Source organism: Fragaria vesca, linkage group LG3 (assembly GCF_000184155.1).
Source record: "Fragaria vesca subsp. vesca linkage group LG3, FraVesHawaii_1.0, whole genome shotgun sequence".
Lineage (NCBI taxonomy): Eukaryota > Viridiplantae > Streptophyta > Magnoliopsida > Rosales > Rosaceae > Fragaria > Fragaria vesca.
The window spans coordinates 27,734,874-27,803,700 of record NC_020493.1 but is presented as its reverse complement, the minus strand read 5'-3'; the positions used below and the strand labels follow the sequence as shown (position 1 = coordinate 27,803,700).

At 39.2% G+C, this 68,827-nt stretch overlaps 13 protein-coding genes and 1 non-coding gene across 14 annotated transcripts; 10 read left to right on the top strand and 4 right to left on the bottom strand.

Moving 5' to 3' along the window:
- Positions 1-647: 647 nt before the first annotated feature.
- Positions 648-2,214, top strand: LOC101310681. The gene is made up of 2 exons (XM_004295189.1): positions 648-1,881; positions 2,018-2,214. Exons 1-2 carry the CDS (start codon positions 665-667, stop codon positions 2,031-2,033), a joined length of 1,233 nt encoding a protein of 410 aa, XP_004295237.1. The 5' UTR covers positions 648-664; the 3' UTR covers positions 2,034-2,214.
- Positions 2,215-12,611: 10,397 nt separating this feature from the next.
- Positions 12,612-14,643, top strand: LOC101303317 (TMV resistance protein N-like). The gene is made up of 3 exons (XM_004296303.1): positions 12,612-13,155; positions 13,264-14,464; positions 14,608-14,643. Exons 1-3 carry the CDS (start codon positions 12,656-12,658, stop codon positions 14,641-14,643), a joined length of 1,737 nt encoding a protein of 578 aa, XP_004296351.1. The 5' UTR covers positions 12,612-12,655.
- Positions 14,371-16,764, top strand: LOC101310393. Its single transcript, XM_004295188.1, has 2 exons — positions 14,371-15,969; positions 16,534-16,764. Exons 1-2 carry the CDS (start codon positions 14,762-14,764, stop codon positions 16,547-16,549), a joined length of 1,224 nt encoding a protein of 407 aa, XP_004295236.1. The 5' UTR covers positions 14,371-14,761; the 3' UTR covers positions 16,550-16,764.
- A 2,404-nt stretch (positions 16,765-19,168) lies between these two features.
- LOC101303026 lies at positions 19,169-20,671 on the bottom strand. The gene is made up of 3 exons (XM_004296302.1): positions 20,470-20,671; positions 19,455-19,583; positions 19,169-19,362 (listed from the first exon to the last, which is right to left on the bottom strand). The coding sequence occupies exons 1-3, from the start codon at positions 20,669-20,671 to the stop codon at positions 19,340-19,342; spliced, it is 354 nt and encodes a 117-aa protein (XP_004296350.1). The 3' UTR covers positions 19,169-19,339.
- A 37-nt stretch (positions 20,672-20,708) lies between these two features.
- LOC101302741 (disease resistance protein At4g27190-like) lies at positions 20,709-22,702 on the top strand. The gene is made up of 3 exons (XM_004296301.1): positions 20,709-21,052; positions 21,131-22,331; positions 22,670-22,702. The coding sequence occupies exons 1-3, from the start codon at positions 20,709-20,711 to the stop codon at positions 22,700-22,702; spliced, it is 1,578 nt and encodes a 525-aa protein (XP_004296349.1).
- Positions 22,703-22,818: 116 nt separating this feature from the next.
- Positions 22,819-25,140, top strand: LOC101310102. The gene is made up of 2 exons (XM_004295187.1): positions 22,819-24,322; positions 24,760-25,140. The coding sequence occupies exons 1-2, from the start codon at positions 22,821-22,823 to the stop codon at positions 24,770-24,772; spliced, it is 1,515 nt and encodes a 504-aa protein (XP_004295235.1). The 5' UTR covers positions 22,819-22,820; the 3' UTR covers positions 24,773-25,140.
- Positions 25,141-26,533: 1,393 nt separating this feature from the next.
- On the top strand, positions 26,534-30,535 carry LOC101302443 (disease resistance protein At4g27190-like). Its single transcript, XM_004296300.1, has 3 exons — positions 26,534-27,141; positions 27,224-29,962; positions 30,359-30,535. Exons 1-3 carry the CDS (start codon positions 26,534-26,536, stop codon positions 30,363-30,365), a joined length of 3,354 nt encoding a protein of 1,117 aa, XP_004296348.1. The 3' UTR covers positions 30,366-30,535.
- Positions 30,536-30,742: 207 nt separating this feature from the next.
- Positions 30,743-32,064, top strand: LOC101302152 (disease resistance protein At4g27190-like). The gene is made up of 2 exons (XM_004296299.1): positions 30,743-31,834; positions 32,050-32,064. The coding sequence occupies exons 1-2, from the start codon at positions 30,743-30,745 to the stop codon at positions 32,062-32,064; spliced, it is 1,107 nt and encodes a 368-aa protein (XP_004296347.1).
- Positions 32,065-32,079: 15 nt separating this feature from the next.
- LOC101309811 lies at positions 32,080-34,093 on the top strand. The gene is made up of 2 exons (XM_004295186.1): positions 32,080-33,363; positions 33,991-34,093. Exons 1-2 carry the CDS (start codon positions 32,144-32,146, stop codon positions 34,004-34,006), a joined length of 1,236 nt encoding a protein of 411 aa, XP_004295234.1. The 5' UTR covers positions 32,080-32,143; the 3' UTR covers positions 34,007-34,093.
- A 778-nt stretch (positions 34,094-34,871) lies between these two features.
- On the bottom strand, positions 34,872-38,094 carry LOC101309622. Its single transcript, XR_184339.1, has 5 exons — positions 38,044-38,094; positions 37,404-37,569; positions 36,620-36,700; positions 36,395-36,538; positions 34,872-35,250 (listed from the first exon to the last, which is right to left on the bottom strand). It is a non-coding gene; the product is annotated as an uncharacterized LOC101309622 (transcript).
- Positions 38,095-38,462: 368 nt separating this feature from the next.
- Positions 38,463-40,643, top strand: LOC101301860 (TMV resistance protein N-like). Its single transcript, XM_004296298.1, has 3 exons — positions 38,463-38,965; positions 39,075-40,275; positions 40,611-40,643. The coding sequence occupies exons 1-3, from the start codon at positions 38,463-38,465 to the stop codon at positions 40,641-40,643; spliced, it is 1,737 nt and encodes a 578-aa protein (XP_004296346.1).
- A 180-nt stretch (positions 40,644-40,823) lies between these two features.
- LOC101309334 lies at positions 40,824-42,499 on the top strand. Its single transcript, XM_004295185.1, has 2 exons — positions 40,824-41,795; positions 42,191-42,499. The coding sequence occupies exons 1-2, from the start codon at positions 40,834-40,836 to the stop codon at positions 42,198-42,200; spliced, it is 972 nt and encodes a 323-aa protein (XP_004295233.1). The 5' UTR covers positions 40,824-40,833; the 3' UTR covers positions 42,201-42,499.
- A 521-nt stretch (positions 42,500-43,020) lies between these two features.
- Positions 43,021-45,890, bottom strand: LOC101301573 (lysine-specific demethylase 8-like). Its single transcript, XM_004296297.1, has 6 exons — positions 45,411-45,890; positions 45,120-45,329; positions 44,888-45,022; positions 44,659-44,802; positions 43,805-43,897; positions 43,021-43,382 (listed from the first exon to the last, which is right to left on the bottom strand). Exons 1-6 carry the CDS (start codon positions 45,888-45,890, stop codon positions 43,194-43,196), a joined length of 1,251 nt encoding a protein of 416 aa, XP_004296345.1. The 3' UTR covers positions 43,021-43,193.
- A 3,290-nt stretch (positions 45,891-49,180) lies between these two features.
- On the bottom strand, positions 49,181-51,974 carry LOC101308751 (ETHYLENE INSENSITIVE 3-like 3 protein-like). The gene is made up of 2 exons (XM_004295184.1): positions 51,723-51,974; positions 49,181-51,177 (listed from the first exon to the last, which is right to left on the bottom strand). Exons 1-2 carry the CDS (start codon positions 51,755-51,757, stop codon positions 49,431-49,433), a joined length of 1,782 nt encoding a protein of 593 aa, XP_004295232.1. The 5' UTR covers positions 51,758-51,974; the 3' UTR covers positions 49,181-49,430.
- Between the last annotated feature and the right edge of the window lie 16,853 nt (positions 51,975-68,827).

The following is a 68,827-nucleotide window of genomic DNA, read 5'->3' as shown; positions in this document are numbered from 1 at the left end:
CTTACTTTGTTGCTTATTCCCAGAAGACTATGACATCCCAATAGAAGACTTGTTCAAGTATGCGATTGGGAAAGGATTGTTTCAAGATGCTGAAACACTCGAAGAAGCTAGAGACAGAGCTGATTCCGTGGCTAGACACCTTAAATATTCTAGCTTGCTTTTGGATGGCAAAAACTATAAATTTTTAAGGATGCATGATGTTGTTAGGGATGCAGCCCTTCAAATTTCGCAATCTGAAGATGGGCATGGGTTTTTGGTGAAAGCTGGCTGTGGTTTATTGGATTGGCCACGTCAATTAAATAAAGGCTACTCTGCAGTCTCACTGATGTTGAATCATATTCGCAAGCTACCCGAGATGTTGGTATGTCCAAAACTCCAAATCTTGTTACTAAACAATAATTACTCTATAGAGGAGATGCCAGATACCTTCTTTCAAATTCCGAATGAATTAAGGGTTTTAGATCTTAGCTCAACTAGTGTTTCCATTCTACCATTATCATTCAGTCTCCTAACCAACCTCCAAGCTTTGTATTTAGATAATTGTATGTATCTAAAAACAGACACTTCCATCCTAGGAAAACTTAAAAAGCTTGAGATTCTAAGGATGAGAAATTCAGGTGTGAAGGAGTTGTCAATAGAAATAGGATATTTGACCAATCTAAGGATGTTGGATATCACTGGTAATGATATTGCTAGAATTCCATCCAAAGTGATATCAAAGTTGCATAATTTGGAGGAACTGTACATGGAAGGATTTTTGGACTGGGAGAGTGAAGTTGAGGGAGAAAGAAGAGAAGAAACCAATGCTGGCTTTGACGAGGTAACTAGCTTGTCAAATTTAAGAGTTTTGACTGTTCGTCTCTATGACACAGAATGTCTCCCTCAATATGTTGACTTCAAACCAAATTTGGTTGAGTTTAATATACGTGTTGGCATATACGACCCATTTGAGATGACAGAGTTTCATCGATATGTTCATAATTCATTATGGTTGAAGCTTGACATCATCAGTCGCTTACCGGAGTGGTTTTGCGACGAAATAATGAATAGAGCAGAGAGTCTAGTTTGGAGAGAGGGCCGGAGGTTAACTGGCATATTTGTGGAATCTGAGTATGGGAGATTACAGGGACTGAAGCATTTGTTTGTAGTTGGTCCCAGAAGAAACAAGTTGATGAAGTCACACAAGACAATATCTGCATGGCTTCCGAAAAGACTTGTGTTCGAGAATTTGGAAGAGTTGTATCTGTGGAATGTGGATTGCGGGGAGTTATGTGCTGTTGAATTTCTACCACCTGGGTCTTTATCCAACTTGAAGGTATTTGAAGTACGATTATGTTACAATTGGGGGAATGAAGTTTTACCATCAACATTGCTACAGAGACTACTAAATCTGGAAGAACTGATTTGTGATTACATGGATGGGAGTAAATATGTGTTTGGGCATGAAGCGTTGATTGTGTCAAAAGAATTAAAATTGAGAAAGATAGAATTGTCATCTCTAGTTACAGTAAGCATATGTGATGGACCTGCTCCACCTGCAATGTTCCGAAATCTTCAAACTTTGTCCATTAAGTGGTGCAAACAGTTGCAGGGAAGTCTCTTCTCTTATGATGTTGCTCAATGTCTTTCCCAATTGAATTGCTTGGAATTAGAAGAATGCCTCTGTTTGGAAAGGATAGTTGAAGCAAGCAACAAGAAGATCATCCTTCCAAAACTGGAGAAACTACGTTTGGTGGTGCTTCCAATGTTGTGCTATGAAAGTGCTACTTTTGATATCGAGTGTCCTTCGTTGGAACACTTGGAATTGTGGGACTGCCCTGTGTTTTCAGCCTCTTCCTCTGACTTCCGCAGCAGGAAACAAGTCCACCTCAAACTCGAGAGGTATGTTGGTGTGTCCAAAACTTCACTTGATTTTTCATATTGTAAAATGTCCTCTTGTCAACATGGTCTTGAGACTTTTGAGATGCTTTAAATTTCCAACATATATACTTATCTTTTATCTCAAATGAACCATTAGATCGGGGTTATGGTGAAGAAGCTGATCGCATACAAGAAGCACAAAGAGACCTTCAATGGCCAAGAAGTAGATCCCTCATTTGATTGTGAAGATTTAGTCAGAACGGATATATCCATTCTATTGTGACTCATCATTTGTATTTTACTGTCACGACAGTGACAATTTGGTTTCTCTAAAACTTGTTCCTAGTTTTCTTCTCTTTCAATCGTGCATTTGTATTCCTTATTGATATGGGAAAAGGCATGTATTTGAACTTGTGAATGCTCTTTTTCATTGTTAATATGGGAATCCAGAAACTGGATTTACTTATTGGTATAGTTGTTTGAGATTGTAAGTTCTCTAGAATTCCCACTTTCTATGTCACCATTTATGTAAGTTGTATGAGATGGAAAAAGGGAAGCCACAGGAAATCAAAACTTCTGAGGCAAAAAATCTATAAAGGAGGCTGTGCAGGGTGGTTTAATTATGGTAAATAGTTATGGAACTTACTCGTAATAGAGAGAACCATCATTAGGCTCCTTCACTTTTGTTGTTTGAAACTTTGAATCAACCATGTGCAAACACCCTCTGACCCTTGTATCTTTTTTTTCATTGAAAATGAACACCCTCAAATTGGGGTGGCATCCGGTAACGTTTTCAAGCTTGTGTTTTCATTTTTTTAAAATGAAATTTAGATGAAAACGTGTTCGTTGAAATATTTCTTAAAATGTAGAAAATGGAAATTAAAAAAAATTCAACTTTGATAAAGAAAAACTGAAAACATCAAATATGGCGTTTTCACTCTTTCATTATCTTATTTTATAAATTATGAAAATTATTTTTTATAAACAAATTACCAAATATATTTTTAAAATTGAAAATTACAATCTTATTTTCTTATTTTTATTTTAAAAAAATTATTTTAAAAATTATTTTCAAAAACATTACGGAACATGTATTTTTGTTTTGTTTCGATAATGAAGAGATTCATTGAGAGATTAGCCCATAAAAGACCCAACAAATGTTAAGGTCCAATTACAAACAACCAAACAAACAAACAGAAGAAAAAATCGTCCGAACAATATCTCATCTTTTACTCTTTATAAGTTTTAGTATCTCAAGTTTAGAAAATACTAAAATACAATATCTTATCTTTTACTTCATTGAGGGATAAGGTACATCAAGTTCTGATCCCTACCTAACATAAGTGTATGGAGCTGTTAGTTCATTGACGCTGTTAGTTAACTCATAATAACTCACATAATATGAAGAATGTATTGGTAATTTGACTAATTTCCTTCCTTTCACACAGTGACGAGTCAAGACCAGCCCCTTTCACACAGTGACGAGTCAAGACCAGCCACCATGGCTGCTGCGTCGGTGAAGCTTCTTCTTCTTCTTTGCTTCTGCAGTGAAACCAACAGACCTTAGGTTCCCACCATTTGCGATGTGCCTATTTAAAAGACTCAAATCAAACTGAATAATCAAATCTCACTCAAACAATTTAAACCCAAGCTTCCTCAATCATTTCCCAAATTTCCAGAAATCAAAGACGAAACCTTTAATTGTTTTATTGATATTTCTTTTGGGAATTTGAACTTTATCCCGAACAACTTAATATTCATCTCTAAAGTAAGCCACTGATTTCAATTAAAGATGATTAAGCAAGGGTTCTGATTCTTCTACTCATAGCCTCTATAGCTAAAGCCCAGAATTACAGAACCACATGTGGCTCTGGAGAGTTCACCAAGTCGGTTCAGTACCCGTTTGGGTTCCGGACGGGTGCAAAAACATAGCCAACAGCAACCACTTCGACCATGGTGCCTGCGGGTGATGATGCTGAAATGAACCCTAATTCTTTCATACACCTAACAAACTCATATATCCCATTCTCAATCACATACAAAAAGAACTCAACAATTGGAAGGGAATGATGGGTTCGGGTCGAAACCTACCTGAAGTTTTATTATCACATAATCAAACCCAGAATATGTATCAAGGAATGAAGTGATCATAGTCTGATTTGAGCGCACATCAGATTCAAACCAGTTTCAATGAAGAAAAAAAGAATATTAGCATTAGAGACCAGAAGGACGAAAATATCCTTCAAACTGTGCTAGCTGGCAGACGGTGTCATGTAACTAACAGCTCCAGACACTTAAGTTGGGGTTTGTCTGTATATGTACGGTATACAAACTCAAAAAGTGGTTCACTCGTTTCTATTTAAAGGCATACAAAAAGCATTTTGAGAGGATTAAATTATCATTTTACTATATTTTCAAGTAATGATAATCACATATTTAGTTTGTATAGTATGTAAATTTGTATGTTAGAATTTTCCCTTAAGTTGGGTAGGTATCAGAATTCAGAACTTGATGTACTGTTTTGATATTCTCCAAACTTGAGATAATAAAGTTTACAGGCCCACTCACCTGCGGGACTGAAATTAAGGGACAGAAAGGGACCAACTGATTAGAGCCGTTAGATGTTAATTGGGATGATCAAATGGATAGAATAGAAAGTCATTTAAACCTAGTTTATCTTACCCAATCTCATCTCCATATCTTCTTCCTCCCTCATCTTCATCCCTCCTCTCCCATGTCTCATGTGCTCTAAAACTCTTCATGAGGTTTCAGATCTGGTGATTTAGATCTGTTCATTGATAGGGTTCTACCCCTATCAGTAGTATCACTCAAAGAGAAGAAAGGGAAAAGGCAAAGGATTGGAAAATGAAAATACTTAGATTGCAAAGTTAAGACATAAACCCTAGTTACAAACTTTAAATAGCTAATCAAAATGCACAGGATAGCGACACACGTCCAACATCTAACGGCTAGAGCTAGATAAACTTAATAAACCCTAACAAGCTTAATAAATCACTTAGACATAATTAAGACAACCGGCTTGAAGTCCGGACCAGCCCAAATCCCCACAAGCTACTCAGCCCAACTCATAAGCTACCTTAGTCCAACAGGAAGCCTAGAGATGACTCACAACAATGCTGCCCCCTCCAAAATGAGCTTGTCCTCAAGCTTGACAATCAAAACTGAAAGTCTGGGAACCTCTCCATGACATCTTCAGCATATTCCCATGTGGCCTCCTCAGGTGATGTGCCATACCACTGAATTAACCACTGTGTGGTAGCTGCCCCTTTATGCTTTACCATTCTAGCCTGTAACATCTTTTCCGGTGACCAATGCAAAGGAGTTGTATCTTTCACAGCTGGTAAGTCTCTTTCTACTACTGCAGAGTGGCCCAACTTCTTTTTCAACAAGGAGACATGAAATACATTGTGTATTTTGGCTGAGGCCGGCAGCTGTAGCTTGTATGCAACTTCACCAATTCTCTCCACCACCAAAAAGGGTCCATAATACTTTGCAGCCAGCTTGTGAAAAACTTCAGAGGTCACAGATTGTTGTTTGTAAGGTTGAAGCTTCAGGTAAACCCAATCTCCCACCTGAAAGATTCTCTCAGAGTGGTGCTTGTCATAATAATTCTTCATCCTGGACTGTGCAAGAGACAAGTTTCTCTTTATGAGTGACAAGAGCTTATCTATCTCCTTCAACTGAGTATCAACATCAGCTACAACTGTGGAACCAGCAATGTAAGGAGCAATTGCTTGCGCATCATAGCCATAAAAGCCTTGAAGGGAGTCATGTTAAGGGCTGAATGATGGGCTATGTTGTACCAAAATTCTGCCCAAGGTAGAGCCTTAATCCAGGTCTGTGGTTTGCTTCCAACTACACATCTTAAGTACTGCTCCAAAGTCTGATTTAAATTTTCTATTTGTCCATCCGTTTGAGGGTGGTAAGCTGAGGATTTATGCAGCTGTGTACCCTGCAGTTTAAAGAATGCATTCCAGAAGAGACTCATGAAGATTGGGTCCCGATTAGATATGATTGCAGTTGGCATACCATGTAGTCTAAACACCTCATCGATGAACCTTTGAGCCAAAGTAGCTGCAGTGTAAGGATGTGCTAGAGGGATAAAATGTGTCACCTTTGTCAACTTATCAATAACAACCCATATCACTGTCCTACCTTCAGACTTAGGTAGGGCCTCTATAAAGTCCATAGAAATGACACTCCAAGCTGTCTAAGGGATACTGATAGGTTGTAACAGACCAGGAGGCTTTGTTGCTTCATAGTGTTGTTGTTGGCAAGTGCTGCATTGAGCTACAAACTTCTTAACATCTTTTTGTACTCCCGGCCAAGCAAAATGCTGATGTAACCTCATGTAGGTCCTAGACCTGCCTGCATGACCTCCTAAGTACCCTTCATGAAACTCCTTCATAATCTTCTCTCTCCAAGAATCCCCCAGTGGGACAAACACTCTGTGTTTGTACAACAGTTGCGAATTGCACAACCTGAAATGCTTATGAGCATTGGAGTCCACTTGTAGCTCTTTGATAATCTTGGAAGTCTTAGAGTCCTTGTTGCAAGCAGCCTGCATCTCAGTTAAGTAATCGTGGATGGGTTGTGAAGAGCCTGTAATTGCATTCAATGAAACTGACCTTGATAACGCATCCGAAGCCACATTTTGTTTCCTAGCCTTGTGTTTGATGGTGTAATCATATCCAAGTAACTTGATCAACCATTTTTGTTGAGCAAGAGTGGTGATTCGCTGAGTTAGGAAGTGCTCTATAGTCTTGTGTTCAGTGTAGATGGTGAAATGATGTCCCAACAAGTATGGACGCCAAAGTTGAACAATAGTGACCACAACCAACATCTCCTTGTCATGTACTGATAAGGCAAGATGTTTTTGGCTGAGAGTTTTACTTATGAATGCCATCGGGTGACCATCTTGTGCTAAAACTGCACCAATGCCTAGATCGGATGCATCACACTCTATGGTAAATTCCTTGGAAAAGTCCGGTATAGCTAAACTGGTGTGGTTACCAAAGCATTCTTCAGTGCTTTGAAAGCCTGCACAGCTTCTTCACCCCAGTGGAAACCATCTTTCTTGAGCATGTTGGTTAGAGGTTGAGCAATGATGCCAAACCCTTTAACAAATTTCCTATAGTAGCCAGCAAGTCCCAAGAACCCTCTCAACTCCTTTAAAGTTGCTGGTAAAGGCCAATTTTTCACAAACTCTATCTTGGAAGGGTCCACAGCCACACCTTCCCTACTGATCACATGGTCGAGGTACTCCACTGTGTCCGACCCAAATGTACACTTACTGGCTTTGACTTTCAGAGAGTGATGTCGTAGTTTTTGAAACACCAACTCAACATGCCTGAGATGAGCTTCTAATGATGGACTGAAAATGAGGATATCATAAAAAAAAACTAGCACACAATCTCCGAGAAGGTCTCTGAGAACATCATTCATTAAGGACTGAAAAGTTGAAGGTGCATTTGTGAGACCAAAAGCCATCACCAGAAATTCATAATGGCCTATGTGAGTCCGGAAAGTTGTCTTTGGAATGTCTTCTTCTGCCACTCTAATCTGATGATAACCAGAACGCAAATCCAGCTTTGAAAAATTGTAGAGCCATGTACTTCATCAAGTAGCTCATCAATAACAGGAATAGGGTATTTATCTTTGATGGTGACAGCATTGAGGGCTCTATAATCCACACAGAGGTGCATCCTTCTTCTTCACAAGACAAACCGAAAATGAATAGGGGTTGGCACTAGGACGTACTACTCCACTATCAATTAGTTCTTGGATTATCTTCTCTATCTCTTTCTTCTGGAAGTGCGGATAACGGTATGGCCTCACATTAACCGGTGGAGTATTTGGCAACAATTCAATCCTGTGGTCTTGTGCTCTTGTCGAGGGCAACGAGGTTGGGGCAGCAAACACATCATGATACTTCTCAATAAGGGACTGAATTTCAAGATGCATCACAATGTTATGAACACTGGTTGTGTGAAGACTCACTTGCACTAAAATAGCCTCTTTCTCTTTCTTGAGCAATTTGTGCATAGTTTTACAACTCACTATTGAGGTTTGGGGTTCCGTGAGTCCTTGCAAGCTATAAACCATCCCTTGGAATGCAAACGTCATTCTCATGGTCTCAAAGTTCCATAATATGTCTCCAAGTGTTTTGAGCCAAATAGCCCCCAAAACCACTTCACAACCTGAAACTTGTAGCACATAAAAGTTAGTAGAAAACACAAACCTTAAAGGTTGAGTTCAACAGTTACCATCCCATGGGTATACACAATAGCTCCACTAACTAGTCTGACTCGCAAAGGAGGAATATGTTGCACATGATACTGAGCTGCTTGTACTAAATAAGGAGTTATGAAGTTGTGAGATGCCCCCGAATCAATCAGGACATGAATTTGGCTCTTCGACAACAGTCCTTTGAGTTGCATGGTGGATGTGGAGCTACCATCTCCCATAGCTCTCAACTCCACTTCATGTTCCAACACCTCACCTTGATTGACAGCAACCTCCTCCGGACCTCCCTCTAGTTTTGTTTGTATTACCTCTTCAGGCAACACTTCCATCACCATAAGAGCTTGCCCTCTCCTGCAGTTATGACCAGGCCAGAACAATTCATCACAGAAAAAACATTGGTTTCGGGCTCGACGCTCTTGATACTCCGCCTGAGTAAGCCGTCTATTGCCTCCGGGGTTTTCTCCGGCCAGATGAGGAACAGCTATTGTGGTCGAGGGGGGTTTACAGGTTGACCACGCGCTATAGGATTCATGTATGGTGCTCCCATTCCTCTTGGACCATTGGGAGGGTTAGGCCTGTTTTGTAATGCATTTCTGTTGTTAGCACGCAGTTGATTCTCTCTAGCTTTAAACAACTTTGGTAACTCACATGCCCTCTACAGAGTTGTTGGTCTCTGAGCCTTTACAAGGGCTCAGATGTTATCTTTCAATCTCTCCATGAAAAAAGACAACAATGTTTAAGCCGAAAAGCCAGGAGCACGTCTAGACAACTTCGTGAACTGATCCATATAACTCTCCACAGATCCGGTTTGAGACATACGGCCTAGAGCAGCTTGGTAATCTCCCAAGTTATGTGCACTAAACTCACACATGAGTAGCTCAGCCAATCCTTGCCATGAGTTGGAGAACTCATGCCTGAACATGTGCCAACGATCTGCAGCCTTATCAGTTAGGTGGAGAGTAGCCACTGCTAGTTTTCTCTCTTCTGGTACTTGAAAAAATTCAAAATATTGCTCAGCCCTATTGAGCCACTCGCTGGATCTCCGCCCCCAAAACTTGTGAACTCCAACTTCATTTGGTGCATGGAAGGCAGGGAAGGGTCTAGGTGAGTGTTTGAAGGTGGTGTAGGTGGAGCAGGGTGGTGTGTATAGTTATATTGAGGGGTGGGGGTGGTGGTGGTGGCCAAAGTGTGTATAGGGATATGGTGGTAGAGAGTACAGATGGGGTAGATAGGGTTGGTATGGGAGAGGGCCAAAATGAGAAGAGGTCCCCTGATAGTTCATATGTTGGGGAAAAGGAAAGGTCGGATGCCATCCAAGGGGTAAAGATGGTGGGATCTGAGAGCTTGGTGTAGAAGCTGAGAGAGCAAAGTCACTATGTTGGAAATAATGAGTAGATGGGGAAACAATGCTCACAGTAGACTTACCCAGGCTGGATTCACCCTTCTCGTGAATCTGAACTCCCTTCTGACGTTCAAGAGCCCCATCCGTGACTGAGAGCTCCACATCATGAACAGTGGCAAACACAAGAGCTGTCCCTTTTGGATATCCATGTGCATACCCTAGAATCACCTATGGATCCCTAAGGTTGAGAGGTTGATTGTGATTAGGTTGAGTCACACTCTTGGTTGATGAAATGACAACCGCGGTAGCAGAAGTGGCCCTAGTCGACGATGCTGAATCTTGAGCCATTGGTAAAGTCGAGGGACTATAAGGTGGTGGAAGTGAGCCAAAACGCAAAGCCGAGTTCTCGACCATGTCAGTTCTCTCCCTCATAGCTTTGAATCCTTCCATGATTTCGAGGCACAAAGCTGCTAAAGCCTCTTGATGCAGAACCAAGGAATCACTAAGGGCATTGATTTTTGCTGAGGTCTCGTCTCTATGCACCTGCAATTCAAACTCCACATACGTAAGCTCCTTGACGTGAGCTTGTGTTGTAGATGCTTGAACAATTTTGTTCTTAGCCATGGCCCTGAGATCAGAGTGGCTCTGATACCACTTGATAGGGTTCTACTCCTATCAACAGTATCAATCAAAGAGAAGAAATGGAAAAGGCAAAGGATTGGCAAATGAAAATACTTAGATTGTAAAGTTACGGCAGAAACCTTAGTTACAAGCTTAAGCTTTAAATAGCTAATCAAAACACACAGGATCTCGACACGCATCCAACATCTAACGGCTAGAGCTAGATAAACTTAATAAACCCTAACAAGCTTAATCGATTGGGTGAGAGACCTAATCGATTGGGACACTAGGTGTTGGAAGTTGGATATGATCAATGACCTAATCTCGGGGGATGATCAATTGGACATTGAGTTGATAAGCTTGGGAGATAAGTCTATGTTTGATAAGATTATTTGGCCTAAGACAAAGAGTGGTCACTACTCTGTCAAGTCAGGCTATCATTTTATATATTCTCAAAATTGCAAGCCTACTACATAGTAGTCTCACTCATCCCACAGTATAAATCAGAAAGTGTGGAAGACGGTTTGGTCTACCCAAACTACTCCCAAGATTTGCAATTTCCTATGGAGAATCCTGGCTAATGTTTTGCCATCTTATCTAAATCTTCACAGAAGGAAAATAATATCTTCCCCCTTGTGCCCGGTGTGTGCTCTGTTTCCTGAGTCTATTGAACACATGTTTTTACAGTGTTCGGGTGTGGTGTGTGCTTGGTTTGCCTCTGACTTGCATTACAAGATCAACCTTCAAGCTATAACTACTTTTGATTTGTGGTTCGAAAATATTATTCTCATGATAAATGATTGCAAATCAATTAGAGAGGAGTTTCTCACCAAGGTTGTTTTTCTACTTTGGGAAATTTGGAAAGCTAGGAATGCTTTTGTCTTTGAGGCTACTCCAATTAATCCAAGAATGGTGGCCAAGAAAGCTGGCACTGCTGCTGCAGAATTCATCACCTGCAAAAACCACAATCTCATGTCAAGATCAATTTCTCTGTCTCATATATATGCACTCCAGCTAGACGCAGTCGGGGAGTAATTTGACCCAAATTTGGAGGCCCCCTCCTCCTGGTCATATTAAAATCAACTGTGATGCAGCATGGATTGAAAGTTCGAAGCTTACCGGCATTTGTGCTATAGCTCGTGATTCTCATGGCACCCTCTTTGATGGAGCTACCTTGTTGTGCCGAACAGGGTCTGTGTTAGAGGCGGAGGCGATGGCGGCGGCGGTGGCTATCGACGTGGCCAAGCGCATCCCTTCTTCTCCAATTATCCTCGAGTCAGATTCAAAGACATTAGTGGACAACATCAATATTTCAAGCAGTGCATGTGATTGGAGAACTGCTCCAATTGTGTCTATGATTAGAAATTCAATTACCTCGAACCCATCTTTGGCGTGGTTCTGGATTCCAAGAAAAGCGAACTCTGCAGCCGATTTGGTTGCATCGCTAGTTGTGAGAAGGAAGTGCCCAGAGGTCTGGATTGACCGACCGCCTTCTTCCCTTGTTCATGTCCTTTCCCGCGACGGACTCCCTTGCCCACCCTTTCAAGTTGATCATTTGGAGCATCGATGACTATCCGAGGTTGTGGGTGTTTTAGTTTTCATCGGACCGGTGTTTTTCTTCCTTGTTTTCTCCAACTCTATTTCGTTGGGTTGGCTTCTGCTCTTCTGTGTTGTTTTCTGTTTTCAGACATTGTTGTTGGTGTTTGTTTTTGGTTTCCTAGTCATTTGCCTCTGTTGCTTGACTTGTGAGAACCTTGTTGGACCTCTTGTAACATCTCCAGGCCTTGGGCCTCTTAATGAAGTTTAGTTGACCTAAAAAAAAAAAAAACAAGCTTAATAAATCACTTACACATAATTAAAACAACTGGCTTGAAGTCCGGACCAGCCTAAATCCCCACAAGCTACTCAGCCAACTCATAAGCTACCTTAGTCCAACAGGAAGCCTAGAGATGACTCACAACATTCATGAGCTTCTTCTCTAAACCCATTTTTTGAACCGCATGAAAGCAATCATCAAAATATAACACATCTGGTGATTTAGATTTCTTCTCGATCATATGGGTAATGTCCTACAGGATGACAATCGAATCAATCTCTTCTTCTTCTTTCTCTTTTTTTTTTTTTAAAAAAAAATTTGAGTTTTAATCGACTTGCTTTTCTATCCATTTGATCATCCCAATTAAGATCTAACGGCTCAAATCAGTTGGTCCATTTCTGTCTCTTAACGGCTCAAATTGAGCGGGCCCGCTAAAGTTTATAAAAAATAAAAGATGAGATACTGTTTGGATGGTTTCCCTTCATTCTGTCAGACTGACTTTTAAGCGGTCCGGGTCGGGTTAAGAATTGGGTCTTTGGGTCAGGTTAAGAAGTAAACGGGCCCACCACACAGTGACTATGCTGCACGGTTCAAGCTGTTCAACTAGACTTCCCTCAGTTCCTATACTTTGGGTTTTCTCGTTTTGACTATTGCAGTTTCATTTTTAGCTGCCAGTACTTGAGACCTTGTTCTTGCAGTTTCTTGTTTCATGTTCTTGATTGCCGGCCTCTTGTTTCGATTTGGTGGTAATGGCTTCCAGCTCCCAAGTAGCCTCTGCATCTCCTTCAGCAGATCCATGTTGGAAGTATGATGTCTTTTTGAGTTTCAGGGGTGCAGACACTCGCAAAGGGATCACAGCCGACATATACGATGGACTCGATCGAAGAGGCATTAAAACATTCATGGATGATCCAGATCTTAAAGTCGGTGATGTCATTTCTCCCACTCTACAAGAGGCAATTAAGAAATCAAGGTTTGCAATTGTTGTTCTCTCGAAAAATTATGCTTCTTCTACTTGGTGTTTGGAGGAACTTAGAGAGATTTGTGAGTGCATGAAAGACCAGAACAGGATTTTGCCACTTTTTTACCATGTTGATCCTTGTGATGTTCGATATCAGAAGAGGAGTTTTGAAGAAGCTTTCTCTAACCATGAAACCTCAGGCAGACATGAATCAGAGAAGGTGAAGCAATGGAGAGATGCTTTAAACAAAGTGGCCAATTTCTCCGGGTGGAGCACCCAACAATATAAGTAAGCAGCATGAGGCAATGTTGTAATTGTGCCTTCAATTTCAATCGGTTCTATATTTTTTACCTAACACTTTTTTTTTTTGACCCTTGATTACTTATTTGATTGTAGGACTCACAAAGAACTTGTTAACGTCATTGTGGAATTTGTCAGCACGAAAGTAGTACCTGACTCGATTGAGTCCACAGGAGATTTCGAAGTGTTTGAAGTAACAAGACGAGCCATTTATGAGGTTATGGAGGCCTTTAAAGATGATGAGATCACTGCCATTGGTGTCTACGGCATGGGAGGCGTTGGCAAGACAACCTTAGTGGAACATATCGGTACACAAGCCCGGAAAAGTGGGATTCTTGATTATGTGACAAAATGTGTAATATCCCAAAACCCTGACTTCGAAAGAATTCAAGATACATTGGCAGAGCAGCTGGGCTTTGAATTACATGAGAAGACAGAAATTGGAAGAGCAGCTAGATTGGGAAAGGAGATAAAGAAAAGGGAAAAAATCCTTGTAATCTTGGACGACATTTGGGAGAGAACGGACATATCAAGAATTGGAATTCCAAGCTACAAGGAACTTCACAAGTGCAATTCCAAAGTCCTGCTCACCACAAGGATAAGGAATGTTTGTCATGCCATGGAGTGCCAAAGAAAGATCACCCTCAACGTTCTATCTGAACAAGATTCTTGGGCCTTGTTTGTCAGAAAAGCAAGAAGGTATTTTGAATCCCCCAGTTTTGAGGGTGTGGCAAAGAAGGTAGCTAGAGAATGTAGGGGCTTACCTATTGCATTGATAACAGTTGCAAGGGCACTCGGAGACAAAAACTTGGTGGAGTGGAGGAGAGCAGCTCAGCGACTAGAGAAGTCACAAACTGCCAACCCTGACGATAAGGGAGAAGCATCCAAATGTATAAAATTAAGCTATGATTACTTGAAAGATGAGGACTACAAGTCATACTTCTTGCTGTGTTGCTTATTCCCAGAAGACTATGACATCCCTATAGAAGACTTGTTCAGGTATGGGATCGGGAAAGGATTGTTTCAAGATGCCGAAACACTCGGAGAAGCGAGAGACAGAGCTGATTCCCTGGCCATGCACCTTAGATATTGTAGCTTGCTGTTGGATGGCAGTGACGAGACATTTGTAAGGATGCATGATGTTGTCCGGGATGCAGCCCTTCAAATTTCGCAATCTGAACATGGGTTTTTGGTGAAAGCTGGTTGTGGTTTAAAAGATTGGCCACGTCAATTACATGAAGACTGCTCTGCAATCTCTCTCGTGGACAATCATATCAGCAAGCTACCTGAAAATTTGGTATGTCCAAGACTCCAGATTTTGCTACTAAAAGGTAATTCATGTATAGAAGAAATATCAGAAACATTTTTTCAGAGTCCAAATGAATTAAGGGTCTTAGATCTTAGCTGGACTAGCCTTTCATTACTTCCCCAATCATCCAGTCTCCTAACCAACCTCCAAGCTTTGTATTTAGGTAGTTGTGACATAACTGACACTTCCATACTAGGAAAACTTAAACAACTTGAGATTCTTAGTATAAGAAATTCACGTTTAAAGGAATTGTCGATAAAAGTAAGAGGCTTGACCAATCTAAGGATGTTTGATAACACTGGTGGAAATATTGGGAGAATTCCACCCAAAGTGATGTCAAAGTTGCGTAATTTAGAAGAATTATACATAGAAGGATTTAAGGGGTGGGGGAGTAAAGTTGAGGGAGCAGGAGAAGAAACCAATGCTGGCTTTGACGAGGTAACTAGCTTGTCAAAATTAAGAGTTTTGAAGGTTAGTATGTTAGATGTAGAATGTATCCCCAAGTATGTTGAGTCGATACCAGCTGGGGTTGAGTTTCATATACGTATAGGTAGGTACGAGCCATACGAGATGGAACTCTATGATCTACATCGTGGACATCGTCGTAACACAATATGCTTGAAGCTTGACTTGATCAGTCGCTTACCGAAGTGGTTTTGCAAGGAGATAATGAAGATAGCAGAGAGTCTATGTTGGATAAAGGCCCGAAGGTTAATTGACATATTTGTGGAACATGAGGATGGGAGATTACAGGGACTGAAGCATCTACAAATAGTGGGTTCAAATCGAGGCATAACGGAGGTAATTCCCACAATAACATTGGTACCAAAAAGATCTGTGTTTGAGAATTTGGAAGAGTTCCACTTGGTTCGGCTGGATTGCGCGGGGTTGTGCGCCATTGAATTTCTACCACCTGGGTCTCTATTCAATTTGAAGGTCTTGAAGGTAGAAACTTGTTATAATTGGGGGATTATACTTTTACCATCTCCATTGTTACAGAGACTACCAAATTTGGAAGAAATGCTTGTTTATGGCACGGACGGGAGTAAATATATGTTTGGGTATGAGGCATTGCTAGTGTTACGGCAATTAAAATTGAGAAAGATAGATTTGTTCAATCTAGCTACAGTAAGCATATGTGATGGACCTACTCCACCTGCGACGTTTCAGAATCTGCAGAGTTTTTCCATTACATACTGCAAGTTTCAGGGAAGTCTCTTCAGCTATGATGTTGCTCAGTGTCTTTCTCAGTTGAACTCCTTAGAATTGGAGAATTGCCTTTATTTGGAAAGGATAGTAGAAGCAAGCAACAAGAAGATCATCCTTCCAAAATTGAAGCAATTATGTTTGAGTGAACTTCCAGTCTTGTACTACGACACCGCTACTTTTGATATGGAGTGCCCTTCGTTGGAAGACTTATTTTTGCGGAACTGCCCCAAATTTTCAGCCTCTTCTTCTGACTTCCACAGCAAGAAACAAGTTCAACTCAGATGGTATGTTTGTTTGTCAAAAACTTTACTTGATTTGCCATAGTGATGTGGTAGTCCAATTGTTCACCAATAAACAGTAAACAAATACAAAATGTTAATATTTTCTTTCATTTAAATCCCTGATTCGCATGCAAGCTGTCAATCAAAATGAGTTTTTGAATTCCAGACTATAGTACATAAATCAAATTGTAATTATCTTAAGTTAGTATTTTTATTTGATATCATTCCTATTCATCCATAATTTTTTCTCTGAAAAATTTTCAACAGTTGATTGTCATGATTTCATAGAAAGTTCATGTCACTTATGATGTTTGTGTTTAATTCCTTTACTAATAGAACTACAATATGAAAAAGTTAGATATGCTTCTGATTTGCACCGCACTGTATATTAAGCAATTTATATTGTATTTTCAGTTATTTCCTCTGCTGTTGCATTATAGTTTACCTTTGCTTCCCAGCTAATTGTTTCCTTTTCCAAATAGACTTGTTAACAAGAATTTGAGACTTTGGATATGCATTGAATTTCCGTCTTATATACTTAAATATATCTTGAATTGATTTTAATAGGTGGACAGAGGACTAATTGCAATCAATACACCGCAGAGACCTTCCGTGGCCCAGAAGAATATCCCGCATTTGATTGTGAAGTTGTATAACTCTGTTGTGGATAATAAATTTATATATTTTCATTTTGCCACTTTATATCTTCTTCCTGGTTCTACGTCTTTCAGACGTGCATCTGTATCCATTGTTGATTTGATAATAAGGAAAATCAGATGTAATTGATATTCCTTGTGTAAATTCCTCAATTTTGATATGAGCGTACATAATATGCATTTACCTATTCGCATACTTGTTTGAGATTGTAAGTTCTCCGTAAGATGAGAAGCTCTCAGAATGCCCAAGTACATGGAGGAGCAGGTTGAAGTTTGTGTGCAAGGGGAGAAGAGCAGTGACGTGAAGGCATATAGGGCCAAAACCCAAAAACATATATCATTCCTACTACTGGTTAAACCAGATGAGCACAGAAGTTGGTAATGAAAAGGGATGTGACTAAAAACCAAGCTTGTAAGTCAAAAGAAACTATCGAGGATGCTATGAAGGATGAAGATGAATACAACTTACAAGTCTTTCTATGGAAACTATGAAAGACTGCTTTTCAAATTCATCCTTGAAAGAAAAACAATTCCATTTACATGAAGATGATCAAAATAAAGATGCCAAATCTGAAGTTATCTTTTTGTGATGTAGATTAATCAAAAACTGAACTCCATAACACAAAAATGTATGAACCATATTGATTGAAACAAACTCAATTACGATACAATGGATAAGTAACTTTGCAAGTGTATGGCTACAGACTGTGACCCGAGAAAGATGTTAAAGCACTATTCTCAAAATTGTTACAAACAGTTTCTTCTTCTTCAGACATCTATAAGTCTTATTGTAAATATAACACCGCAGGATATATACATGAGAATATAAGACTCTGCAACTGAAAACTGCCCTGTCTAACAATATCAAAATGAATTAACCACAAACTATCAAGAAGTAGCTGAACCATCGTAATCACTGCACCAAAAGCTAACTGACATACTTGTTGTCAGAGACCGCACATAGTGCCACCACTTTGGTGGGATATACAGCATGTCACCTTCCTCTAAAAAATGCAGTCGAGAAATTCCAAGTCCTGCACCTTGGGGAATTCTTTCTCATCTATGTTGTCCAGATCAACCTTCAAACAAAGTATATTCAATCAGTAAATATATAATATTATGTTTATTGAGTTCACATAAAGAAGCTGACAGGAATATCAACATTTCAGTTTTTAGCAACTAAGTTCCGTCTGTAACCTAGATAAGTTATAAGTTATGAATAAGTGTAACTAAAATGTAACTGCCACTATATAAACTATCCACCAATTTCAGCTTATGAGATATTTCCAAGAATATGACAGTGACAGGTTCACTGGGAGGAACTGACTAGTAATCACAAATCTTCTATCCCAGCATGACTCGGTATTTTTTTAAAAAGCATGTATAACCTTGGCGCATGAAATCATATGCAAATAAGGGTGTACTGTTAGAATCTGCCTTCTTGACAAATTTGTTTAGGGGCTTTTCCTTACTTGAATGAGGTCAAGAATGCAATTACCTGACTCAAGTTACAAAGCATGGTTTCCGTATGTGGATAGAGTTCCTCTGATAATGAAGCACGATAGAGCCTTATATACTTCTTCCCAACTACCTGAAGTTGAGCGATCAATCCGAGTCACATAGACGTTTGATCATAGAAGCAAGTAACTTGCCAAAATATGCAGCTATATACAAACACACATGCCATCTGGAAGTACATGCATACGACATATGCTTTTGTATATGGAACTATTATGCCTGAGATATATATGCATGGTAAAATAGCTCTGCATTTAGAAGTTAAAACAGAGAAATTCCATGAACCGCTACAAATCGCAGTCTTTGCAACAAATGGAGGCGTGCACATCTGATCTAGGTATGTACTAGAAAAATTATCAGATTCTCTATTCATGTCAGTGGACATGGATATTTACTGTTTACAGATCTTTGATTTCTAGTTGAACAAGGTAGGGGCTGGTTATGGACATCACAGCTTGGATATGGAGACAGGACAGGTAAACTATAATTTAAAGGAGTAACCAATTGAACAAAGGAGTGCTACTTCTATGGCTAGCCCTGATTAATCAGTCTCACAATTTTCCAATAGAAACAGAATATCTAAGCAGAATTCAAAGATGATAACTCAAAACCTAAAAACAACAACCAGAATGTTCGTAATGAATATAAAACTCTCAAAGCCAAAGATCATGGTAAATATTGTTCAATGCAGAAAACCAACTCTGAAGTACCTGAGCAAACACATTATGGTGCGGATCATGGTGTAAAGGGGTTATAGTCCCAGCTGGACCAAACCAAGCATTTGTAGACCAAACCAAGCTTGAACACATACGTCCTCACGCAGCTCGTTTATCTGACAATCAGAGTTATATCAAATAATTAAAAGATAACAATGTATATCCAAGCATACATGCATATCACAATTGTAACGAACCTGATCAAACAATGAGTGCTGAGCAAGATAAGTCGGGGCACCAGAGGAAGAACCATTAACCCGAATCCTATCAAGAAACTGTGAAACCGTAATGAGCTCTTGCTTCTACTCCGGGTACAAGTAATTTTTCCCAACCTACAAAGCATTCAATGCTTTACCAATTTCATTCATTCAACAAAAAAAAATAAAAAAATTAACACTCACATTTTCAGTCATGCAACCATCATTCTCACCCCAACCGGCACGGTCCGGTCACCGGCAACTCTTCACAGGTAATCCATGTCATTTATAAATCAACCTCAGAGAAAACTGGAAACCATTATCACATAAAAATTGAATCTTTACAAGTCCTAGAGAGAACAATGAGAGCAGAGTAGGCTGAGTAGCGAAATTGGGTTTACCTGATACGGCATTAGCGGAGGCGGAGGAGCACTGGAGAGTGAAAACCTTAAGCTTTGAAGGGTTTTGAGACTTGGGTTGGGAACAGTGAAAGGTTGAAGCTTTACTAGGGAGTAGGGAGTGAGGCTTCTCTGTTTAAGAATTGGGTCATCCGGGTCGGACTTGAGGAGTAAATGGGCCTTGCCCATTGCCAAGTCCAGACTAAAAAGTCTTAATCATAATTGAAGAGCTCCTACCGACCAGAGAAGTCGAGCTCAAACCGCTCTGGCGTCTGTGGGCAAGGCAGCCCATCAAATCCCAATTGCAATCACTCAAGTTAAAAGCTGAGTCTTCTTCAAATTAATCTTCTCATGATTATTGTTCAATTCCTCAATAAAGCTTTTTCGAATCTGATTCGATGATGATTTCAGTTGCATGCAGGGAAGCAACGAGCTCCATGGCGATGGAGAGGACACGAAAAATGGACCAGCAAATGAGGCTAGTTACTGTAAGTGTGTATACTCAATGTTCCTATTTGTTGCATTCTTGATACACGTATAGAACCAATTTGTTGATTCTCAACTCCACCCATGAGCTCTCTTCTGCAATTCCGCAGATTGGGCAAGTGGGATTTGATTTAGATACACATTGGGGAAGCCAAATCTTAAGTAATCGTACGTTTCATGATTAAGATCAATCCCTAAAGGTCATCTACATATGCATAATTGATATATTAGAAATGCACTCAATTATGAAACACTGGAAAAGTATTGCTCCAAATAAAACCTTCACGAGATGACGAAAAACCAAGCCTCCTGTTATTTTAGTATTTTAGTATGAAGCTTTACCTAACATGTTATTATATTTTAGCTGGCAGCGAGTGCAGATTTAATAGTATTAGTTTGAACAAATCCAAGATGCCATTTTGTCTAGACTTTGCACAAGTCTATGAAACTTGGTTTCATGCTGTTCGGACTTCAGACTTCAACACCCTTTGTTTCATGGTTTCTTCATTTGGCTTTAAAAGTTTCTTTGTACCTGCCAATACTTGAGAGACCTTGTTCTTGCAGTTTTTTATTTCCTGTTCTTGATTGCCTCTTGTTTTGATTTGGTGGTTTCCAATGGCCTCCAGCTCCCAAATACCCTGTGCATATCCTCCTCCTTCAGATCCATGTTGGAGGTATGATGTGTTTTTGAGTTTCAGGGGCGTTGACACTCGCAAGGGTATCACAATCGACATATACGATGGACTCAATCGGAGAGGCATTAAAACATTCATGGATGATCCAGATCTTAAAGTCGGGGACACTATTTCTCGCACGCTCATAGAAGCAATTGAAGGGTCAAGGTTTGCAATTGTTGTTCTCTCGCAAAATTATGCTTCTTCTACTTGGTGTTTGGAGGAACTTAGAGAGATTTGTCTATCCATGGAAGACAACAGAATTTTTCCACTTTTTTATCATGTTGAGCCTACTGATGTTCGATATCAGAAGCAGAGTTTCGAAGAAGCTTTCTCTAAACATGAAAGCTCTGGGAGATATGAATCAGAGAAGGTGAATCATTGGAAAGCTGCTTTAAACAAAGTGGCCAATATATCCGGGTGGAATACGCAGAATTATAAGTAAGCGTTGTGCAATAACTGCGGTTTTCCATATATAGTTTACTCATTTCTGACTTTTAATTAAATTTCTGCTTGTAGGACTCACAAAGAACTTGTTAACGCCATTGTGGATGTTCTCATCAGTAGGGCAGTACCTGAGGCAATTGAGTCCACAGCAGATTTCCAAGCATTTGAAGCAACAAGAGTAGCCATGGATGAGGTTATGAAGGCCCTTAAAGATGACGAGGTCACTGCCGTTGGTGTCTACGGCATGGGAGGTGTGGGCAAGACAACCTTGGTGGAACATGTCGGTGCACAAGCTCGGAAAAGTGGGAGTTTTGATTATGTGACTAAGTGTGTCGTATCCCAAAATCCTGGTTTTGAAATCCTTCAAGACGCATTGGCAGAGCAGTTGGGCTTCAAATTACATGAGGAAACAGAAATTGGAAGATCCACTAGGTTGCATAAGGAGATAATGAGACGAACAAAGATTCTTATAATCCTGGACGATATTTGGGAGGGAATGAAGTTATCAAGAGTAGGAATTCCAAGCCACAAGGAACTTCAAAAGTGTAATTCCAAAATCCTACTCACCACAAGGATAAGGAATGTTTGTCATGCCATGGAGTGCCAAAGAAAGATCACACTCAACATTCTCTCAGAACAAGATTCTTGGGCCTTGTTTGTGAGTAAAGTAAGAAGGTCTTTTGAGTCGTCCACTTTCGAGGGTGTGGCAAAGAAGGTTGCTGGAGAATGTAGAGGTCTACCGATTGCATTGGTCACAGTTGCAAGGGCGCTCGGAGATAAAGAGTTGGTGGAATGGGAGATAGCAGCTCTCCGGCTAAAGAAGTCGCGAACTGCCAACCCTGACGATTATGGAGAAGCAACAAAATGCATAAAATTAAGCTATGATTACTTGAAAAATGAGGACTACAAGTCATACTTCTTACTTTGTTGCTTATTCCCAGAAGACTATGGCATCCCTATAAAAGACTTGTTCAGGTATGGGATCAGGACAAGATTGTTTCGAGATGCCGAAACACTCTTGGAGGCAAGAAAGCAAGTTGATTCCGTTGTCAAGCATCTTAAATATTCTTGCTTGCTTTTGGATAGTAAAACAGATGGATTTGTAAGGATGCATGAAGTTGTCCGGGATGCAGCCATTCAAATTGTGCTATCTGAAGATGAGTTTTTTGTGAAAGCCGGCTGTCGTTTAGAGGATTGGCCACGTAATTTACATAAAGGCTACCTTGCAATCTCACTAATGAGGAATTATATCAGGGAGCTTCCCAAAAATCTGGTATGTCCAAAACTCCAGATTTTGTTACTAAACCATAATATCTTTTTAGAACATATACCAGAAACATTCTTCCAATGTCCAAATGAATTAAGGGTATTAGATCTTAGCTGGACTACTAGCCTTTCATTACTGCCCAAATCATTAGGTCTCCTAACCAACCTCACAGCTTTGTATTTAGATAATTGTGACCATCTAAGCATTGACACTTCCATACTGGGAAAACTTAAAAAGCTTGAGATGCTGAGTATGAGAAATTCACGTCTGTATGAGTTGTCGGTAGAAATAGGAGGTTTGACCAATCTGAGGATGTTGGATATTACTGGTGAACATATTTCTAGAATTCCCTCCAAACTGTTATCAAAGTTGCATAATTTAGAAGAACTGTATATGCAAGGATTTTGGGAGTGGGAGCGCTTGGAGCCTAACGCTGAGGGAGAAGAAGGAGAAGTTAATGATACCTTTACTAATGCTAGCTTTGACGAGGTAACTATGCAAGGATTTTGGGAGTGGGAGTGCTTGGAGCTTAACGCTGAGGGAGAAGAAGGAGAAGTCAATGATACCTTTACTAATGCTAGCTTTGACGAGGTAACTAGCTTGTCAAAATTAAGAGTTTTGAAGGTTACTATCAGGGGTGTTGAACATATCCCTAAATATGTTGAGCAGAAAATGAATTTGGTTGAGTTTGATATATGTATCGGTGGTTTATACGAGCCATACAAGACGAAGTTATATGATCGACATCGTCATATCTCAATACTCTTGGATGTCATGATCAGTCACTTACCGGAGTGGTTTCGTGACGAGATAATGAAGAAAGCAGAGACATTTTCCGACTCTTGGTGCCACAGGTTAATCGACATATTTGTGGAATCTGAGCATGGGAGGCTACAGAGACTGAAGCATCTGCATATAGTGGGTTACAGCAGTCGAGACATCACGGAGGTGGATCCTGCAATAACATGGGTTCCAAGAAAGCCTGTGTTCGAGAATTTGGAAGAGTTGTATATGGAGGGACTGGATTGTGCAGAGTTACGTGCCGTTCAATTTCTACCATGTGGGTCTCTATTCAAGTTGAAGGTATTGAAGGTAGAATATTGTTACAACTGGTGGAATATACTTTTACCGTCAACATTGTTACATAGACTACCAAATTTGGAAGTATTAATTGTTTGTCAGACGGACGGGAGTGAATATATGTTTGGGTATGAAGCCTTGCTTGTGTTGCAACAATTAAAGTTGAAAAAGATAGAATTGTTTGCTCTAGCAACAGTAAGCATATGTGAGGGACCTGCTCCGCCTGCGATGCTCCAGAATCTTCAAAGTTTGTCCATTACCAAATGCAAGTTGGAGGGAAGTCTCTTCACCTCTGATGTTGCTCAGTGTCTTTTTCAGTTGAATTCCTTAGAATTAGCAGTATGCCCCTTGTTGGAAAGGATAGTTGAAGCAAGCAACAAGAAGATAATCCTTCCAAAGTTGGAGCAATTAAGTTTGACGGAACTTCCAATGTTATACAAAAGTGCTACTTTTGATATTGAGTGTCCTTCATTGGAGAACATGTCTCTGAAGGGTTGTTGGTTTCCATGGGAACAATGGAGACTGAGAAAGATAGCATTGTCCACAGTTAGCATATGTGATGGACCTTCTCGACTCCCACCTGCAATGTTCCAGAATCTTCAAAGTTTGTCCATAGAGTGGTGCAAGTCAGATGGAAGTCTCTTCACCTATGATGTTGCTCAGTGTCTTTCCCAACTGAATTCCTTAAAATTCAAGAATTGCCCTCTGTTGGAAAGGATAGTTGAAGCAAGCAACAAGAAGACCGTCCTTCCAAAATTGAAGCGATTACATTTGGAGGTACTTCCAATGTTGTACTATGAAAGTGATACTTTTGATATTGTGTGTCCTGAATTGGAAGAGTTCTTTGTGAGTAGCTGCCCCAAGTTTTCAGCCTCTTCATCTGACTTCCACAGCAGGAAACAAGTCCAATTCATATGGTATGTTAGTGTGTCAAATACTTTACGTGATTTTTCGTATGAATTAATGTGGTAGTCCGATTGCTCACCCAATAAACAGTAAACAAATACAAAATGTTAAATGTTTTGAGCACAAAATGCGTTTAATATCTCTCCTTAACAAACTACAAATTAAATGAAAAAAAAGTTAGATACAGTTTGAAGAAAATTTGAGCACAGGGTTCTTCTGATTTGCACCACACTGTATATTAAGCAATTTATATTGTATTTTAAGTTATTTCCTTTGCTGTTGCATTATAGTTTACCTTTACTTATAGATTTCTGCTCCCAGCTAATTTGTTTCCTTTTCCAAATAGATTGAAGGATGTCTTGTTAACAAGAATTTGAGACTTTGGATATGCATTGCATTTCCGTCTTATATACTTATATATATATCTTGAATTGATTAATCACCACAGGAGGCCGAGTTGATAAGAGCCTAGGTGTGGAAACATTCAAATTCCAGCTGAAGCTAATTAGAGTTAAATCCCAATTTATTCTTGGTGGCCAGAGGCGAGGAAGCGTTCTGACAAGATCTCTCGGCGCGGATTAGTCTAAGGGGACTAATTGCAATCAATAAAACGCATAGAGACCTTCCGTGGCCCAGAAGAATATCCCGCATTTGATTGTGAAGTTGTATAACACTCTTGTGGATAATAAATTTATAACTTTTCATTGTCTCTTTGTATCTTCTTCGTGGCTCTGCATCTTTCAGACGTGCATCTTTATCCATTGTTGATTTGATAACAAGAAAAAACAGATGTAATTGATATTCCTAGTGTAAATTTCTCGATTTTGATATGAGCGTTCATAATATGCATTTACTTATTCGCATAGTTGTTTGAGATTGTAAGTTCTCCCGAAGATTGTAAGGTCTCAGAATGCCCAAGTACATGGAGGAGCAGGTTGAAGTTTGTGTGCAAGGGGAGAAGAGCAGTGAGGTTAGGCATGAGGTGAAGGCATATATGGCCAAAACCCAAAAACATATACCATTCCTACTATCTGGTTAAAACAGATAAGCACAGAAGTTGGTAATGAAAAGGGATGTGACTAAAAACCAAGCTTGTAAGTCAAAAGAAACTATCGAGGATGCTATGAAGGATGAAGATGAATACAATGAGTCTTTCTATGGAAACTATGAAAGACTGCTTTTCAAATTCATCCTTGAAAGAAAAACAATTCCATTTACATGAAGATGATCAAAATAAAGATGCCAAATCTTATGTGATCTTTTTGTGATGTAGATTAATCAAAAACTGAACTCCATAACACAAAAATGTATGAACCATATTGATTGAAACAAACTCAATTACGATACAATGGATAAGTAACTTTGCAAGTGTATGGCTACAGACTGTGACGCGAGAAAGATGTTAAAGTACTATTCTCAAAATTGTTACAAACAGTTTCTTCTTCTTCAGACATCTGTAAGTCTTATTGTAAATATAACACTGCAGGATATATACATGAGAATATAAGACTGCAGCTGAATAAATAAGAAGGCACTGAGCCCAAAAAAAACAAAACCAACATCAATTTTGCATGGCAGCCAATCGGTTTTCTCGTCACTCTAATCACCAATAAATTAACCTCACAGTAAATTGGAAACCACCATCATATAAAAATTGAATCTTTACGAGTGCTAGATAGACCAATAAAAGCAGAGTACCAAAAGTGGGTATACCTGAGACGGCATTGGCGGTGGCGGAGGAGCACCGGAGAGTGAAAACCCTGAGCTTTGAAGGGGATTGTGACTTGGGAACAGAGAAAGGTGAAGGCTTTACGAGGCCCAAGTTGATAGCTGTGGTGGCCATTCTCTGTTTCTGTCTCAGCTGCGGTAGTGGCGCTTCTCTGTTTTGCCCTGTTTCTTGGGTCCGGGTCGGGTTAAGAATTGCGCCATCCGGGTCGGACTTGAGAAGTAAAAGGGCCCATGCCAATTGCCAAGCACTCTGGTTGTCAAATAACCACCACAGCTCACTAGTTAGACGTCTAAACTCTATCAGACTGACTTCATGATGTTCAGTTCATACTTCAGATTCCATTTTGTCTTCAGTTCATCCGTTTCATTGGTTTTTCATATGGCTTTTGCGGTTTCCTTTTCCCTGCCTGTACTCTGAGAGACCTTGTTCTTTCCCCTTGTTGCTGTCTCAAGGAAGGTTCTTAATTTCATACTGTTTTCCAGAATTCGAAGCCATGGCGGAGGCGAGGATCGGTTGCATAGCCATTATTAAGTGGATATGGACTCAAGTGAAGCGTCGGTTCAGTTACATGGTCGAAAATTCCCAGGATAATCAAGTATTGGTGGACATGGATGCTTCTGCATCTCTTCCTTCTTCATCATCACCTGTTGAATGGAAGTATGATGTTTTTTTGAGTTTCAGGGGTTCTGACACTCGCAAGGGGATCACAGTCGACATATACGATGGACTCAATCGGGGAGGCATTAAAGCATTCATGGATGATCCAGATCTTGTAGTCGGAGATTCCATTTCTCCCACTCTCATAGCAGCAATTAAAGGGTCAAGGTATGCAATTGTTGTTCTCTCCCAAAATTACGCTTCTTCTGCTTGGTGTTTGGAGGAACTTAGAGAGATTTGTCTGTCCATGGAAGACAACAGAATTTTGCCACTTTTTTATCATGTTGATCCTACTGATGTTCGATATCAGAAGAAGGGAAGTTTCAAAGAAGCTTTCTATAAGCATGAAACCTCTGGGCAGCACAGAATGGAAAAGGTGAAGGAGTGGAAAGCTGCCTTGAACAAAGTAGCCAATATCTCTGGGTGGAATACAACTGATCATAAGTAAGCATTGCCCCTTTAATTTCAGATATATATTTTACCCAAAGATTATTTCTAAATTCTAATCCGTAATTCATCCTTGTAGAACTGAGAGAGCACTTACCGAAGCCATTGTGAAACTTCTCAGCAGTAAAATTGTACCTGATGCAATTGAGTCCACTAGAGATTTCCAAGCATTTGAAGCAACAAGAATAGCCATGGATGAGGTTATGAAGGCCCTTAAAGATGACGAGGTCACTGCTGTTGGTGTCTACGGCATGGGAGGTGTGGGCAAGACAACCTTGGTGGAACATGTTGGCGCACATGCCCGGAAAAGTGGAATTTTTGATCATGTGATTATGGGTGTCCTATCCCAAACGCCTGACTTGGCAAAAATTCAAGGCACATTGTCAGAACTATTGAGCTTCAAATTTGAGGAGGATACAGAAATTGGAAGAGCAGCTAGATTGAGTAAGGAGATAAGGAGAAGACAAAGGATTCTTATAATCCTGGACGACATTTGGGAGAGAACAGAATTATCAAGAATAGGAATTCCAAGCTACAAGGAACTTCAAAATTGCAATTCCAAAATCCTACTCACCACAAGGATAAGGAATGTTTGTCATGCCATGGAGTGCCAAAGAAAGATCATCCTCAACGTTCTCTCAGAACAAGATTCTTGGGTCTTGTTTGTGAGAAAAGCAAGAAGGTATTTTGAATCCCCCACTTTCGAGGGTGTGGCAAAGAAGGTAGCCGGAGAATGTAGGGGCTTACCGATTGCATTGATAACAGTTGCAAGGGCACTCGGAGACAAAGACTTGGTGGATTGGAGGAGAGCAGCTCAGCGACTAGAGAAGTCGCAAACTGCCAACCCTGATGATAAGGGAGAAGCATCTAAATGTATAAAATTAAGCTATGATTACTTGGAAGATGAGGACTACAGGTCATACTTCTTGCTCTGTTGCTTATTCCCAGAAGACTATGACATCCCTATAGAAGACTTGTTCAGGTATGGGATCAGGACAAGATTGTTTCGAGATGCCGAAACACTCATGGAGGCAAGAGAGCAAGCTGATTCCGTTATCAAGCATCTTAAATATTCTTGCTTGCTTTTGGATAGTGAAGAAGATAGATGTGTAAGGATGCATGATGTTGTCCGGGATGCAGCCATTCAAATTGTGCAATCTGAAGATGAGTTTTTTGTGAAAGCCGGCTGTGGTTTAGAGGATTTGCCACGTAAATTACATAAAGGCTACCTTGCAATCTCACTAATGAGGAATTATATTAGCAAGCTTCCCAAAAATCTGGTATGTCCAAAACTCCAGATCTTGTTACTAAACCGTAATTTCTCTTTAGAAAACATACCAGAAACATTCTTCCAATGTCCAAATGAATTAAGGGTATTAGATCTTAGCTTGACTAGCCTTTCATTACTGCCCAAATCATTCGGTGTCCTAACCAACCTCACAGCTTTGTATTTAGATGATTGTACCCATCTAAGAATTGACACTTCCATACTGGGAAAACTTAAAAAGCTTGAGATTCTGAGTATGAGAAATTCACGTCTGTATGAGTTGTCGGTAGAAATAGGAGGTTTGACCAATCTGAGGATGTTGGATATTACTGGTGAACATATTTCTAGAATTCCTTCCAAACTGATATCAAAGTTGCATGATTTAGAAGAACTGTATATGCAAGGATTTTGGGAGTGGGAACGCTTGTGGCCTTACAGACGAGGGGAAGTCAATGATACCTTTACTAATGCTAGCTTTGACGAGGTAACTAGCTTGTCAAAATTAAGAGTTTTGAAGGTTACTATCATGGGTGATGAATATATCCCTAAATATGTTGAGTTGAAAATGAATTTGGTTGAGTTTGATATATGTATTGGTGGTTCATATGAGCCTGGTTTATACGAGCCATACAAGACGAAGTTATATGATCGACATCGTCATATCTCAATACTCTTGTTTGTCATGATCAGTCACTTACCGGAGTGGTTTCGTGACGAGATAATAGAGAATGCGGAGACGCTTTACCACTCTTGGTGCCAAAGGTTAATCGACATATTTGTGGAATCTGAGAATGGGAGGTTACAGAGACTGAAGCATCTGCATATAGTGGGTTCCTACGATCAAGACATCACGGAGGTGGATCCTGCAATAACATGGGTTCCAAAAAAGCCTGTGTTCGAGAATTTGGAAGAGTTGTATCTGGCTGAACTGGATTGTGCAGAGTTGTGTGCCGTTCAATTTCTACCACCTGGATCTCTATTCAAGTTAAAGGTATTGAAAGTAAAAGATTGTTACAACTGGTGGAATATGATTTTACCATCAACATTGTTACATAGACTACCAAATTTGGAAAAATTAATTGTTCATCGGACGGACGGGAGTGAATTTATGTTTGGGTATGAAGCCTTGCTTGTGTTGCGACAATTAAAGTTGAAAAAGATAAAATTGTATGATCTAGCAACAGTAAGCATATGTGAGGGACCTGCTCCTCCTGCGATGCTCCAGAATCTTCGAAGTTTGTCCATTCATCGTTGCAAGCAGTTGCGGGGAAGTCTCTTCACCTCTGATGTTGCTCAGTGTCTTTCTCAGTTGAATTCCTTAGAATTAGAGAGATGCCCCTTGTTGGAAAGGATAGTTGAAGCAAGCAACAAGAAGACCGTCCTTCCAGAATTGAAGCGATTACTTTTGGTGGAACTTCCATTGTTGTACTATGAAAGTGCTACTTTTGATATCGTGTGTCCTGAATTGGAAGAGTTCTTTGTGAGTAGCTGCCCCAAGTTTTCAGCCTCTTCATCTGACTTCCACAGCAGGAAACAAGTCCAATTCAGCTGGTATGTCAAAAACTTTACTTGATTTGTCGTATGAATGAATGTGGTAGTCTGATTGCTCACCAATAAACAGTAAACAAATACAAAATGTTAATGTTTTAAGCACAATGTGTTTAATATCTCTTCTTAACAAACTACAAATTAAATGAAAAAAAGTTAGATACGGTTTGAAGAAAATTTGAGCACAGGGTTCTTCTGATTTGCACTACACTGTATATTAAGCAATTTATATTGTATTTTCAGTTATTTCCTCTGCTGTTGCATTATAGTTTACCTTTGCTTCCCAGCTAATTGTTTCCTTTTCCAAATAGACTTGTTAACAAGAATTTGAGACTTTGAGATGCATTGAATTTCCGTCTTATATACTTATATATATATGTCTTAAATTGATTTTAATAGGTGGTAAGAGGACTAATTGCAATCAATAAAACACAAAGAGACCTTCCGTGGCCCAGAAGAATATCCCGCATTTGATTGTGAAATTGTATAACTCTAAGCATGAAACCTCTGGCCGACATAAACCAGAGACGGTGGAGGAATGGAGAGCTGCTTTACAAGGAGTGGCCAATATATCTGGGTGGGATACAGATGCTTTCAAGTAAGCATTCTGCCTTTAATTTCCACTCTATTTTACCCAACACTTAAGTTTAATAGTTAATTCTTCGATGTAGGACTCACAAACAACTTGTTGACCACATTGTGGAAACTCTCCGCAAGAAAGTACCACCGGATGCAATTGAATCCACAGATGATTTCCAATCATATGAAGCAACAACAAAAGCCATGGATGAGGTTAAGGAGGCGCTAAGAGATGATGAGATCACTGCCGTTGGTGTCTACGGCATGGGCGGCGTTGGAAAGACAACCATGGTGACACATGTAGCTGCACAAGCCTGCAGAAATGGCACTTTTAACCATTGGATTGTAGCTTCCATATCCCAAAGCCCCGACTTCACACAAATCCAAGACACATTAGCAGATCTGCTAGGCTTCAAATTAAAAGAGAAAACAGAAGCTGGAAGAGCTGCTAGGTTGCATAAGGAGATCATGAGAAGAGAAAAACTCCTTATAATCTTGGACGATGTATGGGATATAATAGAGTTGTCCAAGATAGGGATCCCCAACTATAAAGAGCTTCAAACTGTCAATTCCAAAGTCCTACTAACAACAAGGAGAAGGAATGTCTGTCATGTTATGGATTGCGAAAAAAAGATCACCCTCAACATTCTATCAAAAGAAGATTCTTGGGCGTTGTTTGTGAGAAAAGCAAGAAAGTCTTTTGAACAACGAAAGTTCGTGGATGTGGCAAAGAAGGTAGCTGGAGAATGTGGGGGTCTACCGATTGCATTGATAACAGTTGCAAGGGCACTCGGAGATAAAGAGTTGGTGGAATGGGAGAGAGCAGCTAAACGACTAGAGAAGTCACAAACTGCTAATCCTGACGATAACCGAGAAGCATCCCAATGTATAAAATTAAGCTATGATTACTTGAAAGATAAGGAAAAGTCATACTTCTTGCTCTGTTGCTTATTCCCAGAAGACTCTTTTATCCCAACAGAAAAACTGTTCATGTATGCGATTGGGAAAGGATTGTTTAGAGATGCTGAGACACTCGAAGAAGCCAGAGAAAACGCTAGTTCAGTGGCCAACCACCTTATACATTCTTGCTTGCTGTTGGAGAGTAGTGATGATACATTTGTAAGGATTCATGATGTCGTCCGGGATACTGCCCTTCAAATTGCGGAATCTGAAGATGGGCATGGGTTTTTGGTGAAAGCTGGCTCTCGTTTAAAGGATTGGCCACGTCAAGTACATGAAGGCTACACTGCAATCTCACTAATGAGGAGTCCTATGAGCAAGCTACCCGAGAATCTGGTATGTCCAAAACTCGAGATTTTGTTACTGAACGGTAATTCCAGTTTAAATGAGATCCCAGAAACCTTTTTTCAAAGTCCATATGAATTAAGGGTGTTAGATCTTAGCTGGACAAGTATTTCATCACTACCCCAATCCTTCAGTCTCCTAACCAACCTCCAAGCTTTGTATTTAGACAACTGTCATGGTCTCAATCTAATAACTGACTATTCCAGCCTAGGAAACCTTGAAAAGCTTGAGATTCTGAGTATAAGAAAGTCAATTGTGAAGGAGTGGTCGATAGAAATAGGAGGTTTGACCAATCTAAGGATGTTGGATCACAACGGTGGACTTATGGCTAGAATTCCATCCAAGTTGATATCAAAGTTGCATAATTTAGAAGAACTGTACTTGCCAGGATTTTGGTTGTGGGGGGTTAAAGTTAAGGGAGAAGGAGAAGAAACCAATGCAGGCTTTGACGAGGTAACTAGCTTGACAAAATTAAGAGTTTTGAAGGTTAGTATGTTAGATGTAGAATGTATCCCCAAGTATGTTGAGTCCATACCGGATTGGGTTGAGTTTCATATACGTATAGGTAAATACGACCCAATCAAGATTCCATCCCATGATGAGTATGATCGATACGGTCATATTAACTCAATATGCTTGAAGCTTGACATCATCAGTCGCTTACCGGATTGGTTTCGCAACGAGATAATGAAGAAAACAGAGCATCTAGTATGGGAAGAGGGCCGAAGGTTAATTGACATATTTGTGGAATCTGAGCATGGGAGATTAGAGGAGCTGAAGCAGCTTGAAATAGTGGGTCCCGAGAGTATCATGGAGCCGACGAACACAATAACATGGGTTCCAGAGAAACCTGTGTTCGAGAATTTGGAAGCATTGCATCTGCTTGAGCTGGATTGTGCGGAGTTATGTGCTCTTGAAGTTCTACCACCTGGGTCTTTTTTCAATTTGAAGTTATTGAAGGTAGAAACTTGTTACAACTGGGGGAATATACTTTTACCATCTACATTGTTACAGAGACTGCTAAATTTGGAAGAACTATATTGTAAAACAATGTACCAGAGTGAATATGTGTTTGGGTTTGAAGAAGCGTCACATATTGTGTCAAAACAATTAAAACTGAGAAAGATAGAATTGTCTGATACGGATATAGTAAGCCTATGTGATGGACCTGCTCCACCTGCAATGTTCCAGAATCTTCAAAGTTTCTCCATTACAAACTGCATGTTGCTGGGAAGTCTCTTCACATATGATGTTGCTCAATGTCTTTCTCAGCTGAATTGCTTGGTATTAGAGGGATGCCTCTATTTGGAAAAGATTGTTGAAGCAAACAACGAGAAGATCATCCTTCCAAAATTGGAGAAATTAAGTTTGATAGAACTTCCAATGTTGGACTATGAAAGTGCTACTTTTGATATTCAGTGTCCTTCATTGGAATACTTGGAATTGTGTGACTGCCCCAAGTTTTCAGTCTCTTCCTCTGACTTCCACAGCTGGAAACAAGTCCAAGTCAAACTCAATAGGTATGTTGCTGTGTCAATATCTTTACTTGATTTGTCACACAGTTTTTTTTTTTTTTTAGAAGAAGAAGAATATTTCATTAAGCAAGTGGGATAAGTACATCAGATATAAATACTTGATTTGTCATATAATTGCAGTTTAATTGCTCCCTTAAACAGTAAACAAATACCATTTGTTAAATTCACCAATCAAATTGTAACTTTGTTCCTTTCAATCTTAAGTCGATATTTTTCTTTGATATCATTGGTAATTAATCATTCATCGTATTTTCTTTTCAATCTCATCAAATGAATATCAATTTTTTCATAGAAATTTCTTGTCACTGATGATCGTTTGTGTTTAATTACTCTACTGAACAAATTACAATATCAAAATGTTAGGTAGGCTATGAAAAAACTTAAAGAACAGGGTGCTTGTGAATTTGCACCCCCATTGCATATTTAATCATATATGTTTTATCTTCAGTTATTTCCTCAATGTTTGATTTCATTTTCCATTGTTGTTTCTTGATTATTGTTTCCATTTTCCAAGTACATTGTAAAATGAATTGTTAACAAGGTTTTGAGACTTTTGAGATGCACTAAATTACCCACTTATATACTTACTTTTTATCTCGTATGGACCATTAGATCGTATAGACTGTGAAGAAGCTGATCACATTCAAGAAACACAAAGAGTCGACCTTCAATGGCCACGGAGAAGATTCTTCATTTAATTGTGAAGCTGTAGTCACGACTAAATATTTGAAATAAACATTTTGGTTTATCGATCTGTATCTTACTTCTCTATCAATCGTGCATTTGTATTGATTTGTTGATATGGGAAATTGCATGTTATTGAAATTCTGAATGTTCATTATATGGGCATGCCAAAATTGTTATTTTGAATTCTGTATCTTTCTTCTCTATCAAGCTGCGATTCCCTCTTTTAATGTTACCATTCAGGTAATTGAAATTTGACATAATTTCTTACAGATGTACCTAATCAGTACAATTCTTCGAGTTCATGTACATATATGATCACTTTGAAAATATTGGTATATTTTTCTTTAATTATTGGTACCTATTCGATCACTTTGAAAGTCAAAACGAGATTTTTGCAAACGGTCAAAGCTCAAAACAGTGGTTTACTAGTGGAACTTTGAGCACCATGTGGTGCAAAGGTTGCAAAGCATAATGTCCTTTATCCATCTGGTGCCTTTACTAGGGAGGCCTGTGGCCTCAGAATGCCTAGTATATGGAGGGAGCCAGTTGCATTTTGTGTGGAGGAAGCAAAGGGAAGAAAACGAGTTGGTAATGAATGAGAAGGAGAAAGGGAAGCTACTGAAAATTTAAGCTTGTGAGGCAAAAGAAATTTTTCAGATTCATCATTGAAATTTGAAAGAAAAGGAAAATTAATTTCTTTACATGATGATCATGATAAAGATGGAAAACCTTAAGTGATATTTTCATGATCCAGATTAACCAAAAACTGAACCATATTGATCGAAACTAACTCAATTACGAAACAAAGGAAAAGTAGCTTTGCAACTGTATGGCTACAGGCTGTGAAGCGAGAAAGATGTTAAATACTAATTTCAAAATTGTTGATTAAAAACAGTTTCTTATGCTTCAGACCTCTGCAAGTCTAATTGTGAATATAACACAGCAGGATATATACATGAGAATATATAAGCCTGCAACTGAAAACTGCTCTGTCAAACCACAAGCTATCAAGACAGCTGAACTGTCATTATCACTCCACCAAAAGCTAACTGACATGCTTGTTGTCATAGACCAAACATAATGTTTTGGTGGGATATACAGCATGTCACCTTCCTCGAATATGCAGTCAAGATATTCCAAGTGCACCTCCGGGAATTCTTTGTCATCCATGTTGTCTAGATCAACCTTCAAAAACAAAGTATATTCAATCAGTAAATGCATGCTCAATCAATATGGCTGTCTCGACTTAAAAGTAATCAGTTTTGGATTGAACGTTTCAATCCCCAGTGTGCATCTTCATCTTGATTTGACATTAATCACAACGTTTCACGATTTACTGACTAATCCAATACGTTCTTTCCCAGAATGACTCAGTTCTTTCTAAAAAGCACGTATAGTCTTGGCACATGCAAACATATGCAAATATAGGTCTACTGTTAGCATCTGCTGTCTCAATAACATATTAGCATATTTGTTTACATCTTTTCCTTGCTTGAATGAGGTCAAGAATGCAATTACCTGACGTGAGTTGCAAAGCATGGTTTCAGTATGTGGATACTAGATAGAGTTCCTATGACAATGAAGCACATAGAGCCTCATACAAACACACATAGATAATTGATCATAGAAGCTAGTAACTAGCCAAAATATGCAGCTATATACAAACACACATGACATCTGGAAGTACATGCATACAATATATGCCTTTGTATCTGGAATTATGATTCATGATATACAATGCACATTTTTATGGCAGCTACAAATCAGTCTTTGCAACAAATGGAGATGTGCACATCTATGTTCGTACTAAAGAAATTATCAGATTCTTTACTCATGTTAGTGGACATGGATATTTACTGTTTACAGACGGCACTGTAACCTTGTTTTTATAAAACCATATTCCCTTTCTGAGGGATTCTCCTGTCATGAAGATTTGCCTCCCCTTGTAAAAGTATGGCAAGGGCTCTAGATTATAATCAAAATGGAAACATACCTGATGGTAAATCTAGTCTATTGGATAGCTATTCTAGATGTAAAAGGTAGGCTGGTTATGGACATAACAGCTTGAATATGGAGACATGACAGTTAAACTATAATTCAAAGAAGTAAGTAATTGAACAGACAAATGCCACTTCTATGGCTAGCGCTGATTGATCAGTCTTACAATTTTCCAATAGAAACGGAATATCTAAGCTAAATTCAAAGATGATAACTAACAGTATAATAGCATGACCTAAAAGCAAATACCGGAAGGTTCATAAAGAATTTACACTTTCAAAGGCAAGATCATGGTAATATTGTTCAATACAAAAAAGCAACTCTGAAGTACCTGTGCAAATACATTATGGTGCAGATCATGGTGTAACGGGGCTACAGTCCCCACCGGACCAAACCGAGCATTAAAAGACCTTAGTTCCCCAGCACTGGCACAACAATAGTCAGGAATTCACATGTCCTCACGCAACTCGTTTATCTGAAAATCAAAGTTATATCAAAGAATTGAAAGATACCAATGGATACCCGAACATACATGCGTATCACAATTGTAACATACCTTATCAAACAATGAGGGTTGAGCAAGATACATCGGGGAACCAGAACCAGAGTCATTACCCCGAATCCTCTCAAGAAATTCCTGGCATGCATTTGTAATGAAATAACATCAATTCCAAGCATTTAGCACTATCACAATCTTTTGACATGATTTCATGAGATAGTTGTTACAAGCTACACACAGTGGCTAAGCAACTTAGTCTTCAAAAACGCCAATTGTAGATATGGCAAAGGATTACTCAACTATCACACAATACTACCACCACACTGACGGCAGATAAAGGGAAACAACACTCATACGTCCTAACTAGTTTTCTGCAACCGCAAATGTTAATCCTATAGAGTTGGCCATGAGCAGAGCCTGGATGTCTGTATTGTCATTTGAAACCTCACTGCTATAGGGTTGATCCCTCAATTAATTGCTCAGTGCAGATATCACTCAAGCATTTACTTTCACTCTATTCATAAGCTCAATGAATTCTCCAAAAGCTGCAATAAAAAAGTTCCAGAACTCAAAATCATTTCGCAAGGTAGATTTGTGCAGGATGTGTCATTCTAAAAAGCAGGTATTGGGTTTGTGAGCTGAGTGAACAGTTGGCACGAAGCAACTGCGGAAATGATACTCATACTATGAGAGTATGAGCTACACCTTCACTATTCAGATTTTAATAGAATTCCTAGATATACTATGAAGATTTCATCACTAAGAATGTTCTTATGCTGTTTGGTGCAAGCACACACATCACTAGTGTGTATTGGTAAAATATAAGCTTACTTTAACATACCATAATCTGAATCATGAGGTCGTGGGGATGCTTCAGGGTGGTACTGAACAGACATTATGTTTCGTGCAGGATAAGCAAGGCCAGCACAGGTTCCATCCTTGAGATTCACATGAATTACCTCTACACCATCTGGAAGTGATTTGGGGTCAACCGCATAGTTGTGATTCTGCCACAAAATGAAAAATAGAAACGTTAATAGATGACAGCCAATCGCTTTTCTCTTCACTCTACGCATCTTTATGACCTCCACATACTCCCTCCAAACGCATAGTCAGGCAATCACTGAGAACCAAACCCAGGAACAAAACAAAAGAAAAAAACAGCTAAGCTACTCCAATTTACCAGTAACTAAGAAATTTCAAAACTCTAAATGAAACTAAAGCAAAAATTGCCAAAACCCAAAAGGGTTGAGACACTAATGTGCAACATAATTGGTTCTTACTCATCTAACATAACAAAACTGAGCCCAAAAAAAACAAAACCAACATCAACTTTTGCATGGCAGCCAATCGGTTTTCTCGTAACTCTAATCACCAATAAATCAACCTCACAGTAAACTGGAAACCATTATCACATAAAAATTGAATCTTTACAAGTGCTAGAGAGACCAATAAAAGCAGAGTTGCAAAAGTGGGTATACCTGAGACGGCATTAGCGGTGGCGGAGGAGAACCGGAGAGTGAAAACCCTGAGCTTTGAAGGGGTTTGTGACTTGGGAACAGAGAAATGTGAAGGCTTTACGAGGCCCAAGTTGATGGCTTCTCTGTTTGTGTTTCTAATTAGGCATAAAAAGGGATCCGGGTCGGGTTGAATTGCGCCATCCAGGTCGGACTTGAGAAGTAAATGGGCCCATGCCAATTGCCAAGCACTGGTTGTGAAATAACCACCAGACTGACTTTTACGCTTGTTCAGTTCAGAGTTCAGAGTTCAGACTCCAAACTGGGTTTTCTCATTTTGGTTATTAAAGTTTCTTCTTAGCTGCCAGTACTTGAGACCTTGTTCTTGCAGTTTCTTGTTTCATGTTCTTGATTGCCTCTTGTTTTGGTTTGGTGGTTTTCCAATGGCCTCCAGCTCCCAAGTAACCTCTGGATCTCCTACTTCATCGGATCCATGTTGGAAGTATGATGTGTTTTTGAGTTTCAGGGGCATTGACACTCGCAAGGGTATCACAATCGACATATACGATGGACTCAATCGGAGAGGCATTAAAGCATTCATGGATGATCCAGATCTTAAAGTCGGGGATGCTATTTCTCGCACGCTCATAGAAGCAATTGAAGGGTCAAGGTTTGCAATTGTTGTTCTCTCGCAGAACTATGCTTCTTCTACTTGGTGTTTGGAGGAACTTAGAGAGATTTGTGAGTGCATGAAAGACCAGAGCAGAATTTTGCCACTTTTTTACCATGTTGATCCTACTGATGTTCGATATCAGAAGAGGAGTTTTGAAGAAGCTTTCTCTAATCATGAAACCTCTGGGAGACATGGAACAGAGAAGGTGAAGCAATGGAGAGATGCTTTAAACAAAGTGGCCAATTTCTCCGGGTGGAATACAAATGATTACAAGTAAGCATGGTGGCTTTAGTTTCAGTTGTAATTGCGCCTGTAATTTCATTTGGTTCTGTATGTTTACATAACACTTATTTTTGACCGTTGATTACTTATTTGATTGTAGGACTCACAAAGAACTTGTTAACGTCATTGTGGAATTTGTCAGCACGAAAGTTGTACCTGATGCAATTGAGTCCACAGGAGATTTCAAAGTGTTTAAAGCAACAAGACAGGCCATGGATGAGGTTCAGGAAGCCCTTAAAGAGTACAACGTCACTGCCATTGGTGTCTACGGCATGGGAGGAGTTGGCAAGACAACCTTGGTGGAACATGTCAGTGCACAAGCCCGGAAAAGTGGGAGTTTTGATTATGTGACTAAGTGTGTCGTATCCCAAAATCCTAGTTTTGGAATCCTTCAAGACGCATTGGCAGAGCAGTTGGGCTTCAAATTACATGAGGAAACAGAAATTGGAAGATCCGCTAGGTTGCATAAGGAGATAATGAGACGAACAAAGATTCTTATAATCCTGGACGATATTTGGGAGGGAATGAAGTTATCAAGAGTAGGAATTCCAAGCCACAAGGAACTTCAAAAGTGTAATTCCAAAGTCCTACTGACCACAAGGATAAGGAATGTTTGTCATGCCATGGAGTGCCAAAGAAAGATCACACTCAACATTCTCTCAGAACAAGATTCTTGGGCCTTGTTTGTGAGCAAAGCAAGAAAGTCTTTCGAGTCGTCCACTTTCGAGGATGTGGCAAAGAAGGTTGCTGGAGAATGTAGAGGTCTACCGATTGCATTGGTCACAGTTGCAAGGGCGCTCGGAGATAAAGAGTTGGTGGATTGGAGGAGAGCAGCTCAGCGACTAGAGAAGTCGCAGACTGCCAACCCTGATGATAAGGGAGAAGCATTTAAATGTATAAAATTAAGCTATGATTACTTGGAAGATGAGGACTACAAGTCATACTTCTTGCTCTGTTGCTTATTCGCAGAAGACTATGACATCCCTATAAAAGACTTGTTCAGGTATGGGATCAGAACAAGATTGTTTCGAGATGCCGAAACACTCATGGAGGCAAGAGAGGAAGCTGATTCCGTTGTCAAGCATCTGAAATATTCTTGCTTGCTTTTGGATAGTGAAAAAGATGGATGCGTAATGATGCATGATGTTGTCCGGGATGCAGCCATTCAAATTGTGCAATCTGAAGATGAGTTTTTTGTGAAAACCGGCTGTGGTTTAGAGGATTGGCCACGTAATTTACATACAGGCTACCTTGCAATCTCACTAATGTGGAATTATATTAGCAAGCTTCCCAAAAATCTGGTATGTCCAAAACTCCAGATTTTGTTACTAAACCGTAATTTCTTTTTAAAAGATATACCAGAAACTTTCTTCCAATGTCCAAATGAATTAAGGGTATTAGATCTTAGCTTGACTAGCCTTTCATTACTGCCCAAATCATTCGCTCTCCTAACCAACCTCACAGCTTTGTATTTAGATGATATTGGCCTTCTAAGAATTGACACTTCCATACTGGGAAAACTTAAAAAGCTTGAGATGCTGAGTATGAGAAATTTACGTCTGTATGAGTTGTCGGTGGAAATAGGAGGTTTGACCAATCTGAGGATGTTGGATATTACTGGTACGGTTATTTATAGAATTCCCTCCAAACTGATATCAAAGTTGCATGATTTAGAAGAACTGTATATGCAAGGATTTTGGGAGTGGGAGCGCTTGGTGCCTAACGCTGAGGGAGAAGGAGAAGTCGATGATACCTTTACTAATGCTAGCTTTGACGAGGTAACTAGCTTGTCAAAATTAAGAGTTTTGAAGGTTACAATCAGGGGTGATGAATATATCCCTAAATATGTTGAGCTGAAAATGAATTTGGTTGAGTTTGATATATGTATTGGTGGTTTCTACGAGCCAGACAAGACGAAGTTACATGATCGACATCGTCATATCTCAATACGCTGGGATGTCATGATCAGTCACTTACCGGAGTGGTTTCGCGACGAGATAATGAAGAAAGCAGAGACGCTTCGCCACTATCAGTGCCAAAGGTTAATCGACATATTTGTGGAATCTGAGCATGGGAGGTTACAGGGACTGAAGCATCTGCATATAGTGGGTTCCAGTATTCAAGACATCACGGAGGCGGATCCCGCAATAACATGGGTTCCAAGAAAGCCTGTGTTGGAGAATTTGGAAGAGTTGCATCTGGATCAAGTGGATTGTGCAGAGTTGTGTGCCGATCAAGTGGATTGGTCTCTATTCAAGTTGAAGGTATTGAAGGTAAAAGATTGTTACAACTGGGGGAATATACTTTTACCATCTACATTGTTAGAGAGACTACCAAATTTGGAAGAATTAATTGTTCGTTGGACGGACGGGAGTGAATATATGTTTGGGTATGAAGCCTTGCTTGTGTTGCGACAATTAAAGTTGAAAAAGATAAAATTGTATGGTCTAGCAACAGTAAGCATATGTGAGGGACCTGCTCCGCCTGCGATGCTCCAGAATCTTCAAAGTTTGTCCATTACCAAATGCAAGTTGGAGGGAAGTCTCTTCACCTCTGATGTTGCTCAGTGTCTTTCTCAGTTGAATTCCTTAGAATTAAGGATATGCCCACTGTTGGAAAGGATAGTTGAAGCAAGCAACAAGAAGACCGTCTTTCCAAAATTGAAGCGATTACATTTGGAGGGACTTCCAATGTTGTACTATGAAAGTGCTACTTTTGATATTGAGTGTCCTGAATTGGAAGAGTGCTTTCTGCGGAGGTGCCCCAAGTTTTCAGCCTCTTCATTTGACTTCCACAGCAGGAAACAAGTCCAATTCAGACGGTATGTCAGTGTGTCAAAGACTTTACTTGATTTGTCGTATGAATTAATGTGGTAGTCCGATTGCTCACCAATAAACAGTAAACAAATACAAAATGTTAATGTTTTGAGCACAAAATGCGTTTAATTTCTCTTCTTAACAAACTACAAATTAAATGAAAAAAAAAGTTAGATACGGTTTGAAGAAAATTTGAGCACATGGTCCTTCTGATTTGCACCACACTGTATATTGAGTAATTTATATTGTATTTTCAATTATTTCCTCTGCTATTGCATTATAGTTTACCTTTGCTTATAGATTTCTGCTCCCAGCTAATTTTTTCCTTTTCCAAATAGACTTGTTAACAAGAATTTGAGACTTTGGATACACATTGAATTTCCGTCTTATATACTTATAGGTACTTATAGGTGATGGGATGAGGATGATGACTAATTGCAATCAATAAAACGCAAAGAGACCTCCCGTGGCCCGGAAGAATATCCCACATTTGATTGTGAAGTTTGTATTAACTCTGTTGTGGATAATAAATTTATAAATTTTCATTTTGTCTTTTTATATCTTCTTCATGTTTCTGCGTCTTTCAGGCGTGCATCTGTATCCATTGTTCGATTTGATAATAAGGAAAATCAGATGTAATTGATATTCCTGGGGTAAATTCCTTGATTTTGATATGAGCATTCATAATATGCATTTACCTATTCGCATAGTTGTTTGAGATTGTTAGTTCTCCCTAAGATTGTAAGTACATGGAGAAGCAGGTTGAAGTTTGTGTGCAAGGGAAGAAGAGCAGTGAGGTTAGGCATGAGGAGAAGGCATCCAAAACCCAAAAACATATACCATTCCTACTACTGGTTAAAACAGAAGTTGGTAATGAGGGATGCGACTGAAAACCAAGCTTGTAAGTCAAAAAAAACTATCTAGGATGATATGAAGGATGAAGATGAATACAATGAGTCTTTCTATGGAAACTATGAAAGACTGCTTTTCTAATTCATCCTTGAAAGAAAAACAATTCCATTTACATGAAGATGATCAAAATAAAGATGCCTTCAGATCTGAAGTGATCTTTTTGTGATGCAGATTAATCAAAAACTGAACTCCATAACACAAAAATGTATGAACCATATTGATTGAAACAAACTCAATTACGACACAATGGATAAGTAACTTTCCAAGTGTATGGCTAGACTGACGCGAGAAAGATGTTAAAGTACTAGTCTCAAAATTGTTACAAACAGTTTCTTGATTTTCTTCTTCTTCAGACATCTGTAAGTTTTGTTGTAAATATAACACGGCGGGATATATACATGAGAATATAAGACTCTGCAACTGAAAACTGCCCTGTCTAACAATATCAAAATGAATTAATAAGAAGGCACTAAACACTAAACCACAAACTATCAAGAAGTAGCTGAACCGTCATAATCACTCCACCAAAAGCTAACTGACATACTAGTTGTCAGAGACCGCACATAGTGCCACCACTTTGGTGGGATATAAAGCATGTCACCTTCCTCTAAAATGCAGTCTAGAAATTCCAAGTCCTGCACCTTGGGGAATTCTTTCTCATCTATGTTGTCTAGATCAACCTTCAAACAAAGTATATTCAATCAGTAAATATATAATATACGTTATGTTTATCGAATTCACATAAAGAAGCTGACAGGAATATCAACATTTCAGTTTTTAGCAACTAAGTTCTGTCTGTAACCTAGATAAGTTATAAGTTATGAATAAGTGTAACTAAAATGTAACTGCCACTATATAAACCATCCACCAATTTCAGCTTACGAGATATTTCCAGGAATATGACAGTGACAGGTTCCCTGAGAGGAACCGACTAGTAATCACAAATCTTCTATCCCAGCATGACTCAGTATTTTTTTTAAAAGCATGTATAACCTTGGCGCATGAAATCATATGCAAATAAGGGTGTACTGTTACAATCTGCCTTCTTGACAAATTCGTTTAGGGGCTTTTCTTGCTTGAATGAGGTCAAGAATGCAATTACCTGACTTGAGTTGCAAAGCATGGTTTCAGTATGTGGATAGAGTTCCTCTGACAATGAAGCACGATAGAGCCTAATATACTTCTTCCCAACTACCTGAAGATGAGCAATCAAGCCGAGTCACATAGATGTTTGATCATAGAAGCTAGTAACTTGCCAAAATATGCAGCTATATACAAACACTTGTATGCCATCTGGAACTACATACATACGACATATGCCTTCGTATATGGAATTATGATACCTGATATAAATGCATGGTAAAATAGCTCTGCATTTAGAAGTTAAAACTGACAAGTTTCATGGCCGCTACAAATCAGTCTTTGCAACAAATGGAGGTGTGCACATCTAGGTATGTACTAAAGAAATTATCAGATTCTTTATCCATAGTGGAATGGATATTTACTGTTTACAGACAAGCAGATGGCACTTGACCCGTGTTTCTATGAAACCATTATTTCCCTTTCTAAGGGATTCTCCCTATGAAGATTTGCCTCCCTTAGTAATACTATGGCATAGGCTCTCGATCAAAATCATAACTGAAACATATCTGAAGGTAAATCTAGTCTATTCAATAGCTATTCTAGTTGTAAAAGGTAGGGGCTGGTTATGGACATCACAGCTTGGATATCGAGAGAGGATAGTTAGACTATAATTTAAAGGAGTAACCAACTGAACAAAACTTCTATGGCTAACTCTGATTGATCAGTCTCACAATTTTCCAATAGAAAAGGAATATCTAAGCAGAATTCAAAGATAATAACTCAAAACCTAAAAACAACAACCGGAACATTCATAATGAATACAAAAGTATCATGGTAAATACTGTTCAATACAAAACACCAACTCTGAAGTACCTGAGCAAACACATTATGGTGTGGATCATGGTGTAAAGGGGTTATAGTCCCAGCCGGGCCAAACCAAGCATTAGTGGACCTTAGTTCCCCACCACCAGCACAGCAATAGTCTGGAATACATATGTCCTCACGCAGCTCGTTTATCTGACAATCAAAGTTATATCAAATGATTGAAAGATAACAACCTATATATATCCAAACATAAATGCATATCACAATTGTGAAGTACCTGATCAAACAATGAGTGCTGAGCAAGATATGTCGGGACACCAGAGGAAGAGTCAGTACCCCGAATCCTCTCAAGAAACTGCGAAAACGTAATAAGCTCTTGCTTCCACTCTGGGTACAAGTAATTTTTCCCAACCTACAACGCATTCAATGCTTTACCAATTTTCAGTCCTTTAACAAAAAAAACTACTCAAAAACACCCACATTGTCTATAAAGCAACCATCTTTCTCACCTCAACCGGCACCGTCCGGTCACCGGCAACTCTTAACAGGTAATCCATGTCATTCCACTTAGTCCTGGCCGGCCAATGCCCCATACAATCAGTCAAAATAACCGGCGATCCCGGTAAGAAATGCTCTCTCAAAAACCCTTCCAAAGATAAACCAGACTTCTTCACCACCATTTTACAAGATAGTGATTTTGGAGGCAAAACTCCAACCATCTGAGAATATCAAAAACCATAAAAATCAAATCTTTTTTTTAAATTGTGTGAATTCAGAAATTGTGAAATTACGAACCTAACCTCCGATGCTTTGAGGTCGTCACGGACCAACCGGCGGTCCAAATTGGGGCCGTTTTCCTCGGAAACCCTAGCGCGGGATTTCGCGGAGACTTTGCTCACGGCGGAGTGGAGATCCGATTTGAAAAGCGGTCCCCCCATGAGGAGGCCCATGTCGAGAGCGCGGAGGGCGTCGGAGAACTCACCGGCGGCGAAGTGAAGCTTGGCGACGTGCAGGCAGGCCATTGCGTAAGCGTCGCGCCAGACGGGGAGGACAGAGTGCCAGGGCCCGGAGTGGAGCTGCTCCCAGGCCATCTCGCGAGCCGCCTCCGCCGCGCGTACGTCGCCGGCGGCGGCGCGTGAGGCCATGCTGACGTAGGCGTAGCCGCCGTGCTCGGAGACGGTGTGGAGGAGGGCGGAGGACTCGGAGTCGAGGGTCGGGGTGGGGAGGTGGAGGTCGGAGTCGGCGGCGGAGAGGGCGGTGGAGGCGGCGGGGAGGGCCATTTGGGCGACGGAGCTCCGGTGAAGAGTAGAGAGAGCAAAAGAAAATGTATGCGACGTGTTGGCGCGGTTTCGACTTGGATCTATATATATGATTTTTGTTGAGATATTTTGGTGACGTGGCACTTTTTAGTCGCTTTTTTGAGATTTTTTGTTGGTACTATAGTTTTGTGACACGTAACCTTGAGGTCGGATAGCGAATGAGCTTCGAGGAAATGAGTGGAGAAGAGATGAAAGCGAGATGGGGATGATTGGATTTGTCTGAGAGATATTTATGAGTTTTTGGTGTGTTTTTGTGAAGGTAGTTCGAGAGTAGAAGCAGAGTGACTTTGCATTTTCAGTGTTAAAAGATTAGAATTTCCACAATGATCGAAAATTTATAATGATTGGTCACAAAATACTTGGTATTATTTCAGAGAGCACATTTAGTAAAGTTGTTTTGAAGGATACTTTAAAGTATTTTACCTTAAAGAACTAAATATGGTCAAATTTTTGTGTGTTTTGATTTGAAGTAAGAGAGAACCGAACGCCTATTCGGTACAATTTGCCCTAAACTCAACTTAAGGCAACCTTGATTGCCTTAGACTAGAAGAGAAATGTCTGTATAAACTTTAAATGGATGCTTGACACTTTCAATTTGTTATAGCGAGCAAATTTTCGTGAAGAACTAGAATTGGTACACAGATGAAAACAGCTAGTAACATGGACTTGTGTCATAGTTCCACTCCATCAAAATTGCCAAAAGGATGGAACTTTCTGGTCCTTCTTGTCCATTTCAAGTCCTCATATAATCAATCACAATGGAGTTTAACCATGAAGGGAAAAAAAAATACAAGCTGATATATAAAAGGAATGTCAATTTCAAAAGCAACAGGAAGGCTTAATCATGTATCACATTGGCTAAAGTTATCATTACAGACAGAAAATTTGAAACATCCATAGTTCCATACTTGCAATCTACTATTAAATCACTAAGCAAAACTAACCCTTCCTTTACAAAACGAAAACCCACCAATCTTTTGCTTTCCTGACCAAGGAATAAGCATCATTCTAACACAATAACCTAACATTCAGCCAAAAACAGAGAGCCAAAACAGAGAGAGCTAGCTTCAGGGTTTAATGGGATTGTTGTTATGGTGAAGGGGGTCAGGTCCAGTTGGAACTAGCCTGTCTGAGTTATCCACAGTGCTAAAAACCTTAGCTCCATTCCCATATGCTCTATCAGCCTCCTTGATTTGAATCCCCTATTATGAAAAGTGAGACATTTTAGGACATAACAGAAACCTAATTCAATCATGAACTTATACAGGGACAAAAGACTACAAATGAGTAAATCTATATGTCTACAACAAGATGGAAAAAATGGGTCCTTCAAAACTCAAAACGATGAGAACTTTTAGACTAGTTTAAGCTTACACATCTATATTCCTGTTTTCTGCAATGTCTACATTTGGAAAATGACAGAGGCCCAGTTTTGAACTTCTTAAGGTAAAAACTATAGAAACACAAAAGGGTATTGTAATCTCTGCAAGAACATGTAAACTTTAAAATGGGTATGACTAAGGATGTAATCTCTGCAAGAACATCCAAGAACTGTAAACCTTAAATCCAAAAGATGTAAACTTTGAGCCATTTAAGCTTATATGACTAAGGGCCTCTGTCTTCTTCAATGTTTACTTCTAAAAGTGAAAAAAAAAAAATGCAGAAAACACAGAAATGGGTAATGTAAATCTCCACAACAAGATGAAAAACAGAAAAGGGTTGTTTAAAATGTGAAAAAGATGACAACTTTGACAGTAGAATTTCAAAAAGATAACAACTTTTGGGAGCAGTTTGAGTTTCTTTACCTGTGTTCCTTTGTTTTCTGAGGTTTTTGATGTTCCTACTTGGAGACCTGAAATGGGGTAAGCCAAAAACCATCAGTGACACTCTAAATCATAGTGAGAAGAACAGAGAGATATAGATAAGAGAGGAGCTAAAGCTTACACTTGCGAGAAGATTCGACAGATGAGACTGAAGCCGCCATTAGAACAAGAACCAAGATTAGAACCCAGTTGAGAGCAAGCTTGCTATGCCCCATTCTGATTTTGTTGATCTCATAAAAAATAAAAAATAAAAAATTAAAGCCTCTCCAGCTCACAAGTGACACAGACACAAATAGTGAAAGCGAGAGGGTGGGTACGTTGTCTGTACCAGCTCCTGATATAGGAGCCAATGAGGATGGAAATACCAAACTCACCCCCATACAGGTGCCAGAGAAGGGGAAGTTAACGAGGGCAGGGTTGTCTTTTGAAGAACTGGTTAGTTTTGGTGATGAGAGAGCTCCAGGTGTAGAGCAAGACATCCTCGTACGGAAAGCCTGTGGAGTAAAAGACAGGAGAGTGACAAGTGGCGTGGTGGTATTGGAGGAGAGGAGGGAATCGAGGACAGGTATGAGAGTGCAGATGATAATGTTTTGCTGGGGGCTCTGTCTGTGTTTCGAGACAACGTGGTGAAAAACATGGCCATTTTGTCACTAATGGTCGCAGAATCCTTGTCTTTGAGAGTGGATTACTATAATAACCTCAATACACTGAGCTAATTATGATGCAAACAGAAATATTGGTTCTTTTGAAGAGAGCTGTTTGAGAATGAGGATGTCAAGAACGAACAAGCCATCAAAAAATGGGGCCAAAACGAGTCGGCGATCCCAACCGGTCAGATGGGTTTGCTTCTCGCCTATCAAGTTTCATAACCACAATACATTTAAACCCGATCAAGTCTGGTTGATTTCTCTTCCGTAGTAGAGTTTGACATGGCTTAAATCTCATATCTGCTCTATGATCTTTCATCTCCCTCTCTGAACTGATGTTCGTACTTTGTCCCAATTCCATGATCCTAAGAAACATCTATAACTGATTCTTAGGGACTGTTTTGGGTTCATAACGAAGCATTAATTGGACTTTGCAAGGTAAAAATGCAGAACCTGGTATCACCTAGCACTGCGAATTGACCCTAAGAATCATCTATTTCTAACAGAATTCAATCAAAAATCAAGGGAATAGAACCATGGATGGAGTATGAGCACAGATGGCAGACCCTGACCTCAACTAACTAGGTGCTAAGAAAATAGGCTCAATTTGTTCTGGCAAGATACTGCAACACCATCACAGCAAGTACCATTTTATATAAAGGAAGTCAGTCTGTGGCTGAAAATTGGCAGCAAATGGAATTTATAAAGAAACAACAGGAAAAATTAGAAATTAGATGCAGTATGTATTGTTAATGAAAACAGAAAGAATACCATAGGACTATTGACCAAATAATCATAACTACGACATTTATCCAGCCTAAAAAATCAACTATTTACATGAACCCCAGGGGTTTCATTCTTATTAAAGATAAGTGAAAGGAAACTATAACACTAAATACCATCATTCCCTTGACTTCTCTTTTTCCTAAAAGAAAAGAATCATGATCAATTCTGACACAGATTATAAATATGGTGGCACAAGAGAGAAATACGGCTTACATTCTAAGCTATGCGGCTTGAATTCTTACAAGTTATGCTGCAAAGTATGACATCACATCCAGTTCATCATCGAATGAAGCAGTGCCCTCAAATCCAAGGTCAGGTCGGAATGGGCTGTTGAATATTACCCCAAGATCAAAGTTAGGATCGACCATTCTGTCTTGCTCACTCAGAAATGGGTCCTTATAGAAGGGTAAATCTCCTCCAGTAATCTCATTTCCATTTCTAACTGTTTGTATAGGGACTCCATCTGCTGGTCCAATTTGAGGTTCATTCATCACAATCTGAGACTGCTGCCTCTCATGACCGGGCACATATTCTGCAGATGGATTATAAAGGTCAAACATATTTCCATGATGCATCTCAGCACTTTGCACCCCATAATAAAGCATGGGTGTTCCACCCACATGCATGCTCTGTGTCGTTGCAAGTGCACCATCATCAGGTACATCAGCATAGTAGTTAAACCCGGACGCTGGTAATGCTTGGACACCAAGATCATGCACTTGTGGCCGTAAAGTTGTGACTGAAACATTTTCCTGATGATCTTCATGAATTGGAAATCCAATCATCTGTGCATCAGTGTGGTTTATATCAAGCAAAGCATTTATTGGTTCAACATGCATATGCTCACTCACAATTGGTGCAGGAAGTTGATCATCAGAGCTTGGTCTTACAGGAGACCTTTTTCTCTTCGTTCGCTTTTCACCTTTCTCTTTACCTTGGACACGATTAGTCGTAGTACCATTGCGTAGATTACTAGATGGCTCTACATCTATCAGCTCAGTCCTCCTGTCATCTTTGGATGAAACAGATCCGGCATCGATTAACTCCTTATCAGTGCCATCAACATCATAATCACTATTACCACTAGCAGTAGCATGCTTTTCACCACGGCCACGACATAGCATCTCAGTTATGCCAGATGTCCCATTATCACTACTGGGCTGCCGGATGAGGGCTTCTTCTCGGCTTAGAACCCCCAACCAAATTGCACTCTCCTTTGCTGTCATCTTATCCTGTAAGCATTTTGACTGGCGGACATGCCGCCTTATCTTTGCAATATCAGGGGACATGTGCTTTATCACAGCTGTTAACACCCCAACTTTCCACATCTTCTTTAAGTCATGTGGCTTCTTATAAGGAGGACTCTGACCATGGGGTATCCCTAATTTCACCCACCAATCTTCATTCCCTGTTGGCCACCAAGGGGGAGGAATTCCCTTTTCTAATGGATACTTCCTTTGAGGGGGGTCGCAATGTTGCATCAACGAAGACAGTAGAGAACCAAGAGTTGCATCTTGTAGATCTTGGAGGATGCTCTGGGAATTACCATTTCGGTTAGTGTCTGCATCAGTCATGGCAAGAATCTCCGCTTCATACTTGCCTATGGCTGCAGGGCCATTCTTATCAAACTTCACTTTTTCTTTCCACCAAGCTCTGATGTTATCAGAAGCACCGCTTACTGGCTTGCCCTTCTCAGGAATTATACCATACACAAATCCACGAGCTTTGCACACTTCCATCAACTTCAACATATACTTTAGAATCCCATCTTGTGCTCTCGACATTTTCTTCCTTCGAGCCTGATCAGATGACTGCTTGGGCTTCTGCTTTTCCGCAGCCATTTGGGCCTCAAGCTTCTGCTTTTCCTTGATCCTTTTGAGTTTGATTCGATCCTTCCACATTCGTCTCTCAAGCTCTTCCGGATCAATCTCCTCATCACTAACATCTTTCTCCGCTATATTATCACACCTCAAGTCCTCCTCTATATCCGAACTGTCACCAAATAGGAAGAACAACAATCAGAGAATGCTCCTATCAACAATATCGCATTAACACACTGTTTAGCTGCTAAGAAGATTGTCGCGACGAATACTTAGAAGCTGAGCTAACATACACTCAGTAAAGCAGACGCTTTCGTTCAATTTGGCTAAAACAACCAACACAAAACAACTAAAAACCTCTCAACCTTCCTCCTCAGCAGCCAAACAAAGTGGGTATCGATATAAACAAAAATCCAATAATCCTCAAACCAAAAACCATTCTCAAACCAATAACCATATCTATGATTCCAAAATGATCTAAATCACAAGTAATACTAACATACCAAATAAAAACCAGAATCCCAATAAGAATTGAAAACAAAAAACACCATAGTCTGATCAACAATTTCAGAAAGATTGAAACTTTACAAAACACACAAACATCCAATCAATCCACAAGCCACCATGAACGAAATAACTCCAAAGCAATACTCAAACTATTGACAAAAACAGAGAAAACCCAATACAATTGAAGTAGTGGGAACCCCAAAATCTCACCTAATTTCAGGTCCAACCTCTCCAAGGTCACCCATTTCAGCTTAATCTGCATGCAGAGAATACCAAACCCTAATAAAAATTGGGGCTTTTCTGGTCCCTCTGTCAGTTTAAAGAGGAAGAAGAAGAATGTGACAAATATAAAAGATGGGTTTTACTTGGAAGAACAAAAGGAAAGAATTGGGCTGTAAATTTGAATGCGAAATTAATACAGAGGAGAGAGAAAGGTTGAAACTTTTTAGAGAGAGAAAGGAAAGAAGGCGGCCATAATCAAAAGGAGGTGTCACAAATGGATCACAACACCTCTGCTCTGAGAGAGAGAGAGCTGCCAATACGGAGGCGCGTTCTCCTGCGCCGCGCCCTATTTTATATACGTGACTCTTTTCACGTTGTGTGGACGACCTTGTCTTGTCTTGTCTTTTCAAAGATTTCCGAGTCAACAATGCTTTTTTTGTTTAATTTCACTAGCCTCCCCCATGGTTTTCTTATATTTGTTTTCGAGACATATTCACGATCATGTCTTAAAATTGTGAGATTTTTTATCATTTTACATAGAAAGCGTAACGTATCTTATATTTGAAAGACATATGTTTTGTTAACCGTTAATGTAATTAAAGATAGCGTTTCTATGCATCAAGGGGTAAGTGAACCGAGCAACCAATGGCGGACCTAGGATTTTAGAGTGGGGTGGGCTAAAAAAAAATTTTAGATCAATGTATGTGACACCTAGATTTGTTGTTATTATGATAAATGAGTTCTTTTTAGGTAATTTTTTCATGTAGTTAATTGATATCCCTTAAAAATGTCACATTTAGTTCGATAACCAAAATTTTAAGACAAAATTACACTCTGCTGTTGAATAAAAGCAAAACTTTCAATTACTAAAAAGAGAAACGACAAATCAACAAGAGAAAAAAGAGAAACAGAGAGAAAAAGTAGAGAAAAAATAAAAACGTTAAGCTAATTTAATTTTAAAAAACACATGCATTCGTTTAGACGACTTGGTGACCTTAAATGTACCTTTAAGACAAAATAGAAAAAATAAATTAACAAAAAAAAATTATCAAAGAAAAAGAAAATATATATCTAACAAAAAAAAAATGTGGATTAAAATTTAACAACATAAAAGCTAAGTATATAAATTTGGGGTGTGCTAGTTTTAAATAATTAATATTTTGCACTAAAATTAAGCCACAAAGTAAGGTTTCTTCAAAATTTAGGGTGGGCTGTAGCACACCGTAGCCCATGTGTAGGTATGCCCTTGCGAGCAATTAATATGTAATATTTTAATATGGTTATCTACGTCACATTATCATGCATATATTCTAATACTGCTAACACAATTGAAATCCAAAAAATAGTCCTAAGTGTTTCTAACACAGGAGGTGAGGACCTGAAGTTAAATAAGAAATACTTTTATTATAGACACTTAATTTGATCAGATCAAAAATGAAAATGAAAAGAAGGAATTTAGGGTCTCAAATCTTCATTAGACCTTCAAATACAGTAATTTAAAACTTACATATTAATGGTATAAATACACTTTGGTGGGTAGAATCCACAAAACAAAAACGTTTTGTAGTGCTTTACCGCTTTAGAGATTTATGGATGTAGCTCGTATATGTATATTTGTTATAAGAGGACAAATTCATAATTAAGGGGCAATTATGGATTACATGATAGATGAAGGTCTTTTAATCAAAGTTTGGAATTCTAAGCACTTATTTATGGAAACAAAAAAGAAAATATAGAAATTCCTCCACTGTACAAAACTACAAAACGAATATGAATTAACTGACTAGATTCAATGAATCTAGTCATTTTATACATTGTATATATATGTGAGAATACGGTTTTTAGTTAGAAAACTTTATCAAATCTGTAGTCCGTATATCACTACATCATTAGCTAAAAACTGATTTACGGTGTTTAAGCTTGCTTATACCTTTTAGATTTGCTTTTGACATAAAAGAAAAAACATGCATAACGTATATTATGAAATTGTGTTTGAGAAGGAATGAGAAATCCTGCAACATTTTCAAAGTCTCAATTGTTGAAAGTGGCTGATAGGTATTTTTTTCATAATGAAAGTATTATCTATTTTCATAATTAAATCGTAAACTCGATAAATAACAACTCAATATGTTAAGAGACATGAATTCATCACTCAATTTGAAACTCACACCTCACATAATTGTATGAGCGAAAACATTAACACTTTCTAGATGAATGATCGAGCCATTAGACATCGAACTTATTGTACAAGACAATACAATGACTCCTACTTAGAATCCAACTTTAGAATCAAATAGTAAAAATCAACTTTTCAAAGCAAACATCTATATTTCTACGAGATGGATATGGTACTAAGATGTTTAGTTTACTGATAGATACACTTTTAGCCTAGTAATTTGTTGTGCAATGACTAAAGTGCCCTCTTTTTACTTCGTTTGCTTGCTGCTGCACCTCAATAGGGTTATCACATTCATCTTGGTACTGTTGAAATTAGACTCGGCTAAAGCAAGACAAGCTAAAAGAGCTTAGATAGAGAGTTAGAAATCAACATATAAATGCTAGAGAGTTTGAATCAACAAATGAATGCTTTAATGAAATTATGAAGCTATTGAAACACGCCTTATTATGCTACTAGTGTATGGTCCTCAGTAGCATACCGCATGAAATTAAGCATTATGCATCTTGTTTATGGTAATTAAGTAAAATTTATTGTAGTAAATGATAAAATAAAATAAAATAAAAAACCATGTTTGTTTTGGATTGTAAATTGAGATTAACAACATTGAGACCAAATGATTGTAAACCATTTAGTCTAGCAACATAGTCACCCCTTCATAAGTGAAATGTTGTGAGTTCGACTCAAGAAGTTGTAATATTTAGCTGATAAAAAAAAACATTGAGAACCTAGTTCATAAAGTAAACTCCTACAATAAATCAAATGAACAACTCTCGATCAAATAGATGAGTTTTCGTTATATCATGTCATCGTCTAAAACTCTAAATTGATATTTTGATACCAAGAGTCATATTCAATCCCTCAACCAAGTTGATCTGTAGATACCCTGGCAACTTTGGAAAAGTTGTCACTAAGATAAAAATGATAGGAATTGGCAAATGAAATTAGTTGCAGGTTCTACTTAATTCATAAATCGAGCAGATAATATACTTTTAAGTGTAAAAATCGAGAACGACTTGCGAAGTTTACAAGAGAAGTCGATAGTGTTCTGACTGTGAATTTGTATCCTATTCGTTAGATGATGATGACACCATATTATCTGGACCAAATTGTGTGCCTGCAAGTTGACAGCTAAGGTATAAGTCTGCAGTACTCGAATAATATGATCAGTATAGTCACGAAGATAACAACAGAGTCAAATCCATCATGTTCAGGGTTCCACAACAAAATATTCCCCAACTGAACTTGCTAAATCTTGGTGCGGACAAAATTCAGTAGAATATTTCCTCACCTACTTCTTTAACTGGAGCTGGAATGAATGTTCTATGATCAGTGATTGAAGTTTTGATCTTCGGATTCGGGTTTGGTGTTTGGTGAATCGAGTTTCTGAAAGAAAAAGGTTGGGATACACTGCATGAACTTGAAGCATTACGAGTACTTTGATATAGAAACTAGACAGAGGGGAATTAAGATCTTAAACCTTTTATTTCTATATATTGAGCTTGCCTTATTCAAAATTTCCAGCCATACTAGTATTACATGTAGCTATGCAACAAAGGGTTGCAACCTTTCACTTATCAAAGTAAATGTCAGCATGATCCTGTCTATTCTCTACCTTGACTTGATAATTTCTTCTTTCATGGCAAGAGAGAGTGCACTAAGACTGCCTCCACTCTCCACTATTACCCCTGGCATTGCTATTGCTCGACTCCCTACAAATCCACCTTCTCCAATTGTAATCTTCCCAAACTTAACCTTCCCACCATCACCTTCGTAAATGTGACCAAACAAGAGAGCTTCTCTTCCCACACTACCACTTCCCTCAATCTCCACCATTTCAGGGTTGAGCAAAGCTCCCATGCTGTCCACATAAGCACCTTGGCTCAGCTCAATCTCTGAACCCATCAGCTTCATCCACAATACAAAGAGAACCGACCCGCTTGTCATTTCCATGAAGTAGCTCCCAACTAGGGTTCTAAAGGCTTGCCATGTAGTGTCCAAAAACACCCCTAGGCTCCACATATGTATGGCTTCACCTTCTTTCTTTTTTCCTACTAGTACCCATTTTGCAACAACACAAGCTAAGCCAGCCAAACATCCTGAAGAAACCCAAAACAAGGGGAACAACCAATGCAGAGGGAGTTTCTGCACATTCCTCATGTGAAGAGCCAAGCTCAAAGGATAGAAGATCACTAATGCGAGTAGGAAATGAGGGAGAACTGTTTGTAGAAAAGGTTGCGCAAAAGTTGCCCAAAGAGTCTGGAAGACGGTTCTCTCCAGTGTCACGGTATGAGAATCTTTTTTCTGCAATGCTGCTGCCATTGGACAACCAGAAAGGTCTACTTTGACATCAGACTGCTCTACAAACATTTTCCAAGCCTCTGGCAGGGGTTCACCGTTGCGCAAGTGCTGGCAAATCTCATAGATCAGTGATCGGCCATGGTCTATCGAAGCACTCTGGGAGCATGATGAAGCCCTGATGACATCGACTTCTTGGCATTTGACAAAAGGATTGAAATTCAGCTGTTCTGATTCTTCTGCAGACAAATTGTGGTTGATGTTAATCTCCCCAACATCAATGTATGGGAACTCAGCTTCATTCCATGGTTTGGTGCAGTCAAGTGCAATGTCTCGGGTAGCCTCATCCTGTGGAACAGGCCTAACTTGTAACTGGAATATATAACGTACTCCAGTTTCAGCATTCACCCGGCTTTGAAAATCTTTGGCAAGGAAAAGTAGAGGGCGAGTATCCTTTTCATCTCTAGGAATTGCACCTGTGTCTGGTGGAAGGATACCAATGGGTTCTACCTTACCAGAGTCTTCACTAATGTTCTCATTGGAAGGCCTCAACTTGAACTTGACATACATTTCCTGTCCATCTGTGAACCGGAACAGCCTACAGATGTTTGAGTAGTAATGCAGCTCGGTGTATGAGTTTGCGAGCCGAAGGGAGTTCCACACTGCATCACGCACATGAGGCGCTCGCTTGACATACTCTTCCCTTGCAGGAAGTCCACACACTAGCCATGTTGCAAAGTCTGCAATTGTGCGGGCGTAGAAGGCCTTCCCTGTCTTCAGTGTGAGATCAAGGAGTGAGGAGTCATTAGTCTCATCTTGAAGTATTCGGATGGCTGCACCGCGCGCATCAATTCTTGCATCATCATCAGCACTCAGGCTGTTGCTGTGCCGGACTATAACAGGATAGCTCTTTCCAGGGGAGAAGATCTTATGGTTCGGCAAGCCTTTAATGTCATCGTAGAACTTCAAGTACCCCTTCCCACTAACACCGATTCGGTGGAAGTATCTTGACTTGACCTTCAGAGTTGTGGCAGCCAAATTTGCAGCAAGATTACCAACTATTTTCTTATATTTCATGTCCATCTCTTCTATTCGGTCATCCAACGAATGCATTGTGTTCTTGATCATGAGCGGAGTTTGAGAACCAATGTAAACACCACCAGCTTGGAGCATTGAATTCACTGGTGCAACTGAAAGTGCACCAAGAATGACATCATGCTGAATAACTGAACCAGGAAGGACTACGCTTTGGCTGCCAATTACTGCATTATCTTGCACCTCAAGTTTCCCGCTAACAAACCCATTGGAGGAATAATACCCAGCAATAATCCTACTGAAATCACCAAGATGGACACCAGAACCAAGTGATATCAATTTAGGGTCTGAAACTGGATTGATGGCCCTGATAGAACAATGTCTTCCAACCTTCGCACCAAGAAGGCGCAAGTAGATGCAGAATGCTTCTGTTCCTGATAGAAGCTTAGCAAATCTAAGGTGGCAGGCAATGGTGATTCGGTGGCAAAACCAGGTTCTGAGATGTGATGACTTTGTCTGTGTACTGGAAATAAGGCGAGTCAAAGCACTTGTGAGGAAGCTGAGTACTAGGCCATAAGCTAGATAACCAATGGCTACTGACATGGAGAAGTAAATTATGTCTGATGGGACACTAGCAAACATGGTAGCATATGCTATGATGGTGTAAGGTATCCAGTGAAAGGCCCCAAATAAGCAAAAGAATGCATATTCTTCAACCGAAAGAGGCTTCTGAGACATCCAACTGTAGGCTAAATACACAATGGAAGCTGAGACAGTGCCGAGGAAGCCAACCAGATATATGCCAAAGAACTGATAAATGACCTCAGTTTCAGTGCTTGTGACCTTCATCATCCCCTGAATTGTTGAAAATTAAATCAGCATAAGTTTCTAAAAAAGGATTTCTACAAAAATTGAGAGCTAAAAGTTGTTTGGAGAAAAATGAGTATGCACAGTGTAACATGAATACAGTCTATGAAGTTTGAAGTTTCCATAAACAAGAAATATCTGATTTTTGTTTTGGAATAGATTTTTAGTAATTATAGTGACAATATGAGTAACAAAATGTAAGTTTAAGAAAGTTCAATTGTATATGCAGAATAAAAAGAACTTACATTCTGAAGATTTTTAGCCTTGATAACGGACTTGCCTCCACCTTTTTGTAAGGCCATCAGCTCACTGTCTTCTGCCAATATAGTTCCTTTCTGGACGACAGCATAAGGGCCAACTGAAGAATTTTGGCCAATTCTTATTGGGAGGAAGCTCAACACTCCATTCTTCACTTCATGGCCTTGAATTAAAGCACCTTCTGCAATCACAGCTCCATCTCCAATTGATATTAGAGAGGGATCTGTTATGTCAACTGTATCAAGCAAAACTGAGGATCCAATCCTAGCTCCAAGCATCTCAAACCAATATTTAAGGAACACCGTGCCGCGCAAATGTTCTGCTAAAACCTTGGAAGCAACTTCATGACCCTTGTAAAGTGCCCACCACTTGACAAAATCCATTGACCAGACAGAGATTTCAGGATTCAGGGCGTAGTTCGGTTTCAAGAAAGAGTTCCCCAAGAAAGCAATCGAAACACAGGTAGAAAGTATGCAGAACATCCAAGCAAGGGGAGCAAGAGTCAGCATGGCCAAATAATCTAGATAGGGAACTCCTTCTACCAATGCATGAGTGGCTGAGACACAACTTGTGAAAGCAGAAAGAGATAAATATGCAGGAAGGGAGAGCATGAACGCAACGTAAAGAAGAGCTAGAAGTTGGAATAACCAGATAACCGAGTGATTGGACTCGTGAATTTCCATCAAAAGCTCAGCAGTATCAGTTTCAGTCTCAGGTTGTGCAACCTGGGATGGATCAGTGGACAGTTGAGGTTGAGCATTTACTAAAAGGCTCTCCGAGAAGCTTGCCAAGTCGGCAATGCAGGTTGCAGTGAAGATGTCCACAGCTCCTACAGGCACACCAAGAAAGTCTGAAAGTTTCTGAGCTGCTCTGACCACCCCAATGGAATCAATTCCATAAGACACTAGACTTTCAGTGTCAGATATTTTGTTGATTGAAATACCAGTCTGCTCGGAAACTAGTCGCTTCAAGAAGTCCACAATCTGTTTATTGCCTATCTTGGAACTTGGTGGAGGAGAGTTTCTCACAAGGTGAGGCCTTGGGGTGTTCCCCTCCTTGCAACTTCCTGTAGTGAAGGACCGTTGCAGCCTTCTCTTTGTTAGAAGTGGCTCTGGTACAATATTCAATGTTCCATCAGTAAACTGCTGCAGGCACTCAAATCTTTTGATCTTTCCTGACGTTGTTTTACTAATGGTTTTCGGCCTGATCAGGTTGACATTTGCAACAGTTACCCCATGTTCTTCTGCGACACGAGCTTGAATTTGTTCAATTACATCCTTTCCAACAGGTTTTCCATCCCTAACCTCAGCAATGACAACTAGACCAACCTGGTCAGAGATGTCTGGAACTGAGATTCCTTTTGTTGATAGGATTTCCACTGGAACAGAAATGACTGCACAACAACCCGGACGTATAACTTCTGATGCATTCTCCACTGTCTTCTCTACATCTGCTGAGTAAATGTTCCTTCCTGCAACAATGATAAGATCCTTGATTCTTCCAGTGATGAAGAGTTTGCTGTCAATTATGCGTCCCAAATCCCCAGTTCTAGTGTAGATACGTCCTGGATTGCTAGCAAGTTGATTTTTGAAAGTGTTCTTGCTTAGCTCTTCCCTTTCCCAGTATCCAATTCCAGCACTGGGACTACTGATCCATATCTCTCCTTCTTTTCCAGCTTCTTTGAGCTCCTCACAGCTCTCTGGATCGACTATTCTGATGTCGACATCTTCATCATTTGGATTCACATATCCACAACATACTCTTCCTTGCCAATCTACCATGATAGGCTTTCCTTCACCATATGCACAACTGACAAACACACAGTTTTCTGCCAGACCATAGCCAGGTGCCATCACCTCTTGAGTTAAGCCAAAAGGACGAGTCAAATCAACAAACCTTTTCAGAGTTTTCTGCCTAACAGGTTCAGCAGCAATCATGAGGAACTTCATGGAAGACAGGTCATATTTTTTAGTCTTGTCAGACTCCAGCCTTCTTACTACTAGCTCAAAGGCAAAGTTGGGGCCTGCACTGTGAGTAGCCTGATATTTGCTCATGACTTGGAGCCATAATAATGGATTCCTGATGAATGTCAATGGCGAAAACAACACTGCAGTCCCACCACTAACAAGAGCTGTAAAAAGTCCTCCGATCAGCCCCATGTCATGATACTGAGGAAGCCAGCTTACTAGAACTGTTTTTGAGGTGCTTTTGTATCTCTTTCTCATCAACTTCACATTATGAATGAGCCCTCCATGCGTTATCATGACACCTTTAGCGTCGCCAGTTGAACCTGATGTGAATTGCAGAAAGCATACATCCCCAGGCTGTGACTCTGACTCATCCTCTAGAGCTACCACAACCCCACCCTTGGAGTTCTTAACCCAAGAATCTGTATGTAACCAAGGAAGACTAGGCCACCGAGCTGAGGACTTTCCATTTTTACCTGTCAATGAGATCATACTTTTAAGTGAACCTGCTTGTACTGCCCAGTGATAACTAATGGTGGATAGAATTGCCTTTGCATTACACGACTTAGCAATGTTTTCAATCTTCAGAAGTGCTTGGCCACCTCTTTGCAAAGGATCAGGAGGTAGAACTGGGACTGGTAAGACTTTAGCTCTTAAGCATCCAAAGAAAGCATCTATGAAGTCCAGACCCGGGACATGGACCAGAAGAACCCTATCCCCGGGCTTGATTACTGGTTTTTGGCATGTCAAGATCTTATGAGCAATGCAAGAAGCATTTGCATGAAGTTCTGCATAAGTCCTCTGGCTCGCAACTGCCCCTTCTTCATTGATCCAAGTATAAAGTGTCCTGTTCTCAGTGACTCTATGAGTGCCCCAGTGCTTCAGATAGCCATCAAGGGACAACAAATCAGGGTACTCCACTCCTGGCAATTCAGTCATGATCGTAGGGCTTCTTTCCAACTCATGTTGCAAAGAATATAAACTCTGAAAATAGACATGTAAACTATGTCAAGTCCAAATTTTAAGAGAAAATCAGTAACTTTAAACTAGTAGTTCCTCAAAATGGGGTTTTGAGTAATGAGTTTACCTTAACATATGGGAACTTTGGCAAAGGATTGTCATTTGCAAAGTGCTTGCAGACTAAAGCCATAGCATACGATGAATTCCTCTCTGTAAGCTCAAAAGCCATAAGCCCACCAACATAATAAGTGTTCCTCATGCCTTGAAGTTCAGACTCCAATTTGTCATAAAATCCATTCGTCATGGCTGCAATAAGCATTTCAAATTTAGTGACCTTAATGGCTATATGGTATGAATCTCTAAAAGCAGACCGATGACGTACCTTGGCTATCAACATGAGGGAAATACTTGAACCGGCGCAGGAGAATCACCTCCTTTACTTCTCCCCCTATACGTTTAACAGCTTCAATTGCAAGTTCTGTCACAGTTGGTCCCATAATGTCGACAGAATTTCCATAAGACCAGAATAAGAAAATATCTGTATCAGCGAAGAATCTCTGCATTGCAACCGGATGTCCAATTGTCGCAGGATTGCTTATGTATTCACTAAAATAATAGAAACCTATAGGCATATGCTCTAACCCTTTAACCTTCAAAACAGTAGTGTAGTAGTCAATGGTCTGTACTTTACGGAACAACTCCTTCTCAACATCACTCATATCCATCACTTCATTTTTATGTTCTGCTATTAAGAATTTGTAGTTAGAAATCTCACTAAAGCCAAATAATAACGAAATGAGTAATAAACGAAACCAAAGCATGAGTAACAAACAAACCTGTAGAATGTGAAGGTGATCTGTAAGTTCTTCCATAGTTCAAAGGAAAAGAACCAGAGATGATGATCTTATCAAACTCCATATTTTGGACTTCTCCATCACTATTCTTCACATCAATACTAACATAATCAGAATACCGTTTGACTGCCAACACTTCAGTATTGCAGTGAACCATTGGGAGTGATTTACTGATCTTGTTCCAAAGACTTGTATATCCACCTTTAAAACGGCGAATTTTTCCAGCCATGGAAGTTCGGGTGAACTCATGAATATATGCATAAGGCATGTCTTCAACATAGCCATAGCCTGAAGCAGTGTAACCATAAGCCACAGATTTGGGAACATAACTGAATCCTTGACGTTCAAGATATGATGGAGTTGAGTCTGAGGCAAATTCACTCAGAGCATGGATCCCAATTCGGCCTGAGTTCTTTACCTTATCCTAGAAATAGTGATATAAAGATATAAATATTGCCAACAATGAGAAATCAAGAAACATAATAAGGTCTATAAGAATAGGAACCAACCTGGAGTTCTAGAGTCAGTGAGATCACAGATACATAATCATCTGCAACTTTTATATCTTCATACTCTCCTGTAGCATTGTCAATGAGAGCAAGCTTGTGGGAGTCCATTTCCTCTAGTTCAGACGCAGTCTCCTTTGCCAAGTGAAAGATGATAGGGGCACTGTTTGCAGCAAGAACTTGGCCACCAAGATCATAAATATTTCCTGTACAAAACAGATATTAAGTCAAAACTCAAAGCTAATAGCATAAAAAACCAGACACCAGAAGACAGTGTTTTGAAATTCTCACCTTCAATATCGACTGATTCACACATGCCACCAACAGAATGGTACTTCTCTAACACAGTCACATTGCTGTAACCGAGCTTTACTAGAGCATAAGCAGCTGACAAACCACTTGGACCTGCGCCTACTATCCCGATTCTTGTGTTGAGAGGCAGGCATGGATGCAGCTTGGAGAACTGATCCTCTATCGATTTTCCAGGGTCCATATCCTTTGCTGTTCAAGCTTTCTGGATGCTCCTATTGAGATAAATGATAAACTGAGTTCAATTTAAACTAAGTTCAATTTGTTTCTAGCAGCTTGTTGTCGGATCAGAGCGGTAAAAGGGTGAAAGAAACAACAACAATGTTTCAAACATAATCGATATGAACAATCTCCAAATCATGCAATACATTTAAAGAGTGGCTTTTGTAAATGTTGTGCTATTTGCCTATTTTTGTCACCATTCTTTTGACTTTGAAGTAGTTAAACTGCACTAGGAACACAGTTAAAAGGCCATAGGAGACTAGGAGACTAATTACCATGCATGTAACATATCATACAACCGATTCTCTTGTTCTGCAGATTAACAACAATGTATGCAAAAAGTCTCTATCTGCTGAAAAGAACTCAGAATACTACAGTGTCAAGAACAAGAACATACCTCGGCAGCAATGCAAACTACTTTACGCCTTCCAAGGGCGGCAGCTTGATGAACTCAATATGCTCTATGAAATAGTCCCTGCAATGCCATTATCACCTTACTTCAGGAAAAAAAAAACATGGAATCCATATAAACGAAACCAAAGATCTTCACCCACCAACATAACATATCATAAACGATTTCTTCACTCTCATTCATCTTACTCTACATATTACAGATTCTAATCTCTCTAGTTTGGGTAGAATCAAATGCATGAACTTAAACTTCTCCCCCACATCCACCTACACAGTTATATACAACTAATCTAAGTAACCTGCTCCTACATCAGAAAGATGATCACCATGAAAGTGACTCACCTGCTTAGAGCTGAAATGGGCAATACGGGTTGTTGCCAATGAATGCCAAATGGCATATAACAATTTGGAAAATGCGTCAGATAAGCCGGTCCTCCACATCCGAAAGAAGCTAAAGCTGATCTTATTACTGCTGATGATCTCATCATCTTTCAAACTTGGACTGATATTTAAATACGCAGATGCTTGTTTTCCTCCAATAACAACCAGACAAAAAGTCCCAACTGTTGCCTTGCTTCCAAAATCCCAACGTTCTTGGTGACTCCGATAGATTCAATCCAATGATCAGATATTCGCTTCCAGTTTCATATATTCTTCTCTTCGATCGTTTATTGAAAACGTCGGCCACGTATGGATCAAATACTATATTAAATTCTCAGATATATTGAGAGAGATGAGGATCGGATTAATCAGAAAGTGCAAGTAAGAGAATGAAATAGGATATTCTAGACAGGGTAGGGGATATACAGGTGATCGATCAGGTACTATGCAATAGGAACTTGGATCTTGGAGAAGCAATTATCTGTCCAAGGATGGCGGAGAAAGCAAACCCATGAGATCGTTTCTTGTCAATCTTTGTTGAACATATACTTTTAAATTGCGCGCGGGAGGGAACATGGCAGTAGGGTTTCTAGGGTTTGAGTCGACTGCGTAATTGTTAATGGCTATGAAGCATTAAGGGAATAGGAAAACCGAAAATGTTCTTCATTTTCTTTGAACATGAAATTACGTTTTCTTTTTTGTTTTTTTGTTTTATGAAATTGGAGAGAGACACTCAGCCCATATGAGGCTCGTTCTCACACCCATTAATTATAATAAAATTAGGGTTTAGCTCCGAGGGGGACATTATACCTCTACCTCGTGCATCTCTCTGAACATTACACTTATCCTCATAGAGGATATCTTGTATACAAGCATGTACCTCAGGTCCTCAGCTAAGCGTAGCTCTACTACTCTATCAAGACTAACACAATGACTTATTTACCTTGGTGTTTAGAAATGGATACTCCTGCTTCTTATCTAAGCGCTTTAGTTTTTTGCACTAAATGTATCTCTAGCATCTTTGAAATAGTACTGACTGAGTCTCTACTGCCTTTATGATCTGAAACGTGTAGTCAATAGTACTATTTCTATGTACCGATGTGGGTATTATCACTTTCTAATTAACTGCCTACATCCTTAAACGATATCAGAAGGGTATGTAACGACATATTCTGCATTGTAACGACTAAAAAAAATGATATTATTTTATTATAGAAAAACTTCATTTAGGGGATATTGAAATAGAAACTTTGAGACCTTTTTAGTGAAAACGACTCCACAAAATAATAGTGAGATATTAGCAAGTCAAAATATACGATGATGTCATTGATTACACATTATTTTCTTATATTCATGTTTCTATATGTAATAGACTAAAAGGTGGATATGATATAAACTCACATTCTTATGTTTTGGTATCATCTCGATTAGGCCATATATAGTGTTCATGATTTTTATGTGGAACATCATATAAGTAAAACTCTTTGTACTAAATACGCACGGCAACACTGTTTTATTCTTCAATCAAGTAAGTTTTCAGTTGGAATGTTATAGGATATGGGAATCATTACAACAAAAAGCGGCATTCGAAACAAGAGTAAGAGTTCTTTAGAGGGAAAGTCACATTTATAATTATATATGGCATCAACTAAGACACAGTTTGTAGAAAAAACGTAACGCACAAAATTAGTACACATTGCTGATATTTACAATGACATGTTCTTGTCCCTATGCTTCGGGCAAAGGGCAATGGCTAAGATGGTACAAATGGAGCAAGATTTTAGGGGACAATTAGAATATGCTAGCTAAAATCCTTTCCATTTCTCTATTTGCAAGATTCTTTTCTCTCATGGTTAGAAATATTTTAGACTTTACAATTGCCATGGATCTGTCCCTCGCTCAAGTAATCATCAATGATGACAAACACAAAATTATACTGCAAACTGGCATAGTAAAATCCCAACATATTCATTTCTTTATAATTGACTTTAAAATGTCCGGCCAAAAAATAACTGAATTAAAATTAAGAGTTATGATGATGAATCCGTTTAACAAGTCGCATACATGTATCAGATGTTCAAAATTATAAAATTGAAGAAGTTATTTGTGGTAATTGGGTCCGCGTATTATGCAAATTCGATCAAGTATTTTTAATCAAAGCCTCCTACTTCTGGTAAGTTTCGTCATCATAGATTTCAATACGTTTAAGAAATAATACTGAAATAGTCTAACTCTGCAAGTTCTGGGACATATTGGGGAAGAAAAAGATATCATTCGCATGTCATATTGCATTTGGCATTGCAATTTTGTATATCAATAGCTTACACTACGACTAGTTCAATAATGCAAAATTACATGACATGCATTGTTGACATACATTCACCCTTTTAGAGTTTATTCGTAAGACCACCGTTGCTTTAGGCTTTCATTTCATTAATCTGCACTACATGAGTTGGTATAGATTATTGTTAACAAAACCTTTTAACAATTTTAAAGAAATAACTAGGACGGCAGATTGACATGTTATCGATGCCTGAGATGTCCCTGTCTTACATTGTCATAACTTAAGGACTTGAAAAATGTTTGCGCAGCTAGCATTGTGTCATTAATTTCGGGAACCAGATCGACAAAAATCATCCTTTTGTTAATTCATCGACATACTGTCTGCAGATTTTACCCTAGCCTATTGTAATTCCCCGGCGTTAGTTTTTAGAGACGACTGGATGCTTTGTACAACCTAATGTCAAAATGTTGCTTACAACATGTTCGAAAGGCATGCATGTTGGCTGTTGCATGGTTATTAACAAATCGATATTGATCGAAGAATATTGATGAGTTTTATGTTCGAAAAACAAACACTTCTAGCTGTGATTAGTTAGATATAAAATTTATACATATACAAATGGGTGTATTCATTCTGGCATAGGTCAGACTTTAGTACGTGGTAAAGCCTTTGGTCTCGATCATTTTCATCATAACATATATGCACAGTAGTATTGATAATTAAGCTTGGTTAGCTTAAAAATAATAAGGATGTTTAAGCTAGCTATTAGACTTATTTGAAAGCAAACGATCGACCACCTCTTACGTACGAATCTAATCACACTCGAGTGCTCGTAGTACATTCTACGCATAGTTGCCACTGTATCTACAGATTCCATACAACGTACGCAGACATTAGTAATTAATCTGAAACAATCAAGAACAGGAAGATCATTACTTATGTATATATTAAGAGGACTCCACCAACAGCAAGATAATCACGTATTCAGCCGCGGAGCTAGCTTAGGGTTTGGTAGGGCTTGAGCCCAACCGAGAATTTTAGACTTGAAAACAAAACTATGTATATATATTTTATTTTTGTGATATATATATATGCACTCATCCCACCCAATTTCCACCCTAATCTGCCCTGCCTTCAATTTCTGCACCCAGCTATGGTCGCACATCTCTCCTCCTCTCAACGATTCTAATCTTCAATTTCTCAGTCCCTCACTTCCTCAATTTCTCAGTTGTTCTACTCTTTAGTCTCAGTTACCCAACTCTTGTAATCCTTTTCTTCCTCTATTTAATACATGATTGTAAGTATGATAATTGAATTTCATTGGTTCAATTTGGTGGGGTTGTTGGTTATTTACTCTTCTTAAATCTCTGATAATCCTTAAGTATAACCTTCTAATCTTCTTCTTCTTATATAGAATATGAAATTGTAAAGTCTGGTTGAGCTCTTACACTTTGTATAGTTGTACTGGGAAAAAAAATTTTGCCCTTCGGCTAAAATCGAAGCCCACCCCATCTTTAAATTATGGATCCGCCACTACATGTATTTATATATAAATATATATATATATATATATATATATATATATAGAACGAAGTTTCGCTCTAAAATTGAAGTGTGAAGTTTATTATTTGACACAATTTTCGGTCATATTTCAATATCTCTACCATTCAGATTATTGATATTAATGTATAGATCATTCATGCAAAATTTCATTCAAATTGAGGATCGTTTATGTACCGAATTAGGTTAAATCAATGAACGGACCATAAATATGTCTAACCAGAACTGTTTGTGTAAATCACGATTATGAACACCCAAACAATCAACAAATTCAATGAAACTTGGCAGAAGTGATCTATGCATTTATTTCTACAAACTGAATGGTGGAGATGTTGAAATATGACCGAAACGTGTATCAAATAAGATATTTCACACTTTATATGTTGTATATATGAACACAATATGCACGCGTTAACAACTTGGGGAGGTTTATCCCAGCAGCCAGCTATACGTATATTTTTATGCGAGTTTTAGAAAAGCATTGATCAAAATAGCTTCTTATTAAAAACTGAAGAAGCTGACCGATGATGATCTATAGAAGTAGTACTGCATTATATATATAACCGTTGATGTATCTGTTTCCGGAGGTTACAGTGTCATGATCAGGAACTGATCAAATAGCTAGCCCTTCAAGATATGCATGGGTTGTTCAGATGAATTTGCTGCTGCATGACATATTGTGGGGCGTCATTCAGCCACCCTCTATAGTTTTGCTTATTCAGGAGTCCTTAATAAGTACAGTTCTGAATTCATAGTTAACATAAAAAAGAAGATAATTAAAAAGCTTATACTTAAAACTTAAACCAATGAATATTATGTATTTTTGGTCAACAGCAATCACATTGGTTCAATAATTAAGTTGATGTGAAGGGATTTGATTTGCATTAATTTAGGTTGGTTTAAGGGTCTCAAAGCAATCGCATGAATGTCATATAAAAAAAGGGTAATAGAATATAATTCAGAAATATGATTCAGAAATGATAGTGCGGCACTAAGGCTTGGACA

Coding starts and splice junctions, on each gene's coding strand:
- LOC101309334 (XM_004295185.1), top strand. CDS start 40,834: ATGAATTTGGTTGAGTTTGATATATGTATTGGTGGTTTCTACGAGCCA.
- LOC101310102 (XM_004295187.1), top strand. CDS start 22,821: ATGCAAGGATTTTGGGAGTGGGAGTGCTTGGAGCTTAACGCTGAGGGA.
- LOC101310393 (XM_004295188.1), top strand. CDS start 14,762: ATGTTTGATAACACTGGTGGAAATATTGGGAGAATTCCACCCAAAGTG.
- LOC101310681 (XM_004295189.1), top strand. CDS start 665: ATGTTGGATATCACTGGTAATGATATTGCTAGAATTCCATCCAAAGTG.
- LOC101302443 (XM_004296300.1), top strand. CDS start 26,534: ATGGCGGAGGCGAGGATCGGTTGCATAGCCATTATTAAGTGGATATGG. Junction 27,142..27,223: donor TGGAATACAACTGATCATAA/GTAAGCATTGCC, acceptor TCATCCTTGTAG/AACTGAGAGAGCACTTACCG.
- LOC101303317 (XM_004296303.1), top strand. CDS start 12,656: ATGGCTTCCAGCTCCCAAGTAGCCTCTGCATCTCCTTCAGCAGATCCA. Junction 13,156..13,263: donor TGGAGCACCCAACAATATAA/GTAAGCAGCATG, acceptor ATTTGATTGTAG/GACTCACAAAGAACTTGTTA. Junction 14,465..14,607: donor GCAAGCTACCTGAAAATTTG/GTATGTCCAAGA, acceptor CCAATCATCCAG/TCTCCTAACCAACCTCCAAG.
- LOC101302152 (XM_004296299.1), top strand. CDS start 30,743: ATGGATGAGGTTAAGGAGGCGCTAAGAGATGATGAGATCACTGCCGTT.
- LOC101302741 (XM_004296301.1), top strand. CDS start 20,709: ATGGATGATCCAGATCTTAAAGTCGGGGACACTATTTCTCGCACGCTC. Junction 21,053..21,130: donor TGGAATACGCAGAATTATAA/GTAAGCGTTGTG, acceptor TTCTGCTTGTAG/GACTCACAAAGAACTTGTTA. Junction 22,332..22,669: donor GGGAGCTTCCCAAAAATCTG/GTATGTCCAAAA, acceptor ACATATTTCTAG/AATTCCCTCCAAACTGTTAT.
- LOC101301860 (XM_004296298.1), top strand. CDS start 38,463: ATGGCCTCCAGCTCCCAAGTAACCTCTGGATCTCCTACTTCATCGGAT. Junction 38,966..39,074: donor TGGAATACAAATGATTACAA/GTAAGCATGGTG, acceptor ATTTGATTGTAG/GACTCACAAAGAACTTGTTA. Junction 40,276..40,610: donor GCAAGCTTCCCAAAAATCTG/GTATGTCCAAAA, acceptor GGTTATTTATAG/AATTCCCTCCAAACTGATAT.
- LOC101303026 (XM_004296302.1), bottom strand. CDS start 20,671: ATGTCGATTGTGATACCCTTGCGAGTGTCAACGCCCCTGAAACTCAAA. Junction 19,584..20,469: donor GGTCTCTCAAGTATTGGCAG/GTACAAAGAAAC, acceptor ATTCTTAAACAG/AGAAGCCTCACTCCCTACTC. Junction 19,363..19,454: donor CTCCGCTAATGCCGTATCAG/GTAAACCCAATT, acceptor AATGGTTTCCAG/TTTTCTCTGAGGTTGATTTA.
- LOC101309811 (XM_004295186.1), top strand. CDS start 32,144: ATGTTGGATCACAACGGTGGACTTATGGCTAGAATTCCATCCAAGTTG.
- LOC101308751 (XM_004295184.1), bottom strand. CDS start 51,757: ATGGGTGACCTTGGAGAGGTTGGACCTGAAATTAG. Junction 51,178..51,722: donor GAGGTTGGACCTGAAATTAG/GTGAGATTTTGG, acceptor ATTTGGTGACAG/TTCGGATATAGAGGAGGACT.
- LOC101301573 (XM_004296297.1), bottom strand. CDS start 45,890: ATGGCCCTCCCCGCCGCCTCCACCGCCCTCTCCGCCGCCGACTCCGAC. Junction 45,330..45,410: donor ACGACCTCAAAGCATCGGAG/GTTAGGTTCGTA, acceptor TGATATTCTCAG/ATGGTTGGAGTTTTGCCTCC. Junction 44,803..44,887: donor AGCACTCATTGTTTGATCAG/GTACTTCACAAT, acceptor TTTGATTGTCAG/ATAAACGAGCTGCGTGAGGA.